This window comes from Sorex araneus, chromosome 3 (genome assembly GCF_027595985.1).
Source record: "Sorex araneus isolate mSorAra2 chromosome 3, mSorAra2.pri, whole genome shotgun sequence".
In the NCBI taxonomy this organism is placed as follows: Eukaryota; Metazoa; Chordata; class Mammalia; order Eulipotyphla; family Soricidae; genus Sorex; species Sorex araneus.
The window spans coordinates 149,019,143-149,089,596 of record NC_073304.1 but is presented as its reverse complement, the minus strand read 5'-3'; the positions used below and the strand labels follow the sequence as shown (position 1 = coordinate 149,089,596).

At 41.0% G+C, this 70,454-nt stretch overlaps 2 protein-coding genes across 2 annotated transcripts in view; both read left to right on the top strand.

Moving 5' to 3' along the window:
* Positions 1 to 3,074, top strand: part of REG4 (regenerating family member 4) — a 13,266-nt gene extending 10,192 nt beyond the window's left edge. The window contains exon 5 of the mRNA XM_004618111.2: positions 3,007 to 3,074. Within this exon, the coding sequence (XP_004618168.2) occupies positions 3,007 to 3,074 (68 nt within the window). The remainder of the gene's footprint in view (positions 1 to 3,006) is intronic.
* Positions 3,075 to 46,106: 43,032 nt separating this feature from the next.
* HMGCS2 (3-hydroxy-3-methylglutaryl-CoA synthase 2) lies at positions 46,107 to 70,235 on the top strand. Its single transcript, XM_004618112.2, has 10 exons — positions 46,107 to 46,274; positions 49,590 to 50,044; positions 53,873 to 53,998; positions 54,869 to 55,033; positions 57,071 to 57,236; positions 62,475 to 62,645; positions 63,210 to 63,316; positions 64,974 to 65,099; positions 66,772 to 66,883; positions 69,885 to 70,235. The coding sequence occupies exons 1-9, from the start codon at positions 46,171 to 46,173 to the stop codon at positions 66,876 to 66,878; spliced, it is 1,527 nt and encodes a 508-aa protein (XP_004618169.1). The 5' UTR covers positions 46,107 to 46,170; the 3' UTR covers positions 66,879 to 66,883; positions 69,885 to 70,235.
* Positions 70,236 to 70,454: the final 219 nt, after the last annotated feature.

The window sequence follows — 70,454 nt, the reverse complement described above, 5'->3', positions numbered from 1 at the left end:
ATGCTTTTTAATGAGGAATCCCCAGGAGTGCTGGAATCCTGGCCTTTGCCTGAGTTCTTACATAGTTTTCTTTTCTGCTTTTCCTTCTTAGAATTTGGTGTCATTAACCTCAGCTACAAGGGGCACACAGACATTGAGGCCTCCTTATGTCATTTCAAGTTAAGGTTTTCAACCTTAATACTAAGGATATTTTGGGCTGAATAGTTCTCTGTTGTAAGAACTGTTTGGATCACTGTAGGTTTAACATATCCTGCTATTCAATCAGTAGAGGTCAGTAACACCCCCACCACACACACACACACACACACACACACACACACACACAAACTGTGACCACCAAAAATGTCACTAGATATTGCTAAATATCTCCTAGTTGAACACCTTGGCTAATTGATGTATATTTCAGTTGTAAACATGAAAAGAAAAGTATGAATAGTGAAAAGGATATTCCAGGCCAAAAAGAACATGCCACCAACTCTAAAAGGCCACAGCCATGAAGTAGCCTGGGTCATGATCCAGGCTGAAGACACCGGTAGTATTAATATTTGGGTGGAGTAAGGTAGGCTATTGTTCGAGGAATAAAGCTTATATAACTGAGTGAAATGAGTGAGAAGGAGAAGGACAGATATAAAATGACTGCATTCATTTGTGGGATATAATACATATTAAATGTATATTAAAATATAATATATGTAGTATGATACTACTATCCAAGGCCAGGGAAAACAGGGGCCAGGATGACTAGTCAGAGGTTGGACGCTTGCCATAGGGTGCCTGGGGGCAAAGGGCAGTTAGAATAGAGAGGGGACCAGTATGACAATAATAGATGTGAATAATCATTTTGGACAGAAACTGAGTGTTGAAAGTAGATAAAGGACTATACCTGATAACCTTTTGTTATCTGTATTGCAAACCACAGGCCCAAAAGGAAAGAGAGAGAGAGAGACAGAGAGAGACAGAGACAGAGACAGAGAGAGACAGAGAGAGACAGAGGGTGGGGAGTGGGGGAGGGATGGAAAGGAAACTGGGGACATTGGTAGTGGAGAAATGTACACTGTTGAAAGGACTGGTGTTGGAACATTGTATGAAATGTAATGTACCATGTAATATGAAATGTAAATGAAACCCAACATGAACAACTTTGTAGCTGTGTATCTCACTGAGATTCAATTAAAATAAAATAAATCTTATATAGGAAAAAAGAAATCAGGAAACTTTTTAACACCAAAAAAATTAATGGAAGACATGAAGAGATGAATTTTGAGTCTATGCCTAGGGAGGATTGCAGAAAGAACAGAGTCTTATCGCAGGTGAAGGAGAGATTTCATAAACCCTCACAGATCACAGCTGATATGGTTAAATAGATGGAAGGACTGTAGCCGAGACTGAGAGGTAGAAGCCACTGAAATTTGGATTTCTACCCAAGTTAAGAGGCAGGAGGAATTGAAAATTCATATGTCAGAAAAGTGGGCTACCTAGAAAGCAATAAGAAACTTATTAGAATTAACCAAATAAAGTAGACATTGTAGTTAAAGGAGTAGAAAATAGTCTCAGTGGTAGAGGAGGGTCAACTGAGAAACATTTTATTTTATTTTATTATTTTTTTAACTCCTTCACAGCATCCTGTTTTAAAACATGAAAGAATCCTTCATTTCAGCTCATTTAAGTCAGAACATGCCTTTCTTCAAAAAATGATGCTGGTGTATAGCTTTTGCAATTGTGGATGATGTTGAAATTATTTTCACTACTGCTAACAAAATTATAAGATGTATTTGTAAGGGTTCTAAAGAAATGGGGGAGGCAATAGGTTGTATAGAGAGAATAGATATATAAAATTTTGTCTCATGCAATTCTATAGGGCAGTAATCTAAATCCATAAGGGAGGCCAGGAGACTTGAAATTTCTTTATTTAAAAAAAAATTTTTATTGAGCCACCGTGAGATACAGTTACAAAGCTTTCATGTTTGATATTCAGCTATACAATGATCGATCACCCATCCCTCCACCAGTGCAAATTTTCCACCACCAATATCTCCATTATCCCCTCCACTTCCATCCCAGTCCTTACCCTGCCTCTATGGCAGACAATTGCCCAGATAATAATGCTCTCTAGTTTGGGGCATTATATTTTGCTCGGATATTCTCACCACCATTCAAGCCTGACTTCCAGGGGCAGACACTAGATCATTTATTTCCCATTGCTCACTTTGCATATCAGGAAAGGTTGGAGAAATAGTCCTGATACCCACATACCAGAGCCATGTTTATAGAAGCTCATGGTCGCCGGGATGAGCTGGAGAAGGTGGGGAGACTGCACCTGCTCCATCTAGGGAATCCTGGTGATACCGGCTCAGTGTGGGGCCTGGAGAATTCTCCACTGTTGTGGTGTCCGCCGGGACTCTTTACTGCTGTGTGCCTTGAAGTTCCTTTCAAAGTAGAATGCTGCAAAGCTTGAGACTCAAAGTAACCTGGAAGTAGAGTTTCTTCCTCTTCCGGGGTTCTTCAACTTTGTTCTCTCTTTAAACCTTCAGTAATTAGGTGGTGACCCACACTGTGGAAATGAACTTGCTTTGTTCCAAGTAGTCAGTTGATTTAAACATGAATTCTATCTTTAAACATGAGTTCCATCTAAAAAATACCTTCACAAAGGGCTTGTGTACAGTGGGTAGGGCACTTGCCTTACACGTGGCTGACCAGGGTTCAATCCCTAGAATCTCATATGGTACCTGAGCACTGCCAGGACACGAAAGCAGAGCCAGGAGTAAGTCCTGAGCACTTCTGAAGTGTAGCCCAACTGTTGGATGTAGCCCAACAACTAAATTATTTAATTAATTAACTAAAAATACCTTCACAGCACCATTTAGACTTCTGCTTAATCAACCTCTGCTTAGCCAAGTTGACATGTAATTAACCATCAATTAACCCACAATTTCAAGCAAAATTCCTAGATAACAGTAAATTCAATATGAAGCCACATGGATTTAAAATTTTCTTTATTCTTTTCAGATTTTTTAAGTTGGACCAGCAATGACTGCAGCAAACGCCAACACTTCCTGTGCAAATACCGACCATAGAGCAAGAATCAAGATCTGTCCAAGAATCAAGATCTCATACAAATCCTGCAGAACTGCCTCTTAGCCATGCAGCCTCAATCTGATCATTGATTTGGACAGTAAATATAGATACTAAGGCTGAAACACCCTCATTGTATTGACATTGTTAGGTGCAGAGGCAAAGACCTTAATATTGGTATGAAAGTAATTTCTAGTTATATATTCCTGCCCCTTCCCCAAATCCTTCCAGATTACTCTGATCTAATATAATCTGCTGCCTCAAACAGGGCGAATTTATCCATCACTTACCCAATTCTTTGTCCTTGAGGTATTAAGATTTGAATACAGAAGAAAAAAAACTCAGGAATAAATCTCTAGATCTCTTCAGCTTCTGCTCTTTGTTTATTGTTCATTCCTCTTTAGCTTCCAAATAACTTCCCTTTAGCCATAGGGAACATTTGCCATTACTATTCCTACTAGGTCAACATGGACCATATATTCCAGGGCCACCTTTTAATCAAGAGTTGTATCTTGAGAACAGCTTTTGCTTCTATTCCAATTCAGTAGCCATGAGAGGTGAAAAGTAACTTAGGACTTAGAAGGCTGGAGTACAGTAGGTAAGGCTCTTGCCTTGCATAAGGCTGACCTAGGTTCACTTCCTGGCATCCCACATGGTCCCCTGAGCCTGCCAGGAGTAATTTCTCAGTGCAGAGTCAGGAGCGAGACCTGAGCACCATCAGGTGTGGCCTGAAAACCAAAAGGAAAAAAGGAAAGAAAAGACTCAGAAAATACACCAAGATATTTATTCGTTGCCTTCTTCTTGGTCCTCCTTCTACCTACCAGATTAGCTTCTCCACAACCACAGTGCCTGAGGAGAAGACAGAGGTGACTTTCCTTGCAACCTCTGACAACCTCTGAGCAAGAAAAGTTGGGGAGGGGAGCTGCACCTAACTGTAATTATTGCAAAATAAGGGGAAATGACTATCACAGTTGATTCAATGCAGCTGACCTGGAGCTGGGGGCTTGGCTTTTCCCTGCCACTAACAACACACATGGCCTTGTATAGACTGAGACTGTTTATGAGGTGATTGCTCCAATGAGGAGATAATTTTTCCCACATGCCAATCTTATGAGTCAGGACTCTACTTGGCAATGCAAGAAGAAGTAATATGACCTAGGCAATTGCAGAAAGTGTGGCTTTGGTCTGATCACTTTTCCTGAGGTATACAGCACTGGAGAGGAGTGGTCACGTGGCTGGGCGTATCTGAGTACATCCCTCATGCCCTACTCCCAACCAGTAGACACACAGTCATAAAGCCTAATCTGAGGAGGTTCCTTAGCTATGGAGAGCTGGCTGAAAGAGGAGTGCCAGAAGTAAGGGGAAATAAAGACTTGGCCTTAACTATTTCCCTCATTTTTACCTTCATTTCCTGTTTTCTTCCTTCCTCCCACCACACCCTTGTTACTTTTTTTTTCTTTTTTTTGAGTCACACCCGGCGATGCACAGGGGTTACTCCTAGCTCTGCACTCAGGAATTACTCCTGGCGGTACTCGAAGGAACATATGGGATGCTAGGAATTGAAGCAGGGCCAGCCGCATGCAAGGCAAATGCCCTAACCTGACCCTTGTCACTCTTAAAGTTGTCAGAGGGAAAAGTATCAGAAATATTTCCTTGCTCCACTCAGGAATTAAAAAACTCGTATGTGTAAAGGATAAATATCTTAGAGTGAAATTTCAATGAGATAGCAGGCAGACAGGATCAAATCGTTTTCTTTTCTTTTTTATTGAATCACTGTGAATTACAAAGTTACAAAGATATTTATGGCTGAGTTCCAGGTGCAGAGTGTTCCCACATCAATCCCTTCCCCAATGTCCACAAGGATCATTTTTTTCCTGTAACGCAAAAAGTTAACTTCTGCAAAACAGCAACCACCCAACCCTAAGAGGGTTCTAGACAAATAACTGTCAGAGAAACACCAAAATAACACATTTTTAGAATGAGTTTGTAGTTATTGAAAGAATGCCTACTTGACATAAGCATTGTGAAAACCTGTGGGCCAGATTCTATAAAAAAAGAGCATGGAATAAACACGGATGAAGGCCAGGGAGACCACCAAAACGGTGCATACTTTGCAAGCAGAAGCCAGGTTTGATCCCAGATACCATACTGCCACAGTGAGCCCCTCTCGAATCGCCTGAGAATTTGGGTGTGGCCAAAGTCAAAATCAAAGTCAAGGAGACATGGATGAAAATGTCTCCAGAAAATAGAGCTGCTCCTTTTTTATTTTCTGCCAATGATACATAAGAGAAATAAAAGACATCATACCCCACCTACAATCTCCAAAGAAAAACTATCTGTCTCAATCTTAGTGGTAAAACTATGGTAACACATCTTCTTTGGTCTTGTGGGAACACCAGCATTCTGCATTGTCATAGTGGATGTCCCCAAACATGGACAAGCAGATTTCTCTTATTAGAAGAGTACGGTAGTCTTTGAAAAACCCTGGAACTGTGCCTATTTTAATTTAAGCATGTGGAATTACAGTAATCCTTAATAATAATTAAACTAGGCATATCATTCAACAAAATTTTACTAAAAGCATGTTATATTTAAAAATTCATTTCAGGAAATGAGAATCTGTCAATGAAGACAGATGAAATTCCTTGTCATTATGAACCATACAGTTCAGGAACAGTGTGGGGTTGATGTATAAAAAGAGTTGACTAGGGTCTAGAGAGATTGTGTAGTAAGTAAGGCATTTGTCTTGAATGTGGCCATCCTGGTTTGATCCCTGCCATCACTTACAATTCACCAGGAGTGACCCTCGAGCATAGAGCCAGGAATAAACCCTGTGCACCATATGGCCCAAGAAACAAAACAAAAAAAAGTGAACTAAATAATGCAGTAGGATTAAACTCTAAAATGACAGAAAAGGGTATAGGGAGCAGGTTTGCGTAGGGTCTATACAGATACCTTAGATCACAACTGACATAAAGTTTCAATGTAAAGAGAATGTGCTGGTTTATTTTACTCCATAGTCTATGAGTAGATTTAAACTTTTAGTATGACTTGACCGGTTGACCAAAGTCCCCAGGATAAGGGTTAGGAATCCATTTCATTCTCATGTCTCATGTAATTCAAGACAACAATGATAGCTCTAATCTTCACTCGAATAAGAAAAAGTCAGAGCCCACAAACAAAAGCCTCGAAATTTGCCCCCAATAGCCAGAAATAATCCTTTGGGAGTTGGGCATCCATCCCTCAGGCACTCATGATGGCCAGGAAGGTGGTCCTGAGAACTAACTTGGACAAGAAACATCACATGCAACTCACTGTAAAGCCTCAGGCCTAGGAAACATCTCATAAGGGAAAGGGTCGCTGCCAGCCCATATTATACCTGTGTGAAAAAATTTTAAGAAGCCATTCTGAAAAACAAAGGCCCTGAACCCACAGAATCTGTGGAGAGCCTCCACGGGACCGTGCTTCGTGGACACCTGTTTCTTGTTAATTGCACTGTGCTTCGTAGACAACACCTGATAAGGAATCAGGATGTCTTGTCACGCCACGAGCTGTAACTAGTCTATCAGCTGCAGACACTTGGGTGTAATCAAGCAGCGAGGGGTATATAAGGAGGGAAGCTGCCTAGCCAGGGGTTCCTCCTCATTCATCCCTCCTTCCTCCTCTTTTCCGTTTGCATGAGAAGGTCTCTGAATAAATCGCTGCAAGAAGAATCTCCGGGTTGCGTGTTTTTTACAAGAATCAAAGCAGGCTGGATTTCAACCCAACTTTCCCTATGAGTGACATTCTCTGGTAGCCAACTAGAGATTAAAATTAAAAAGACTGATAACAAGTGCTGATGAAGAAACAGCTACAATAACCCTCAAATATTGTTATTGGATGCAAAATGTTGTTGGCCTTTTGAAAAACAATTTGGCAGTTATTTTTATGATCCTAATCATAAAGTTAAACATACTTAAAATACAGAAAGCACATACATAAAGTCCCTTCCCGGACATTTACTGAGAGTAATCAGAGCATATACCCACACACAGAATATATACCCACTCACAATTACTGATAGCAGTCTTATTTGTGGGAGTTTAAGTTTTGCTAACACAAAACTAGAAATGATTCGCCACCTCCTGCAAAACAAAACAAAAAAACAATCCACAACTGTGGCTTGTCCAGATAATGGGAAATTGTTCAATGATAAAAGAAAATAAATTACTCACACATAGATATAGACAAATCTAAAGATCAGTATACATGTGAATGAAACCAAGAAACAAAAGACTATGTAAAAATCCTTTTGTCTGAAGCTTTAGTTAAAACAACACTATGGCGACAGAAATCAAAGCAGTGCTTGTCAGATCACAGGAGTAATAGAGGGCTGAGTGCAAGGAAATGAGAAATGTTGGGGAATGCTATTTTTTATCATAGTTTTGGTATTTACCCAACTGTATACAATTGTCACCCATCACACTGTACTTTTTAAAGGGTGAATTTAATAGTGTAAATTAGGTCTCAACTAATTTGTTTAAAAGCTACTTAAAAAAAAAAAACTTTTTCAAAATGGATGGGAAAAATTTCAGCTAGAAAACATCTTTTTCAATCTACTCTGCTCAAGAGATCACCAGAGCAGATTTACTCATTAATTAGTACTCACAAAAGCTCACTTTTGGTCAATAAAAAATATTTAAAGCAAAACCTATTTATTTATGAAAACCATCATTTTCAGGGCCTTTCCCTCAATCTCTTCTCCCAACCTCACTCCTCATAAAATTATTAACTTTTGATCCTCGTATCCCTGCTCCATCTCCATTGTTGAAACCCCTTTACCCATTCTCTTAGTAATGGCAACTACCTTCTTTGAATATCAAGTCATCTAGCCTAGTGTTACCTTTTAACACTTCTGCAGACCCCAGTAAGTTGGGAGGCCAGGGAATTAATCACTCTCCCTCCCCTCAAACATATCTTAACCCCTGTACTCTGTTAGGAATGCTAATAAAGCCTTCATTTGCTGATTAATAATTGCACATATCTCTCATCCACATTTTTGATTCTTTATAAAGTGTGGCCTTTAGACTTCACTCAAATGTTTAAGGTGTCTAGTTAGATTAAAAAAAAAACAAAGCTGACATCAGTAAGTGAAATGGTCTGATATAAGGCAATTAGGATTGGAAAACAGCACTCATGAATTTCTTTCAACCATGTGTGGACCATGCAAAGCAGGTCTATTAACCTTTGTCCACAGGGATCGTTTGGCAATACTGGTACAAACAATTCCTGCCAACTTCAACATTACCTTGTTCTTGTTGTGTCTGGATCATGTAGTTCCGTGGATCAGGCGTCAATCTCTAAAGTCCCTAGAAACTTTTACAAAAGTTACAGTGAGCACATAAGACAAAACACAACACTGATTTGTGTCCTAGTTGAGGATACTTATTCCAGGCTAAACTGAAAGCAAGAAACAGTAGATACATATGTATAAACAGGTTGTGAAAGCAAAAGTCAAGACCTTTGTCCTGAAATCCTCTGGAGGCTGCAGGGAAGAATTTTCAGAGCCAGAGACAGTACAGAGGGCAGGGCACTTGCCTTGCACATGGTCAATGGAATTTGATCACCAGTACCCAATGGTCCCGTGAGCCCCACCAGGAGATATCACTGAGCACAGAGCCTGGTGTAAGCCCTAGCACTGCAAATTTTGGCACCCTTCCACCCTCCCAAAAGAAGTTTCAGGAAAAATGGTAAATTGAAAAGGAATCTTCAGATGGAAGCCTTGTTTCTGAAGTACTGCTTGGGATCTAAGCCTTTTTAATTGTCTAGCATATGGTTATATGTTCATATGCACATGTAACATGTGCATATGTTCATATGCACATGTTCATATGCCTCATGCACACGTGATTAACTGATCAGAATTAGTTGAAAAATGTCATTACTCAACAAAAATTTTTAAACGAATATCAAATCCAGGAAGTTTCTCTATAAGATTTTCTCGGGGAAAAAAATAAATGTGCTGGGGCTGGAGCTATACAGCCGGTAGGGCATTTGCCTTGCATGTGGCTGACCCGGGTTTGATTTCCAGCATCCCATATGGTCCCCCGAGCACTGCCAGGAGTAATTCCTGAGTGCAGAGTCAGGAGTAACCCCTGAGCACTGATGGGTGTGACCCAAAAAGGAAAAAAAATGTGCAAACAATACCAGACTTTGCTTTAACCTAAAAAAGTTTAATGCAGTAGACTTCCTATGTACAACCCATTACTCCAGATCTTTACTAAATGAGAATCATAATGCTGTCTTAAACATATTACACTTAGTATTTTTTATAATTACCTTACAGAAAGTCTCTAAAATTGTAGGCAATCTGCTCTTCATAGTAAGTGTAAGAACCCGCATTTGAACTCAGGAATGACCAATGTCCATGCTTTAAAACTGGTGTTAGTACTGCAAATTAAACATATTAACTCTTTCTAGACTGAACCTTAATGAGAATCCGCTGACAGGTCTCCAGAGGCTGACCACTGAGCCAAGAGAAGCGTTACAATGAAATGTCAGCATTGCTTATTCAGAGTGACAGAGATCTCATGACAGCACTACTAATGTATGTTGTTGCAGAACTGGGCACCCTGGCCTCCTGAAGCACAACGACAAACAGGGATCAAGGGAACATGCTTAGAATGGCTGACTGAGTTCTTCCAACAAGTGAAATTAAGAGAGATGAAGGCGGCAGAGTGGAGGGCCCATGTCTGTCAGGAATAATTTCCATGAGTATCGGTTGTGTGGAAGCACCACTGGGTTACCATTGGGCCACTTCAGTTTTTATTACTCACTCTTAGTCGTAAAGTCCTCGAAGAATTAGATAAGAATAGTAGGAGCTGGAGGGGCAGTACGCAGGGTAAGGCGCTTGCCTTACACGTGACTGACCTCAGCTCAAGCAGCAGCACTGCACAAACTTCCTGGAACAATCTCTGAGCCCTGCCAAATGTGGCCCCAATCTGACTGTGCTTTGGTGTTGGATATCAACCCTAAGTGTTTCAGGCGTCACCGGTGAAGTGCCCCTTTCCTCCTCCCAGAGACGCTTACCATAGGTACCCTTGCTAACATCCCTAACTTGGTGAAAGTCTATCTTCAACCCTTCCTTTGTGCTGGGTATTAACCCCAAGTGCTTTAGGCTTCACTGGTGAATTGCCCCCTTTACTCCTCCCAGAGAGATTTACCATGCTCTTGCTAGCATCCCTAATTTGGCTAAAGTTTATCCTTAACCTTGTATTTTACCTCTCATTGTCACAGTTCCCCAAGTCAGTCTTGATTACTTATAAGCCAAAACTTTCTGGTAATTCTGAACTTTGTATTTGTACTACTCTGTGCTTGAAATGCTGTGTATTTGTACCTGCTTTTCGATTTCCCCTATAGCCTTTTTATATTTTACTATAGAGCAATGTTCTTGGTTAAACACAGGAAGACCGTTAATGCTATGCTCCTAATATTTGGGAGTTGATTGACTCTGAAATATGTCTGCTTCTGGGCACGATTACTTGGTCATAAATACTTGACTCAGGCTTCAGTTGCTGTAGTTCCTAACACCCCAAAAGGGAGGTCCCACCATGGGACTGGAATGGACCCAGGTTGAGTGGCAAAGCTACCTGGTGTCAAAATGGGACATTCTAGAAAGCATAAATGCATGGTCTTGATGCAAGCTGTTACAACCTAAGAGACAGGACCCCCAGGGGGAAGGACAAGCTGAACTGGCCTGAGGACTTAGTCTGGGATTTACGGTAAAAGACTTCCTTGCTCTTAGCCCAGAGAACTAAGTGTTGGGATCTTTGTCTTTACTGTGTTTATCCAAACAACTGCAAGTATTGATAATAAACAGCTAGAGGGAAAGATAAAAGCAATGTAGATGTCCCTGGGAGACAGAGTGTCTTCTTGAGTTGATCTCCCCAAGCAAATTTCCTCTGCCAAATGTTTATCTATGTAAATGATCAACCACATCTATGTCCTTACCTTAAGCCCCCTATTAGATGTTCTCTAAGTATACTAGCAGCTCTGCATTGAAGGGACTATATTTTTACCATCAGGCTGTGGTCCCCATCTCCCTGTCTCTCAATCTCTCTGTTGGGGAGTCCTGGGGAGGTGGGGAGGCAGGGAGGCAGCTCTGGGCCACCAAACGCACGCACACAGTGCAGCAGCAGCAGCCCCCGCGATTTGTCTTATGAACTCACACTTGGGAACTGATAAACAGAAACGTATTATGTGCACTGACACATTTCTTTTTTTTTTTAATTTTTTTTAATTAATAGTTTATTTTTAATTAGTGAGTCAACGTGAGGGTACAGTTACAGATTTATACATTTTTGTGCTCATGTTTCTCCCTTACAAAGTTTGATAACCCATACCTTCACCAGTGCCCATTCTCCACCACCAGTAAACCCAACATCCCTCCCCCACTCCCCAGTCCCGTCTCCCCCCACACCACACTGCCACTATGGCAGGGTATTCCCTTTTGTTCTCTCTCTCTGATTAGGTGTTGTGGTTTGCAATAAAGGTGTTGAGTGGCCATTGTGTTGTCTCTAGTCTATATTCGGCCCGCATCATCTTTCCCCCACATGACCAACAACCACATTTTACTTGGTGTTCCCTTCTCTGAGTTGCCCAGAGTGAGAGAACAGCCTCCAAGCCATGGTGACAACCTCCTGGTACTTATTTCTACTATTCTTGGGTGTTAGTCTTATAGTCTATTATTCTATATTCCACAGATGAGTGCAATCTTTCTATGTCTGTCTCTCTCTTTCTGACTCATTTCACTTAACATGATACTTTCCATGTTGATCCATTTATATGCAAACGTCATGACCTCATTTTTTCGAACAGCTGCATAGTATTCCATTGTATAGATGTACCAGAGTTTCTTCAACCAGTCATCTGTTCTAGGGCACTCTTTTTTTTTTTTTCAGATTCTGGCTATTGTAAACAGTGCTGCGATGAACATATAAGTGCAGATGTCATTTCGACTATACTTTTTGGCTTTTCTGGGATATATTCCCAGCAGTGGTATTGCTGGGTCAAATGGGAGCTCAACCTCTAGTTTTTTGAGAATCGTCCATATTGTTTTCCAAAAGGGCTGAACTAGCCAACATTCCCACCAGCAGTGTAGAAGGGTCCCTTTCTCCCCACATCCTCTCCAACAGCGGTTGCTTTTGTTCTTTTGGATGTGTGCTAGCCTCTGTGGTGTGAGGTGGTATCTCATGGTTGTTTTGATCTCCATCTCTCTGATGATTAGTGATGTAGAGCACTTTTTCATGTGTCTTTTGGCCATTCGTATCTCTTCCTTGGTAAAGTTTCTGTTCATTTCTTCACCCCATTTTTTGATGGGGTTGGATGTTTTCTTCTTGTAGAGTTCAACCAGTGCTTTATATACCCTTGATATCAACCCCTTATCTGATGGGTATTGTGTAAATATCCTTTCCCATTCTGTAGATAGTCTTTGTAGTCTGGTCGCTGTATCTTTTGCGGTGCAGAAGCTTTTTAGTTTAATGTAGTCCCATTTGTTGATCTCTGTTTTTACTAGATTGCTTAGTTCCGTGTCATCTTTGAAGATACCTTTATCTTCAATATCCTGGAGGGTTTTGCCTACCTTGTCTTCAATGTACCTTATGGTTTGTGGTCTGATGTTGAGGTCTTTAATCCATTTTGATCTGACTTTTGTGCATGGTGTCAGATCGAGTTCTAAGCCCATTTTTTTGAATGTGGTTGTCCAGTTGTGCCAGCACCATTTGTTAAAGAGACTTTCCTTGCTCCACTTCACATCTCTTGCACCTTTATCAAAGATTAGATGATCATACATTTGAGGTTGTGTGTGGGGATATTCCACCCTGTTCCATTGGTCTGCAGTTCTGCTTTTGTTCCAGTACCATGCTGTTTTAATTGTTACCACTTTGTAGTAGAGTTTAAGGTTGGGGAGGGTGATGCCTCCCATCATCTTTTTCCCAAGAATTGTTTTAGCTATCCGTGGGCGTTTATAGTTCCATATAAATTTCAGGATTGCTTGCTCCGTTTCTTTGAAGAATGCCATGGGTATCCCTATAGGGATTGCGTTAAATCTGTATAATGCTTTTGGGAGTATTGCCATTTTGACAATGTTTATTCTCCCTATCCATGAGCAGGGGATATTTTTCCATTTCCTCATGTCCTCTTTTATTTCATGAAGTAGCGTTTTATAGTTTTCTTTGTAGAAGTCCTTTACTTCTTTAGTTAAGCTGATTCCAAGGTATTTGATTTTCTGGGGCACAATTGTGAACGGGATTGCTTTTTTCATGTCCCTTTCCTCTGTCTCATTGTTTGCATATAGGAAGGCCATGGATTTTTGGGTATTGATTTTATAGCCTGCAACTTTACTGTATAGGTCAATTGTTTCTAAGAGTTTCTTACTAGAGCTTTTAGGTTTCTCTAGGTATAGTATCATATCGTCTGCGAATAGTGAGAGCTTGATTTCTTCCTTTCCAATCTGAATCCCCTTAATATCTTTTTCTTGCCTGATGGCTATTGCTAATACTTCCAGTACTATATTAAAGAGAAGTGGTGAGAGTGGACATCCTTGTCTTGTCCCCGATCTTAGAGGAAAAGCCCTTAGTTTTTCTCCATTGATGATAATGCTCGCCATAGGTTCATGGTAGATGGCTTTGACTATCTTGAGAAAAGTTCCTCCAAAACCCATTTTGGTGAGAGTTTTTATCATGAATGGGTGCTGGATCTTGTCAAATGCTTTTTCTACATCTATGGATATGATCATATGGTTTTTATCTTTACTTTTGTTGATGTGATGGATTATGTTGATTGATTTCCGAATGTTAAACCAACCTTGCATCCCTGGGATGAATCCCACTTGGTCATGGTGTATGATCTTTTTGATGAGTTGTTGGATTCTATTTGCTAGTATTTTGTTGAGAATCTTCGCATCGGTATTCATCAAGGATATTGGTCTATAGTTTTCTTTGTTAGTGGTGTCTTTGTTTGCTTTTGGTATTAGGGAGATATGTGCCTCATAGAAACTATTCGGAAGGGTTCCTGTCTTTTCGATTTCCTGGAAAAGCTTGAGGAGAACTGGCAACCAGTCTTCTTTGAATGTTTGGAAGAATTCGCCGCACTGACACATTTCTAGAAGTAACAATTTCTTCATGTAAACATAACCTAGGAAAGTCTATGCATCTCTGTTTATTAAAATGCATGCAATTTATCAGTTGTAGTTATTTATCATAGTTACTTATCAAATAAATTTAACTATTAGCAAGGAAAAGGAAAAAAATTGTCATTTCCTATGGGATCTTTGGGAAATCTTGAAGATAGCTTAGATACAAAGACATCCCAAAAGTTCTACTTTGAAATCTTATTCTTTAATTTTTTTTTATAAATTAGCTCACAATATTTGATTATGTATGATATTCGAACACCAATCCCACCACCATTACACCTACCCACCACCATATTTCAGATGTTTCCATCCCAAACCCCAACCCCTAGCCCAAAGCAAAACCAAAATAATTTATTTTGTATTGTTTGTTATGAATAAACCACTAAAAATGATTTTTAAAAAGTGTTTTTAGAGGAACTTGTGTTAAGATTATTGCATTTCACCCAGGGGCCATTAAGTCCTTCTATAAGAGATTAATAATATGCTGTTAAAGGTTGACCCTTGTGTGCTTATATATATGTATATAAATGTAAAATATATTTCCCTCTAAGATTGGTTGCTTTATACTTTAAACGCCATCAAATGCGGTGTATTACTCTTGGAATATTAGTTGTGTGAGGTATGAGGTGTCATACAGCTGCAAATGCTGCCATGTGGTCCAGGAATAGGTTCACTCGTGGCTGAGGATCAGCCTGAGTGTGTGGAGAGCAGTCATGAGCATGGCAGTGGTTGAGTTCTGGAGGTTTTTGCCTGCTAGGGCTGGCTCTTTGGGGCAGGGAGGGGAACTCACACCCCCCACCCCCACCCCCGCTGAAGGTTGCCCTGAATAAAAGAACCTCGCCCAGAGGCATGGCTCTGGCATGTCGTTTTATGCTCTCTACTGAGAGATTTATAATGAGTCTCTGGATCATGGCCATTGATGAGATTATAGGGCACCAGCCAGAGGTGGTTTGTGGGCAAGACTGCCAAGTTGCTAGAAACAGGGGGACATGGGGGGAAGTCACCCATTCCTGGTTCTGTTGAACTGGGAGTTGAAATCTTATTCTTGAATTTAGAATACAATTGTAGGAAGGCAGAAATCAAGTTGTGATAAAATTCTAATTTAATAAGAAACATCATGATACCTGAGAAATAATAGTTGGCTTACTCATTTCAAATAAAATAAAATCAGCTTTTAAAAATTAACAAAATATATTAAAATCATTAGTTTAGAGGCTAGTATTACTATCACTTTTTGTTGTAACTCTATAAATTGTTTTTGTTTTAAGTGGCATACATTTATTGTAAAATTATTTGGTAATAAGTTTCAGCAAAGAGGAAACTATGGGGGTCATTTCTTTTTATATAATCTATCCAGAAATATGGAACTGGTCATTTCAGAATGCCAAAATCATGATCATTAAAGTCTCTTGGCCCTTCCCTTGGATCTCCAGAAAACTATAACAGCTCTAATAGATCTGTGATAAAAGGAAGGAGGAGGGCATGTAGAGCAGGACAATGGGAGCAGAAACTTTATCAGAAAAGACAAAGCTCTTGATACCCAAATAAGAATTCTATAGATGGGGCCAAAGAAGTAATGCAATGGGTAAGGTGCTTGTCTTGCTCATGCCTTACCTGCGTTTGATCCCAAACACCACTCATGGGTCACTGGATTTAATTGTGCCATCAATAGAAACTCCCAAGTAGCCTCTGGGACCCTTCAGTTTCCCCCATTAAATTTGATGACATTTGTCTGCTCCATACAACTTCTAAATTTCTCTTGGCTTCCTGGTCACTGATCATTCAACAGTGTAAGCATAATAAAAATGAAACAGCTTGAAATCTTTAATTCCTCATGGATAGTTTCTTTCTCTCTTTTTTCTTTTTTCCTCTTTTGAACTTCCTTCTCCAGAAGAGAAGTTTCCGAACACATGGTCAGTAAATGTCTTGTCAAAAATAGCAAGACATTTGACAATGAGATGGCTCAAAAGGGTGGCATGAATGCTTCATATGTCTGAGCTTCAGATTTAATCCTCAGCAGCACTGAGTGTTGCTCCCACAAATAAATTTAACGTTAGTTCTTCACTTTGAAAATAACAATTATCTATAGAACTGGACTAGGCAGAGGAAGAAGGAACTTTAAACACTGTGGAAATTACATGAAATGTAACCTCAAATGATTAAATGCTTCGATGTATCAATTACTGTAGAGTTGGGATTCTCCAGAGAAACATTGTAAGGATATATATATATAAAAATTAATAAATACACATTATTAGATACTATTTATTCAATAAATCTATAGAGAAAGATATTTATTACAAAGAACTGGATTACTAAACAACTTGAGATCTTATAACAGGTAAATAGCACTTTACTTAGTAAATAAAAAGTAAATCCAAATCTAGGAGTTTGCACCCTCTCTCCCTCCCTTCCTTCTGCCTTCCTTCCACTCCTTCCCCACTTTCTTACTTTCTTTTCTTTCTCATTATTTTGTTCCTTTCTTCCATAAAAAATTGCTGCCTGAGGAAATTGGCAGACCCAAATTTGTGTAAAGAAAAAGTGCTTTGTTAAGTGAAGTAAGTTAAAAAATAAACAAAACTTCCACACAAAAAAATAAACAAAAACTGGACAACACAGGATAATCTCACCTAAATGTGGTTTATAGAATAACTGGATGAGGGGATGCTGGTATTAAAGTGGGGAAAGTGCAATCATCCCTGACCCCAAAATAACAGGAAAGAACAGAACAGAGAGAGAAAGAAATTGAGGTGGGTAGCAAGAAGAAGCAGATGGGAAGTAAGGGGGGCTGGGGGGCATCAAGGGTCTCGGGTCCATTGGTGATGTAGAGGGGTGGTATAGCCAAGTATCCAAACCACAGAGTCAGCAACACTGAAAGTAGGAGAGCGGGAGATCTAAACTACAACAACCAAACGTGACTGTGCCTGTCGAATAAGCAGGATGGGGAAGGGGACCTGAGGATATTGGTGGAAAGAACTTGACACTGGCGGTGAACCGTGCTAGACCATTTATTCCTAAAACACAACAATTAATAACTTTGTAAATCAAGATACCTTAATAAAACATTTAAATTAGAAAATTAAGAAGCTGTGATTTGTTTATTGATTTCTATATGGCAGCCATCTGTATCTATTGGCTCAATAAAAGATGAATGAAAATCTCTGATATGATAATGATACAAGTTTCTGGATCATCCTTCCTTTAGCTATTGTGTGTCTAGCAATAGGGTGAGAGGAACTGAGGGAGAGAGTGCTTACTTCTGAAGAAACGTAGTGTGAGATATAAAATTGATAAATGGGCCTAAGGACAACTGAGGAATAGACTTCTGCCTTGAGTGGTCAGTTCTGAAGAGTCATGCCAACATGAACTGCGGTGAACCATGTGTCTTATGAGAAATAGTCAGCTTGGGGAATTGGTATCTTTGGGCAGATAAGAAATAAACACCCGCTTATTTGGGGTGCTTATTAGAAACTAGGAGATATATAGAAACCGACTAGGATAAAATAAAGCCAGTGAGGAAATGGAGCAATTGGATGTGTGTGTGTGTGTGTGTGTGTGTGTGTGTGTGTGTGTGTGTGTGTGTGTGTGTGTGTGTGTATGGGCACGCATTAGACTCTAGGAGCTGGAAAGATAAAACAGCAAGTAAGGTTTACCTGAGTTCTATCCCTGGTACCATGATGGTCTTCTGAGTCTTGCCAATAGTTATTCCTGAGCACAGAGCCAGGAGTAATTCCTGAACATTATTGAGTGTGGTCCAAAACACTGAAATAAAGAAAGAAAGAAACTGCAGTCTTTTCTCCACAGATGTTTATTTCTTCATCTTTACCATATCTTTATCATCTTATCTCCTCAGAAACCTTTTCTTGATTTTTAAATTTTTTTTCTTTTTTGGGAGGGAGGGGGTCACACCCGGCGATGCACAGAGGTTATTCCTGGCTCTGCACTCAGGAATTACTCCTGGCGGTGCTAAGGGGACCATATGGGATGCTGGGAATCAAACCAGGGTCAGCTACGTGCAAGGCAAATGCCCTACCCACTGTGCTATCGCTCCAGCCCTGAAACCTTTTCTTATCTCCTCAGAAACCATCCTTAAGGCTACATATAAAAGTGTTAGTCATGAGAGGACTTGAACCGTGGTATGTTTCTATCTGCTTACTTACATTTTTCTAAAATAAGTTTTATTTTTATATAAAGAAGAGAAAATTAAGAAAAGTAATTAAGAAAACAACTTTTGTGGAGAAAAAAATTACATTTTTTTACCCAGTGTTTTTTCTAAGAATCAGAAAAAAAATCTGACATGCAATCATAATTTGCAGGCACCAAGAGATTTTTACATATGCAGGAGTCTAAAGTCCTCTGCAATAATGACTGAACAAAACCGTGTTTTTTTAATTCTGTTTACTTTGCTGAGTGGATTTCATACCTGACTTTTCCTCTAGATTTTGCCTCCCCATAGCCAAATATAAACCGATTTCAAAAGGCAGGGGGGAGTGAACAAATATCTCTGTGTTTTTTTTTTATATGCATGGGCGGAAGGGAGAGAGAAAAACATGTTCTTCCCTCTCATAATGGGGAGAATATTTTCTCTCCACCTTTAGCTCTGTCTCACCCACAGCAACTATTGCTGGTTTGTGAGTATTTAGCTCTTACTTACCTAAATATTACTTTGCACTATTTCAAGATAGCCTTTTGAATGCATCTGCTGTTTATAACCTTTTCATAACACTTAGTTTTATATCTCTAACTGCTTCTTACCAATCCTCTCTCCAATAAAGGATACCCAAATTATCTCAGTTCTTTTTGATTCAGTTTTATGATCATTTGATAAAGTATACTATTTATTAAATAATCTATTCTTTCCCAATTGATTCATCAGACATTAATATCTATACTACATTTATATATTTATCAATAGTTGTACAATATGTTTTATTTCAACCATCCACTTTCACTTTCAGCTCTTATATGAATTTTGTTTAGCAGGAATTTTTTTAGGTGACATAGTGTTAAATAGTATTTTACTCCAATCAGGTACCTGATATGTTTTCATCAATAAATTTATGAATTTATAGTTATTGCTATTATTATAGGGGAAGTGTTTAATTCACCAGTTGAAAGGTGTATAGTTGCTATTTGTGCTGTAGGCAGATAGGTAAAGCCCCCACCAAAGCCATTATGTACTTTTAGGAAATAATAAAACTTAAGAAGAAATGGTCTAGCCCTGAAGTCGCCCAAAGGCATGAAGATGACATCCATTTGAAATGGATGAGAAATTTGGAGGGGAGAAACTGAGACACCAACCTGATGTAGAAATGTAGAAATCTAAGACCCCACCCAGAGTAAGGTGGACCCCTCAGCAAAAAAGGAGCTACAGAAGAATCTATGAAAAGACCATCAACAATGTATGGATAAGAAGATGAAGAAGCCATCAGCAATGCAAGGAATGAGATTACAAGAAGACCATTAAAGTACAGGCTTTCCTAGGATAATGCCTGGATTAACTTTTATGTAAGCAAAACTCCAGAAAAAAAACATTTGAAAGGATTGACTCAAGGCTCCTATTGGAGTCATTCTGGGCTTGCCTCCCAGCTTGTATTTCCCCTTGAACAAGTATCTTGTTTGCTTGTTTCTGTGTATCTTTGCTTATTTTTTCCACCCTTGAGTATGCCATGTTGTTTCTTGAACACATATTTCCTTTTTTTTTCTCCCTTTTATTGCACAAGTTTTATGCAATAAAAACTATCTTTCTTCACAATTTTTGCTTCCTCCTGAAATTCTTTTCTGTGAGGGAAAATTGATGGGCCCAGAACGCCTGTGCCAAGGTTGAAATTGACTTTCCTTTCCTGCGAAGAGCAGTTCCTCGCTGCAGCCCCTCCCTGAGAAGCAGGGTGGCAGGGTGATCTCCCACAACATGCAGGACAGCTGGACTCAGTGCAGTTTACAGTTGTCTCCTGGGGCTAGTGGGATGTGAGTGTCCGTGCTGTGTAGGTGTAGGTGCTCATGGAAAACCTGACCAGACCTGAGCTAAGCCAGGCACTTCAGCAAATGTTGGCGGCTGAGTTGGGTTGAGCAGAGAGGTGGAAATACTTCTTCGGCTCAACTTTCTTTGCTCCCCAGGTTCCTTAGCCACCAGGGACATGGTCATATTTTTGGAACTTAACCATTTTGGGTACTGAATACCCATTCATGACATCACTGGAAGTACCAGACATGTAGTTTGTTGAGAGGTAAGTATACTCCTAAGTGCTGGGGAAGTCAAGCACACGCCCTTGCATGCCTTCTTCATAAGAGAACTAGCCAAAATAGGTAGTCCTCTCCTGGAGAGTTTGTCCCTTTCATACTCTCCGCAGCAGGTTTTTAATCAGCCTCACCCCTTTTCCACTTTTTTCACAAAAAAAGAGGAACTCTCATGGAGCAGAGCTCCTCCAGTATAGAAAACAGGCAATAATGAACAAGACTCTTCTCGGTGCTGCGTTAGTTCACAATGTCATTGGATGTCTGAGTCAGAGTCAGGGTCACTGCTGCAGGGTGACGGGGGTCCCTGATGCGTTCAGAGCCCATAGACATTCCCGGGTTGATAGATGAGGAATGGGTTGCAGACAGATCATCAGACAATAATCAACGACCTTCATTCCCAATACCTCAGGCTAGATATAGGGGAGAGCAGCCACCAGAGAGAAGAGGGGGACAGTGATACACAGGGAACAGTGCAGGGTCAGTGCAGCACAAAGAAGTCTAACACTGGCACAGGAAAAGTGAGTCCCTGAGCCATGGAAGCACTGTAAGGGTGAGACAAAGGGTGGCTAGGAACTCAATTAGCATAACCTCCTAGTAAGAGGAGCCAAGCCTAACAGTTCACAATAGGAGAGCAATGACCACAGCTTTGGGGAAAATGGCTCCCCTTCTGACTCTGTCCTTTGCCTCTGAGGCAAAGTCTCCAAAGCTCTCTTGCCTCGAGGAGAACCCCTTGAGGTTGATACACAATCAACAGGGCAACGTCACTCAATGGTTCAGGAGCAGTGCCAGCAGGGTATTCAGCAGCTGGTGTTTTAAATCAGTGACTTTGGGGTCCAAACTACAAAATAAAAATAAACTTACAATTGTTCCTGTTAAGAAAACAGGCTGGTGTTGGGGGTGAAAGGGGAATGTGGGCACACTGGTGGTGGGGCTGATGTTGGAACATTGCAGCCTGAAATCCTATTACAAACATACTGATCCAGCAGGAGTGTGTGTGTGGGGGAGCACCAGGTCACTTTAAGTCTAGCCACGAAACAAGTGACAATCAGAATGGATTAACTGGATGGTTCCTACTCCCCCTTCTCCCTCTCCACCTCCCCTCTCCCTCTTCCTCTCCATCTCCTTCTCCCTCTCCTTTCCCAGAGTTCCAGGACCAGGTAGGCCTGCATGCTTGGGGGCCACCCAGGCCACATAGGCCCAGACAGGGCCAGAATACAGGCCAGGTTCAGATACCCAGGAAAGTTCCATTTCAGGCAAGGCTCTGAGCACAGGAGTCTCACACATGTGTATGTGGCTGTGGCCGAAGAAGAAAGCTGAGACAGGGTAAGAGGAACTTCTGGGGTACAGTCAGGAGACCTGGAGACAGGAGACAAAGCACGGGATCTCACCCATGTGCATGTGGCTGTGGACAGAGTCTGAGGAAAGTGTACACAGGATAGAGGGTGACACAGGGACAAGACCTGGCCATCATTCACAGGAGGTAAGGAGACTTCATGGGATCAAAGAGGGAGGTCATTCAAGGGATGAGGCAGTGTCAGGAATAAGCAGTGATGTCCTTCACAGGTAAAGGAGAGGCCTGGACAACTGGGGGATCCAGACCCATCTATCTATACATTTACCTCTATCTGTACAATAAACTCTAACTTTTATTTTACATTTATTTATTTATTTATTTATTTATTTATTTATTTATTTTTGGCTTTTTGAGTCACACCTGGCAATGTTCAGGGGTTATTCCTGGCTCTGCACTCAGGAATTACTCCTGGTGGTGCTAAGGGGACCATATGGGATGCTGGGAATCAAACCCGGGTCGGCGGTGTGCAAGGCAAACGCCCTCCTCACTGTGCTATCACTTCAGCCCCTAAACTCTAACTTTTAATCTTCCAAGTTTTGTATGCAAATCTTTCATACAATTCTCAATCTCTTTCCACTAGTGCAGGGAAATTTGCTTCATGATAATATATGTAAACCACAGCGCGTAAATTTTTTTTTTTAAATAAGGTCTGAAAAGTAAATGAAACAAAAGACTTAGGTAATTGTGTGCTTAAAAAAAGACAAAACTAGATTGGGAAACTGTTAAACACGGATGTTTGTTACTTAGCAAGATGGGAATCTCCCTGGGGCCAGTACTCTGTTCCTATTAATATTGATTCTGAATAACTTTGTTTCATAGCCTCATTTTATTTCATTTAAAAAATTGTTCCTGCTTTTCATTAAGTCTATTAACCTTTATTCTTCTAGTTAAATTACATATTCTATTTTTTTCCTAGGGTAGTTTCCCTAAAGGTCAACATATTTATTTGTTCTTATTTCCTTATTTTTTTAATTAATTAATTAATTATTTTTACAAATTTGTTCATGATTGGGTTTCAGTCATACAATGTTCCAACACCCATTGCTCCACCAGTGTAATTTCCCAGCATCAGTGCCCCCAGTTTCCCTTCCGCCCTTCCAAGCCCCATGTATTTTTAAAATTTTACCAGTATTTACATCTTTGGTCACTTTCTTCCCACACCAAATCGTGTAGCCCTATCTATATTTTTAACTTAGCTTGTTATAATTACTGGGTTGACACTTGGGTGAAGGATGTGGGCTGGAAATAGTTTATGTGTGAAACTCTACTAATTATGGTTTATAAACCCTGGTGCCTGAAATAAAATTACCAGAAAAAAGATGTTACAATTATATTTTCTCATGCTCTTTATTTTGGCTTTAATTTTTCCACAGACTACAATGGAATTACCAAAATATTTAACAATGTAGGTCCGGGAGCACCCGCACTTACCTCCCCTGCAGACTGCCGGCCAAGTGGCCGGCATGCCGACCCCAAGCGCCGCCATTCTGTCTTCCCGCAAAGGTCTGTGACGCTCCCTCCACCCGCCCTTCCGGACCCAGCCTGCTCCGCGGCCCTGAGCACCCCGCGCTTTCACTGCTGCTGGGTTGTGGGAAAGGGGCGTGGCATAATCGACAGGGGCGTGGTCTAAGAAAAGTGGGCGTGGCCTCATCACCGCCAGCGGCCCCTAACGTAGCTGCAGATAGTTTCCTCGACATCCTATCCAAGACTAACATCCTAGCTATTCGCAAGCAGTAGGACAATAAAACACAAGACTTCACAGAAGGATTGAAGGAAACATCTCAGTAGGAGACCAGGTTCTACAAACGGCAAGTAAAAAGGCAACCACTATTAACTGAGCCTATCCACAATCTTTTTTTGCAACAAAAGGAAACAGGGATACTCATCTTCAAGGGCCCTCTTTCATACCACAACAATAACATGAAGAAACAGCGAAAATCCCCAGTGCAAGCAGAGGACGATCAAAGGAGTCCGGAAACCTCAAGGGGCGTTTCCTACAAACTTGACCTCTCTGAGAAAGAATTCAGAGTTGAAATCCTCAACATGTTCAATGAACTCAATGCAAAGATAGACAACTTCAAGGAAGACCTGTCAGAAACAATACAACAGACAGCCGACAAAATACAGGAAGAAATGAGAGCAGAAATAAAAAACCTTCAAAAAGAAATGAAGGATTCGGTACATGAAATCAAAAACTCTCTGGCTGCCCTCAACAATAGGATGACTGCAGCCGAAGACAGAATCAATATGCTTGAAGATGAGCTGCAAGAGGCCTACAGGCAACAACAAACTATGGCAAGAGACCTCAAAATAGCTCTAGCCAGAATCAGAGTCCTAGGGGATGATTTCAAGAGGAACAACATTAGAATCATTGGACTACCAGAACCACAGGGAACCAACCCCAACGAAAAAGACACAGTCAAACAAATCATTGTGGAAAACTTCCCACAGCTGGACAATGTGGGCATCCAGATTCAAGGCACCCGAAGAGTGCCAGCTAAAAGAGATCCTAACAGAAAAACCCCAAGACATATCATAGTTACAATGATGGACATCGCTCAGAGAGACACAATACTGCAAGCAGCAAGGTCCAAAAAGGAAATCGCATACAAAGGAGCACCCCTTAGACTCACAGCAGATCTATCAGAGGAAACCCTCCAAGCTCGAAGGCAATGGTGGGATATAGTGAAAAAACTCAATGAAATCAACGCTTCACCAAGAATACTTTATCCGGCTAAACTCTCATTCAAACTAAAAGGAATCATACACTACTTTGGGGATAAACAACAGCTCAGGAACTTCATAGACTCAAAACCAAATCTAAAAGAAGCACTAAAGGGGCTATTGTAAGACAAGAACAACCCCTACAAGCACAACAAACGCTTGCACAAAAATGGCGCAAAATCCCATAACAATAATCTCCCTTAATGTCAATGGTCTGAATTCACCAATTAAGAGACACAGACTGGCAAAATGGATTCAAAGACTGAACCCAACATTCTGTTGCCTGCAAGAAACACATCTGAATAGCCAGAACAAACACAGACTCAAAGTCAAAGGATGGAAAACAATCCTGCAAGCAAACAACTCCCTCAAGAAAGCTGGAGTGGCGTTACTAGTATCGGACAACATAGACTTCAGGTTGAAAAAGATTAGAAGGGATAGTGAAGGCCACTTTTTATTAATCACGGGATGTGTACATCAGGAAGAAATCACACTCCTAAATGTCTACGCACCCAATGAGGGACCAGCTAAATACCTACAACAGCTGCTAAGAGACCTTAAGAAGGACATCTCGAGCAACACAATAGTAGTTGGAGACTTCAACACCGCACTGTCTCCTCTGGACAGATCAAGAAGATTAAAACTCACCAAGGAAATACTGGCTTTGAAGGAAGAAATAGAAGAGAGAGGGCTAATAGATCTATACAGGGCTTTATATCCCCCCAAAAAGGAATACACATTCTTTTCCAGTGCACATGGAACATTTTCCAGAATAGACCATGCGCTAGGCCACACAGCCTACCTCAACAGAATCAAAAAGATAGACATTGTACCAGCTATCTTTTAAGACCATGATGCACTGAAGATAAAACTTAATCTTGGACAGATGCAGAAAACCAAATCAAACACCTGGAAATTAAATAGCTCGATATTGAACAATGAGTGGGTCAGGAAGGAAATCAAGGAAGAAATCAAAAGGTACCTAGAAACAAATGAGAATGAAGACACGAGCTACCAGAACCTGTGGGACGCAGCTAAAGCCATTTTAAGGGGAAAATTTATAGCTCTGCAAGCATATCTCAGGAAGGAAGAAAGGGCCCACATAAATAACTTGACTTCACAGCTCAAGACGTTAGAAAAGGACCAACAAAAGGAGCCCAAACCAGGCAGAAGGAAAGAGATAATAAAACTTAGAGCAGAAATTAATGACATGGAAACCCAAAAGACAATCCGAAAGATCAATGAAACCAAGAGCTGGTTCTTCGAGAAAATAAACAAGATTGATAAACCACTGGCAAGACTCACAAAGAAAGAGAGAGAGAGAACCCTTATAAGCGGAATCAGAAATGAAAAGAGGGACATCACAACAGAAACCAATGAAATTCAAAAGAACATCAGAGACTACTTTGAAAATCTCTATGCCACGAAACAAGAGAACCTAGAAGAAATGGATAAATTCCTCGACTCCTATAATCTCCCAAGGCTGAACCAAGAAGACCTGGAGTACCTGAATAGTCCAATTAACATAAAGGAAATTGAAATGGTAATCAAAAGTCTTCCCAAAAACAAAAGCCCTGGAACAGATGGATTCACTAGCGAGTTCTTCCAAACATTTAAAGAGGACCTTTTGCCAGTCCTTCTCAAGCTTTTCCAGGAAATTGAAGAAACAGAAACCCTCCCAAACAGTTTCTTTGAGGCTCATATCTCCCTAATACCAAAAGCAAACAAAGACACCACAAAAAAAGAAAACTACAGGCCAATATCCCTGATGAACACCGATGCGAAGATCCTCAACAAAGTATTAGCAAATAGAATTCAACAACTCATTAAAAAGATCATACACCAAGACCAAGTGGGATTCATCCCGGGGATGCAAGGATGGTTTAACATCCGGAAATCAATCAACATAATCCATCATATCAACAAAAGAAAAGATAAAAATCATATAATCATATCAATAAATGCAGAGAAAGCATTTGACAAGATCCAGCATCCGTTTATGATGAAAACACTCGCCAAAATGGGTATAGAAGGGACCTTCCTCAATATAGTCAAAGCCATTTATCACAAGCCTATGGCAAGCATTGTCCTCAATGGGGAAAAACTAAGAGCCTTCCCTCTGAGAACAGTGACGAGACAAGGATGCCCACTCTCTCCACTTCTGTTCAATATAGTACTGGAAGTACTTGCAACAGCGATTAGGCAAGAAAAAGATATTAAGGGCATTCAGGTAGGAAAGGAAGAAATCAAGCTCTCACTATTCGCAGATGATATGATACTATACCTAGAGAATCCTAAAACCTCTACCAAGAAACTCCTAGAAACAATAGACTCGTATAGTAAAGTTGCAGGCTATAGAATCAATACTCAAAAGTCCATGGCTTTCCTATATGCAAATAATGAGAGAGAAGAAAGTGACCTGAGTAAAGCAATCCCATTCACAATTGCGCCTCAAAAAATCAAGTATCTCGGAATCAGCTTAACAAAGGAGATAAAGGGCTTGTATAATGAAAACTATAAAACACTACTGCAGGAAATAAAAGAGGACACGAGGAAATGGAAAGACATCCCCTGCTCATGGATTGGGAGAATTAATATTGTCAAAATGGCAATTCTCCCCAAAGCATTGTACAAATTCAATGCGATTCCTATAGGAATACCCTTGACATTCTTCAAAGAAATGGAGCAAGCGCTCCTGAAATTCATATGGAACAATAAGCCCCCACGAATAGCTAAAGCAATCCCTGGGAAAAAGAAAATGGGAGGAATCAACCTCCCCAACTTCCAACTCTACTACAAAGCGGTTGTCATTAAAACAGCATGGTATTGGAACAAAGGCAGAGCTGCTGACCAATGGAATAGGGTTGAATACTCTGACATACACCCCCAAATATATGATCATTTAATCTTTGATAAGGGAGCAAGAAATGTGAAGTGGAGCAAGGAAAGCATGTTTAACAAATTGTGCTGGCAAAACTGGACGGCTACATGCAAAAAAATGGGCTTAGAGTAACAATTAAAACAGCATGGTACTGGAACAAAGGCAGAGCCGTAGACCAGTGGAACAGGGTGGAATACCCTTACACACAACCCCAAATGTATGATCATCTAATCTTTGATAAGGGAGCAAGTGATGTGAAGTGGAGCAAGGAAAGCCTCTTTAACAAATGGTGCTGGCACAACTGGACAACCACATGCAAAAAAATGGGCTTAGAACTCGACCTGACACCATGCACAAAAGTCAGATCAAAATGGATTAAAGACCTCAACATTAGACCACAAACCATAAGGTACATTGAAGACAAGGTCGGCAAAACCCTCCACGATATTGAAGATAAAGGTATCTTCAAAGGTGACACAGAACTAAGCAATCTAGTAAAAACAGAGATCAACAAATGGGACTACATTAAACTAAAAAGCTTTTGCACCGCAAAAGATACAGTGACCAGAACCCAAAGACTATCTACAGAATGGGAAAGGATATTTACACAATACCCATCAGATAAGGGGTTGATATCAATGGTATATAAAGCACTGGTTGAACTCTACAAGAAGAAAACATCCAACCCCATCAAAAAATGGGGCGAAGAAATGAACAGAAACTTTACCAAAGAAGAAATACGAATGGCCAAAAGGCACCTGAAAAAGTGCTCTACATCACTAATCATCAGAGAGATGCAGATCAAAACAACCACAAGATACCACCTCACACCACAGAGACTAGCACACATCCAAAAGAACAAAAGCAACCGCTGTTGGAGAGGATGTGGCGAGAAAGGGACCCTTCTACACTGCTGGTGGGAATGCCGACTGGTTCAACCCTTCTGGAAAACAATATGGACGATTCTCAAAAAATTAGAAATTGAGCTCCCATTTGACCCAGCAATACCACTGCTGGGAATATATCCCAGAGAGGCAAAAAAGTATAATCGAAATGGCATCTGCACATGTATGTTCATCGCAGCACTGTTTACAATAGCCAGAATCTGGAAAAAACCCGAATGCCCTAGAACGGATGACTGGTTGAGGAAACTTTGGTACATCTATACAATGGAATACTATGCAGCTGTTAGAAAAAAGGAGGTCACAAATTTTTTATTTAAGTGGATCGGCATGAAAAGTTTCATGCTAAGTGAAATGAGTCAGAAAGAGAGAGACAGACATAGAAAGATTGCACTCATCTATGACATATAGATTAACAGAGTGGGAGACTAACACCCAAGAATTGTAGAAATAACTACCAGGAGGTTGACTCCATGGCTAGGAGGCTGGCCTCACATTCTGGGGAAAGGGCAACTCAGAGAAGGGATCACCAACTATAATGTAGTCGAAGGCCATGTGGGAGAAGGGAGTTGCGGGCTGAATGAGGGCTAGAGACTGAGCACAGTGGCCACTCAACACCTTTATTGCGAACCACAATAGCTAATTAGAGGGAGAGAACAGAAGGGAATGCCCTGCCACAGTGATAGGGTGGGGTGGGGGGGATATGGGATTGGGGAGGATGGGAGGGATGCTGAGTTTACTGGTGGTGGAATATGGGCACTGGTGAAGGGATGGTTTCCCGAACTTTGTATGGGGGAAGCATAAGCACAGATGTGTATAAATCTGTAACTGTACCCTCATGGTGATTCATTAATTAAAAATAAATAAATTTATTAAAAAAATGGGCTTAGACCTCCATCTATCACCATGTACAAAAATCAGATCAAAATGGATTAAAGACCTCAACATCAGACCAGAATCCCTAAGGTACATTGAAGATAAGGTCAGCAAAACCCTCCACGACATTGAAGCCAAAGGTATCCTCAAAGCTGACACGCCACTGGCCAAGCAAGTGAAAACAAAGATAAATAAATGGGACTATCTCAAACTAAGAAGCTTCTGCAACTCAAAAGAAACAGTGACCAAAATACAAAGACAATCTACAGAATGGGAAAGGATATTTATGCAGTATCCATCCGATAAAGGGTTGATAACAAGGGTATACAATAAACTGGTTGAACGCCACAAGAAGAAAACTGCCAACCCGATCAAAAAATGGGGTGATGAAATGAACAGAAACTTTTCCAAAGAAGAAATCCGAATGGCTGAGAGGCACATGAGAAAATGTTCAACATCACTAATTATCAGGGAGATGCAGATCAAAACAACAATGAGATATCATCTCACACCACAGAGACTGGCCCACATCCCAAAGATCAAAAGAAACTGGTGTTGGCGTGGATGTGGGGAGAAAGGGACTCTCCTTCACTGCTGGTGAGAATGCCGACTGGTTCAGCCCTTTTGGAAAACAATATGGACAATTCTCAAAAAGTTAGAAATTGATCTCCCATTTGACCCAGCAATACCACTCCTGGGTATATATCCCGGAGAGGCAAAAAGGTATAGTAGAGATGACATCTGCATTTCCATGTTCATTGCCGCTCTGTTTACAATTGCCACAATATGGAAAAAACCAGAGTGCCCGAAAACAGATGATTGGCTAAAGAAACTCTGGTATATTTACACAATGGAATACTACGTAGCTGTCAGAAAACATGAAGTCATGAAATTTGCATATAAGTGGATCAACATGGAAAGTATCATGCTGAGTGAAATGAGTCAGAAAGAAAGAGACAGACATAGAAAGATCGCACTCATATGTGGAATATAAAGTAGCTAAGAGGTACAAGCTTACAATGTTGCGATTCCTGGCAGACATTTCTCTGGACTTAGTTACTAAAATACTAAAATACAGAAATCCAAAACTATGCTGCTGCTGGTGCGGCCTCCTGACCTCATATCTCTTCATTCTCACCAATAGAAAACAAATTACCAAATGCTTTCTTTTCAGCAGATCGACCTTAGGGGGGAGAAACTCCAAATCAATAATAGTGAATTTTTTGTTTAAATATTGAATGTAATCAAAGTAAAGTGAAAGTAAAGTGAAATTTACGAGTTACACATGCGGGGTGGGGGGCTGGGGAGGTGGGGGGAAGAGGGGAGGTATATCGTGATTCTTGGTGGTGGAATATGTGCACTGGTGAAGGGATGGGTGTTTGAGCATTGTATAACTGAGACTTTAACCTGAACGCTTTGTAAGTTTCCACATGGTGACTTAATAAAAGAATTAAAAAAAAAAACAATGTAGGTCCATCCATTTAAGGCCAGTAGGTTGGAAGAGAGCAGACTCATGTTCTCAAAGCAATCATCTTGTTTACAGGGGCCCAAGAAGAGGTCTTTCCAGAGAAAAGTAACAGGGAACCAGGTGTTTTTGAAAGTTGCGGGCTGATAGGCTCTAGAATGATAAACCCCCTCTTTGACTAGTCCTGAAGGCCACACTCCACCGAATCTGCAAACAACGCAAGATTTAGGCTTTAGGGGAAGGGTTATAATGAAATCTATTTTAAGGCTTTGGGAAGGAGAGCTGGACGTCACTCAAATGCTAGAGCACATGTCTCTCTTGTGCAAGGTTGTAATAAGTTCCCAGCACAGCATACCAAGAATTGCAGGGAAGGACCTATAGCAGCAGGTAGGGCATTTGTGTTGCACAAAGCCAACCCCGGTTTGATCTCTGACACACTATACAGTCCCTGAGTCCTGTGAACAGGTCCCTGAGCACAGATCCAAGAGTAGACCCTGAATGCCACGGGGTATTGCCCCCAACAAAATGAAACAAAACAAGACAGGAAAAAAGAAGAAATTACTTACACAGATTGTGAGAGGATTGCTCAAATCCTGTTGATACCCTGGGCCAACAGGACCATACCCAACAACGGTGTTTGGAAGCTGACATGACATAATCTTCGTTCACACTCACTGTTTAAATGTTTGTAACAATACATGTTAGACATTAAATCTGAGGTGGGAAATTCAGGGTTTGTTCACTGAGATTCAAGGGCAGGTGGATAGGGAAGGGACCCCCATGGCAATGAGTCCTTGGAAAGTAATCCCTAAGCTGCTAAGAAACCCACCCTCTGGGCACAGGAACAAAGGCCTGATAACACCTTTACCTGGCACCAGCACAGATACAGGAAGGCTGGCTCCCTTTGAGAGATGCTCCAGCAGGAAGAAAGAAAAGGAATTTCGAAGAAGACCATCAATTACTCCCAACTCTGGTCCTTAGCAACCACCCTAGCAATGATTCCTACCTAGGTAGAAAGCCCCACGTGGGGCGGCTTGAGAGAAACCCTATAAAACCCAATTGAACAAAGGAAGTGTGGACAAACGCTGCCTGAGCCCATTAATGCCTGTTGCTGCTGAGTGCGTGTGGTACCCAACCACGAGCTCCCTGCGACACCTCTCTTGAAAGATTCGTGCTTTCATGCCTTCATATCTAATGCCGGGATGTGTATGGCAGCTTCCTCTCCACTCTGGAGAAGCCCATGTTCTCTCTCTTGAACACAGTAGTGGATTTGTGTTTCTGTTTAGTTTTGTCTCTTTCCATGCTTAAAACCTCCTTTTTCAGCATTTCCAATCACCTATAAAAATGAGCTGAGGGGGGCCGGAGCCATAGCACAGCGGGTAGGGCATTTGCCTTGCACGCGGCCGACCCGGGTTCGATCCCCGGCATCCCATATGGTCCCCCAAGCACCGCCAGGAGTAATTCCTGAGTGCAAAGCCAGGAGTAACCTCTGAGCATCGCTGGGTGTGACCCAAAAAGCAAAAAAAAAAAAATGAGCTGAGGAAACCCTTGACACCAATAAAATCAGAACCCTGAGTTTACTGTGTATTCTCTCTCTCTCTCTCTCTCTCTCGCTCTCGCTCTCGCTCTCTCTCTCTCTCTCTCTCGTAGAGACCTGAAAGGCCTGAGTAAGTAAGGCCTGACACTGACTTGCCTTTGTTGCAAGGAGAAAGCGCTCATCCCAGATGTCCCCAGCAATTCCCCTGGTCGCAGAGGTGAACAGAGAGATATCATATAATAGTTCGCTTCTTCCCTTCCTGAGGCTGCCACCTCTCTCCTACCCACTTCACAGGAGTCACCAGCTTCACCACCTACACACTTTGCTTCTCTTTGTGAATATCGAATCTTTTCACTGGAGATTCCATCTCATCTTATAATGAGCATGCAATGTTTTTTTCTCCTGAGAAACCTGATATCCCATTCCTCTTCCTGAACTGTTCCCTGGGCCTCTCACCTAGTTAGATAATGCTCTAAAAACACACCCTAGGCCTCTGCACATCTCCCTGGCAAGACTTGTGAAGCTTCAGAATCAAGATTCTAAATGCTACCCCCAGGCAGTCACAAGCCAAGACCTGACAGTAGAGTTCGTTAACAAGAGTATAGAGTTGGTTCATCCCGTTCCATGTCAGAGTCTACACGAGAAGAAACCCTAGATCATTTCTCCACTCATCTACTCTCAGTTCCTGCCACAAAGAACCCCCTCAGCACCAGCTAGATCACCCTCCCCCACTCCTGCCCCCCTAAAGCTACATTGTCTAAATCAACTTGGTAAAATTGCCATGACTTCTATGAGTAAAAGCTCTTCAAAATGGATAAATCCCCAGCTATTATTGAATTTTATTAGCATTATTATAAAATAAATAGTGATTGTTTCTAAACAGATAAAGACTTGTTCTTAGATCTACATTAGAGATTTCTAAATCATTTTAGAAAAGAAAAGCTCTTCAGTGCTCCCCACCCAAATCTTCCTTCTTTAAGTGAACAAAAAATGCCGGCCTCCCCTCTACCCCACTACAAATGCACCCAAGGCTGTTACTGGCTCCCTGGAAAGAAGAGTGTGGAATCACCTACTTTGGGAAATAATGCTAGACTTTACACAGAAATAACTTTCCCACTCATTGTCCAATGCCTAGAATTTTGAAATTTTCTTTCATTTAGGTTGATACATAAGGCATGAATCTTCATGGACAGGAATAAACTTCAATTTATCAGTCAATGGTGAGCCAGTAGGGTCCCTGGGTGACTTTTGTGAAGTGGAGAGGAAAGAGGGGGACCTCAAGAAGGAAACCTGCAACTTTCTATCTGTTTCTGCGAGAAGGAAGGATGGAGGAGATCTAGGGCTGATAAGAGTCTGCAGAGGGCCTTGCTCCTTGCAGGAGAGTCAATCCTAACCTTTCCCAGGCCTTGCAGCTCCATTTCCCTGGCCTTTCAGAAAAGAATTTCTGAGGAGAAAAGAATCTTCCGGAGAAGAAGAGCAGTGAAATATAACAGATTTTATTTGGAAATTCTGAGGAAGGAGAGAGACAGACACACACATACACATACACACACACACAGAGACAGACAGAGACAGAGACAGTGAGAAAGAGTTACACACTAGAGAGAGAGAGCAAGAGAGAGAGACAGAGAAGAGAGAGAGCGCATGAAACTCAGTACCCATCCCAGCATTAGATATGAAAGCCCACATCTCAAATCACAAGAGGGGAGGCGCAGGCGTCACGTGCTCAGGCACAATAAGCACATGGCAGCAACACGCGGGCACTAGCAGAACATGGGCTGAGGTGGCATATGCGTGCACGTCTTTGTTCCATGTTGGGTTTATCCCAGGCTGCCCCTCTTACTTAGGTAAGAGTCCATTGCTTGGTACCATATCATCTGCAAATAATGATAACTTGATCTCTTCCTTTTCTATCTGTATGCCCTTGATATCTTTTTCTTGTCTAACTGCTATGGACAGGACTTCCAGTACTATATTGAGTAGGAGTGGCGAAAGCAGGCAAACTTGCCTTGTGCCCGATCTTAGAGGAAAGGCTTTCAGTTTTTCCCCATTGAGAATGATACTTGCCGTGGGCTTTTGGTAGATGGCTTTGACTATATTGAGGAAAGTTCCTTCGATGCCCATTCTGCTGAGAGTTTTCATCATAAACGGGTGCTGAATCTTGTCAAATGCTTTCTCTGCATCTATTGATATGATCATATGGTTTTTATTATTTCTTTTATTAATATGATGAATTATGTTGATTGACATGCAAATATTAAACCATCCTTGCATCCTTGGGATGAATCCTACTTGGTCATGGTGTATGATCTTTTTGATGAGTTGTTGGATTCTGTTTGCAAATATTTTGTTGAGGATCCTTGCATCTGTGTTCATCAGAGATATCAATCTGTAATTCTCTTTCTTTGTGATATCTTTGTCTGTTTTTGGTATCATGGTGATATTTGCTTCATAGAAACTGTTTGGAAGTGTTTTTAATACTTCAATTTCCTGGAAAAGCTTAAAGAGGATTGGGAATAAGTCCTCTTTAAAGGTTTGGAAGAATTCACTAGTAAATCCATCTGGGCCAGGACTTTTGTGCTTGGGGAGACTTTTTATTACCATTTCAATTTCTTTGATGGTGATAGGTATATTCAGGTATACTTGGAAAACCCTAAAGACTCTACAGAAAAGCTCCTAGAAACAATAAGTCGATATAGTAAAGTGGCAGGCTACAAAATCAACACCCAAATGTGCATGGCTTTATTATATACAAATAATGAAAGAGAAGAAAGAGACATTAAAAAAAACAATCCTGTTCACAATAGTACCTCAGAAAATCAAGTACCTTGGAATCATCTTAACCAAAGAGGTAGGGAGCTATACAAGGAAAATTACAAAACACTACTTCAATAAATAAAGGAGGACACTAGGAAATGGAGACAGATCCCCTGCTCATAGATAGGGAGAATTAACATTATCAAAATGGCAATACTGCCCAAAGCACTATACATTTAATATATTAATATATATTAATATATATTTAATGCAGTCCCTATCAGGATACCCATGACATTTTTCAAAGAAATAGAAAAAACACTCCCGAAATTTATATGGAACAATAAACCTCCACGAATAGCTAAAGCAATCCTTGGAAAAAAGAAGATGGGTGGCGTCACCTTCCCCAACTTCAAACTCTACTACAAAGCAGTACTAATTAAAACAGCATGGTATTTGGATAAAAACAGACCTGCAGACCAATGGAACAGAGTTGAATATCCTGTCACAGACCCCCAAATATATGGCCACTTAATCTTTGACAAAAGAGCAAGAAATGCAAAGTGGAACAAGAAAAGCCTCTTCAACAAGTGGTGCTGGGAAAGCTGGATAGCTACCTGCAAAAAAAATGAACTCTGACCTCTGTCTAATGCCAGGCACAAAAGTCAGATCAAAGTGGATTAAAGACCTCAATTTCAGACATGAATCTATAAGGTTCATAGAAAAAAAATGTAGGCAGAACTCTCCATGACATTGAAGCTAAAAGCATCTTTAAGAACGAAGCAGCACTGACCATGCAAGTGTAAGCAAACATAAACAAATGGGACTACATCAAACTAAGAAGCTCCCACACTTCAAAAGAAACAGTGACCAAAATACAGAAAGAGCCCACAGAATGGAAAGAATATTTGCCCAATATCTATCTAATAAGGGATTAATATCCAGGAAAATACAAGACACTAGTAGAATTGTATAAGGGACAAACCTCCAAACCCATCAAAAAATGGGGTGATGAAATGAACAGAAATTTTCTCAAAAAAGAAATACAAATGACTAAAAATCACATGAAAAAATGCTCCATATCCCTAGTCATCAGGAAGATGCAAATCAAAACAACAATGAGCTATCATCTCACACCACAGAGACTGGCACACATTCAAAAAAACAAAAGCAGCCAGTCTTGGCATCGATGTGGGGAAAAAGGGACACTCCTTCACTGTTGGTGGGAATGTCAACTGGTCCAGCCTTTCTGGAAAACAATATGGACAGTCCTTCAAAAACTAGAAATTGAACTTCCATATGACCCCGCAATACCACTTTTGGGAATATATCCCGAGGATGCAAAAGAGCACAGGAGAAATGACATCTGTACCTATATATTCATTGCAGCACTGTTCACAATAGCCAAAATATGGAAACAACCCGAGTGCCCTAAAACAGATGACTGGTTAAAGAAACTTTGGTACATCTACACAATGGAATACTCTGCAGCTGTTAGGAGAGATCAAGTCATGAAATTTGCTTATAAATGGATAAATATGGAGAGTATCATGCTATGTAAAATGAGTCAGAAAGAGAGGGAGAGACATAGAGGGATTGCACTCATTTGTGGAGTTAGGATAGCATCACATGAGGCTGACACTCAAGGACAGTAGATACAAGGGCCAGGGGGATTGCCCATAGCTGGAAGACTGCTTCATGAGCAGAGGGGAGAAGGCAGATGGAATTGAGAAGGGATCACTAAGAAAATGATGGCTGGAGGAACCAGTTGGGATGGGAGATGCATGCCGAAAGTAGATAATGGACCAAACATAATGACCTCTCAGTGTCTGTGTTGCAAGCCATAATGCCCAAAAGTAGAGAGAGAGTATGGGGAATATTGTCTGCCTTAGAGGCAAGGGGAGGGTGAGTAAGGGGGGGGGCGTATACCTGGGATATTGGTGGGAATGTGCACTGGTGGAGGGATGGGTGTTTGATCATTGTGAGATTATAACCCAAACATGAAATCTTGTAACTATCTCATGGTGATTCAATAAAAGTAAAAAAAAAAAAGTACATTGTTTGGGTGGTTGCCAACAGGGAGAGTTGGGAGTGGTTTATTGTCTTCTTGGCTATTTCTCTCTAGGTCTGTACTGGTGTCAGGTTAGTGTCTTATCAGTTCTTAGTTCTTGTGACCACAGGGTAGATCCTGACATCCTTAGGGCTGGTTGGATTTATCACTTTCCAGGAATTCATGCCATCTGCAGCAGGAGTCAGGGGTCCTTTCCCCTATCTTCCTCCTACCTCAATGGGAACCTGTGATAAATGTGTATGTGTATGCATTTCAGGCCATCTATTTGCTTGGTGTTTGTTTGTTTGTTTTGGAGCCAGAGCCTGCAGTGTTTGGTATTTACTGCAGACTCTGGCAGAGATCCCTTCCCCTGGTGCTCACAGACCACATGCAGTGCTGGGGATCAAACTGGGGTTGACCATGGGGAAGACAAGAACCCTAATCCCTGTACCATCTCTTCAGCCCCTAAAATTATGAATTTCTGATGGAGAAAAGAGTCAGATTTTATATGGGCTAAAAAGGTAAATCCAGATGCCTAAAACCTGTTTATAATTTTGCTCTAATAAATCAGGAAAATTTGCTTAAATAACAAACACTGTTTTTGCACACTTCAGACTAGGTGTTTAAACTTTTTAATCTGCACTAATCACTTTCTCTAATTGTTAATGTTTACCTAGTAACTGACACACATTTGGGACTAATGAGCCTTTCATCAACACTCCCAGCTGTAAAACATGTCCCAGAAGTTGAAAGACTAATCCCAAAATCTCATAGTAAAAATTATCCCATCTACTTTAATTTAAAAAGTAACAAAATGTGAGCTCACTTTAGTGTTAGAGAGGTGTCTTCTATAAGCACAACAACCAAATGCTGTAATCCATTTTCTTCAACACTTTGGATAATAAATAAGAAAATCTATCACTAGATTTTCCTAAGTATTTTGTATTTTGGTCAACTTTCTCTTCATTGTGTAAAGCTACCACTTGCATATGATTTTGTTATCATTTCTCAAAATTATTCTTCACTTAATTTTTTACTTAATATTGAGTTTTGGCAGTCTAATTCGTCCCCAAGATTTTTTCAGCCTCTCTTTGCTCATCTTTCTTAATGCTGCCGTATTGGGGGCTCTTTTGGTGACAGGTGAATGAGGCCAACTGTTGTTACTGTTGTTGGCATATTGAATACGAGACGGGTAGCTTGCTAGGCTCTGCCATGGGTACTCAATACTCTCTGTAGCTTGCCGGGCTCTCCAAGAGGGAGTGGCCTCCAATCGCCCTTAGAGGTGTTACCATGGTTCACACTAAATTTGAACCCTATCAAATATGGTATGGGAATAATAGGTATTAAGTGTTTTATTGTGCTTCTCGGCTGCGTGGTCCGGAGAGCAACCTGGAGGTGACAGTGGATGGGTATTGGATGTAGTGGGGGTCGGCCAGTGAGGTATTTATCTTGGGTAGGGTGGGGCGTCTGAGTTGGACCCCTCCCTCAGATGCCGGGGATTGGAGGAGGCAGACAGAGGATCTTGTTTCCAGGTCTCATTGAACCTAGAGCTAAGGTCGCAAAGTTCTGCCTACCTGGCTTTGCGGGGCTTCACTCGTGCGTGAGGTTTGGCCCAAGTGTCCAGAGAGCAACCTGGAGGGTGGCGGTGTCTGGGTAGTGGATGCTCTTTGGCACTATTGCAGCAATGTGGGAAGATGCCGTCCTTGACAACATCGACGAGGAATAAAATCGACTGGTTCAGCACCTCCATGTCTGTGTGAAGAATGCCGAGAGTGAGAAAGCCACAGAGGCCTGTCTTCGGAAACTCTCGAGCTCATTCGTCAACGTGGTTTGGCACGAGCCTCAGGCAACTACAAGCTAATGTCCGAGCTCACAAAGCTGTGCAGAGATGCGATAAAGGAAGACCTCAAAGAGAGAAGAGCAGCAGTTTTGGCCAGTGCAGCAGAAGCCAGGAAAAGTATTTGCAACGCCTCGCCTGTCCTTCGCCAACTACAAGACCAAGATGACTGCCCTCTGACATCCCGATGGATCTATCACATCCTCCAGAAAGGCAATGGAGAAAATTATTCACTACTTCTACTCGGATCTCTTTGACAGCCATGTCCACCTGCCCACATACCAAATTCCGCAGGATGGATATATTGTTCCCAACGTTCTCCCTTCTGAAATCCGACATGCCATTTCGCTGGTAAAGATGCGAACAGCACCTGGTCCGGACAAGGTCAGACCCGAACACCTGAAGAATCTGCCGCCAGTACTCATCAATACACTGGCCTGACTCTTCACACGCTACCTGTCTGAATGCAAGGTTCCGTCCCAGTGGAAAACCAGTAGGACCGTTCTGTTGTACAAGAAGGGAGACATCCATTCGGCAACTATCGCCCAATCTGCCTGTTGTCTGTCGCCTACAAGTTGTTCACTCGTGTCATCCTTAATAGAATAGGCAGAACACTAGACAAAGGAAAACCATGCGAGCAAGCCGGGTTCTGAAGAGGATTCAGCACGATAGACCATATCCACACAGTGACCAAACTCATTGAAGTTTCGAGAGAGTTCAAGATGCCGCTCTGTCTAACATTCATTGACCTAAAGAAGGCCTTTGATTCTGTTGAGACTGAGGCGGTCATCAAAGCCCTGGCCAAACAGGGCGTTCAAACTCAGTATATCAAAATCCTCTGCCAGTTTTCTTGTGGATTCACCACCAGGATCTCACCATTCTACAAGGAAGTGATCATTGATGTAAAGAGAGGGGTGCGGCAAGGTGATACCATTTCACCAAAACTCTTCAGTGCTGCCCTTGAGAACATCATGCAACGACTGGAATGGGAAGGAATGGGAGTGAAGATAGATGGTGGGCAATTACACCACCTCCACTTCGCTGATGATATCATTCTCATAACACCAAACATTAGCCAAGCGGCACAAATGCTGGCCAACTTCAACCGCGAGTGTGGAAAGGTCGGATTGCGGCTGAATCTCAACAAGAAGATGTTCATGAAAAACGAACTGGTCCCTGAAGCTCCATTTGCTCTCAATGGAACGAACATCTCCGAATGCAGCAGCTATGTGTACCTGGGTCGAGAAATCAACATGAGGAATGACTTGGTGCCAGAACTGCACAGGAGGAAGAGAGCAGCGTGGAATGCATTCAAGAGCGTCGAAGAGGTGGTTAAGAGAACGAAGAACCTCTGACTCCGGGCACATCTTTTTGATTCCACTGTTCTTCCTGAACTAACATAGGCCTCAGAGACCTGGGCCCTATGCAAGCAAGAAGAGAATGCTATTAGGGTATCCCAAAGAGGAATTGAAAGAGCTATGCTGGGAATATCATGTCTCACTCAAGTGAGAGAAGGAATCTGAAGTCCTGACCTCCGTTGATGGTCAAAAATCAGGGATGCTTCCTCATTTGCCAAGGCATCAAAAATCAGTTGGCCTGGTCATGTAATGCAATTCAAAGATGACCGTTGGACTAGAGCTGTTGCAGACTGGATTCCACGGGACGTCAGAAGACCTCGTGGCTTCCCTCCAACTAGATGGTCAGATTTCTTCGTCAAATCTCTGAATGAATGATTTGAGGCTCTTTCTGTTCCTGGAGCGAGCAGGTATCATTGGGCTACACTAGCTCGCGACAGGGACAAATGGAGATGTTACTGGCGCCCGCTCAAGCAAATCAAAGATCAACAGGACTACAAGTGATACAAGTGATTGAGTAAAATTTCACTTACTATTGAGGCTTTCTCAACCAATAAATCTTCCTTTTATTAAACTATCAACTTAATATTACCTTCTATTACATTAAAATGCTACTTTTTCAGGTCAACAATGGTTGACAATTGGCTCAGATAATGTGTAGGTTTAGAAAACTTTGAGTCAAAATTTATTCCAGCCTTTATTAATCTAAAACCGCCGTTATATGGGTATAGAAGGGACCTTCCTCAATATAGTCAAAGCCATCTACCACAAGCCTACGGCAAGCATCATCCTCAATGGGAAAAAACTAAGACCCTTCCCTCTGAGAACAGGGACGAGACAAGGATGCCCGCTCTCTCCTCTTTTGTTCAATATAGTACTGGAAGTACTTGCAATAGTGATTAGGCAAGAAAAAGATATTAAGGGCATTTAGGTAGGAAAGGAAGAAATCAAGCTCTCACTATTCGCTGATGATATGATATTATACTTAGAAAACCATAAAGCCTCTACCAAGAAACTCCTAGAAACAATAGACTTGTACCGTAAAGTTGCAGGCTATAAAATTAGTACCCAAAAGTCCATGGCTTTCTTATATGCAAATAATGAGAGGAAGAAAGCAACATGATAAAAGCAATCCTGTTCACAATTGTGCCTCAAAAAATCAAATACCTCAGAATCAGCTTAACTAAGGAGGTAAAGGACTTGTATAATGAAAACTACAAAACAAAACTTCAGGAAATAAAAGAAGACACGAGGAAATGGAAAAATATCCCCTGCTCATGGATTGGAAGAATTAATATTGTCAAAATGGCAATTCTCCCCAAAGCATTGTACAAATTCAATGCAATCCCTATAGGGATACTCTTGTCATTCTTCAAAGAAATGGAGCAGGTGCTCCTGAAATTCATATGGAACAATAAGCCCCCACGAATAGCTAAAGCAATTCTTGGGAAAAAGAAAATGGGAGGAATCAACCTCCCCAACTTCCAACTCTACTATAAAGCGGTAGTCATTAAAACAGCTTGGTACTGGAACAAAGGCAGAGCGGCAGACCAATGGAACAGGGTTGAATACTCTGACACACCCCTCCAAATATATGACCATCTAATCTTTGATAAGGGAGCAAGAAATGTGAAATGGAGCACGGAAAGCATGTTTAATAAATTGTGCTGGCAAAACTGGATAGCTACATGCAAAAAAAAAGGGCTTAGACCTCCACCTATCATCATGTACAAAAGTCAGATCAAAATGGATTAAAGACCTCAACATCAGACCAGAATCCCTAAGGTACATTGAAGACATGGTCAGCAAAACTGTATACAACATTGAAGACACTGGTTTCTTCAAAGCTGACACGCCACTGGCCAAGCAAGTGGAAACAGAGAAAAATAAATGGGACTATCTCAAACTAAGAAGCTTCTGCACCTAAAGAGAAACAGTGACCAAAGAACAAAGACAATCTACAGAATGGGAAAGGATATATACGCAGTACCCATCCAATACAGGGTTGATATCAAGGATATACAATGCACTGGTTGAACTCCACAAGAAGAAAACTGCCAACCCGATCAAAAAATGGGGTGATGAAATGAACAGAAACTTTCCCAAAGAAGAAATCCGAATGGCTCAGAGGCACATGAGAAAATGTTCAACATCACTAATCATCAGGGAGATGCAGATCAAAACAACAATGAGATATCATCTCACACCACAGAGACTGGCCCATATCCCAAAAAACAAAAACAACCAGTGTTGGCATGGATGTGGGGAGAAAGGGACTCCTCTTCACTGCTGGTGGGAATGCCGACTGGTTCAGCCCTTTTGGAAATCAATATGGATGGTTCTCAAAAAATTAGAAATTGAGCTTCCATTTGACCCAGCAATACCACTTCTGGGAATATATCCCGGAGAGGCAAAAAGGTATGGTAGAGATGGCATCTGCATTTCTATGTTCATTGCCGCACTGTTTACAATAGCCAGAATCTGGAAAAAAACAGAGTGCCCCCAAACAGATGACTGGTTAAAGAAACTCTGGTACATCTACACAATGGAATACTGTGTAGCTGTCAGAAAACACGAAGTCATGAAATTTGCATATAAATGGATCAACATGGAAAGTATCATGTAGGGGTGTGGGGAGACGGGGTGGAGCTATACTGTGATTCTTGGTGGTGGAATATGTGCACTGGTGAAGGGATGGGTGTTTGAGCATTGTATAACTGAGACTTAAACCTGAAAACTTTGTAATTTTCCACATGGTGACTCAATAAAAATATTTTTTTAAAAAAGAAAAAAATAAAACCACCAGTATATAATTATTCTAATCCTCAGTTTCCTCATCTGTAAAATTAGTATGATAAGAGCACCAACTTCAGCTGAAAAATTTTATAAGATAATGCAGAGGACGTGGTACCTATGGCACAGTTTCTGCTTAATTCATGCCAGCTTAAAAGAGAGAAAGAAATGAAATTTATTCATTTGTTTTCCTAGTGCTTGAATAATGCCTAGTTTGTTATATACACTAAATAAAGATTATACTTGATTGATTTTTTTCAACTTACTCAAAACAGTCTACTATATGTTCACAATCATATGTGATTATGTATTATTGTATCTTTATCAAAAGCCTAATTTTATAATCATTTTTAATTTGTTTTTTAAATAAGATATGAAATTTATGAGAAGCACTTAGAGAACTCCAAAATTGAGAGGTAAGAGAGGGAAGGATTTACTGGAAACAGGGATCTGTGATTTGGATAAGAAACACAGAATTTTCGGGGCTGGAGCGATAGCACAGCGGGTAGGGCGTTTGCCTTGCACGCGGCCGACCTGGGTTCAAATCCCAGCATCCCATATGGTCCCCTGAGCACCGCCAGAGGTGATTCCTGAGTGCAGAGCCAGGAGTAACCCCTGTGCATTGCCGGGTGTGACCCAAAAAGCAAAAAAAAAAAAAAAAAAAAGAAACACAGAATTTTCAAGTTCTGTAAAGCAAATTAAAAATAAAGAAGTTTTTAAGAAGGCACAAGAAACCTTGCTATGCTATTTTCAAAACAGCAATAAATTTCAAAGTCACTGAAGGTGTCACACTAAGTACAGTACAAAGTAAAAAGTAGAAAGGAGAAAGGCAAATATTGGATGATCATACTCATATATGGTAAAGAAATAAGTCAAGGACTAACAATGCCCAACAAAAACAAACTCTTGTCTGAGAACAGTACTGGTTTGGGGGTGGGGAGTGACATGTGGTAGAGAAATGTGAACACTTTTGTGGTGAATGCGGTGTAGTAACACTGTACCTCTAAAAAATATCTTTGCATTCTTTGTAAGGCAAAGCTTTACAATAAAGCAATAACCTTAATAAAAATAATTTGAGTGCAAAGTTGAGGACAAACACCTGAATGATCAGTTAAGACATAATGAGAGGCAAACATGCAAAACACAGAGACTATACTACTTTTTAAAATGACCTTTGCTATAGATTTAGTGACGCACCTAGGAAGACATGAAGGACCAACTGGAAGTCTTGGGATAAACTTAAACAGTTGCTTTTTTCTATGATGCAAGTTCTTGACTTAATCTTTGAGGCCAAAGCTTCAATCTCAATGAGGGATAATTCCAGTAGATACATTTCCAGCCATAGGACTAGATGGAAACTAGGCTCCATTCCTCTACAAATATTCATTAGTTTTACAGATCCCAATTGATTTAAGATAGCTTGAACACAGTAGTGGATTTGTGTTTCATTTAGTTTTGTCTCTTCCCATGCTTAAAATCTCCACTTTCAGCATTTACAGTCACCTATAAAAATGAGTTCAGGAAACCCTCGACACTAGACAATAAAATCAGAACCCTGAGTTTAATGTGTATTCTCTGTCTTTCTGTCTGTCTGCCTCTCTCCTCCACCTTCCTGTGGACCACACTGATACATATTTCTAAGTTTTGTACACAATAAACTTCTATATTTTCTAAGTTTTCTGAGGGCTGCTGCTGAAGGGTATTTTACAATCATATAACTGCACTAGTCCAAGAACTAGTCCAGTTACATTTTCTAAGAAGGGAGAAACATCTATGAGAAACTCACTCAGGCCCAGAATAGGCCCCAGGCATTTATGGTAAATAACACTATTATCAACAGAAAGAGATCAAAGGAAAGAGTCCTAAACCAGGAAATTTTCTGTTTCTTTGCTGTTTACTCATGAGTCATGTTATAGAGAAGTTAACTAAATCAAAGAGGGAAGTTAATTAAGCAATATAATAAACACAGGATCCACGTCGACAAAAATAGAGTTCCACCAGTGCCCTGTGAGCAGGTAAAGGGAGGAATTTGTTGGAAGATCAGGTGACAGGAATAATTTTATTGAGAAGTAAAAGAGCAAAATGGAAAGACCAGTACTGTAGTTGAAAGACATGGTTGCATTCCCCCACAGTCACTTAGTAGGCGTTGGTCTTTAGGAAGTCTCTATCAACTACTACCTAGCTGTAGGAATGATTAGATCATTGGCCTGATCTTCAAACAGATAATATCAGGAGAGCTAGAGCTTCAAATGACAGACACCTGTACTTCAATTGAGGCAATTAGGTCATTCTTCTTGGGAAGTCTGCAGGACTCCCTGAATACAAGGCTGAGAACAAAAGCAGGAGGCACATAGTAGGTCACATCTCTGCTCCAATATCCAGATTTTTGCCTAGATGCCAGTATGTACTCTAAACTAAGAATACTACTCTTAAAAGATACATCTCATTCCCCTTTGTGTTGTAATAAGCAATATGAAGTAAACTTGCTTGTACCAACTGAAAGGGTCAGGCTTGAGGGGTGGGTGGGCAACTGGGAGTTAGTGGAGGGGAGGTCACACTGGCAGTGGGATTGTGTTGGAACAATGAATACGTGAAACAACTATACTGTGAACAATTTGCTAAATCACTGTTACAATACTTAAAAAAATTAAAGAGACACTACCTTGGTTTTGAAAGATTTTTATTATGGTATATATGTCAATACAGATAATGCCCAGAGAGTATTCTAGACCACTGAGCAAGAGTGACTCAGATGAGTAGCTGGAATCTAAGAGAGGTCAAGAGACACGTTACAATCATGAATATGAAGCAGCCTGTGAAAGAAATCAGAGCCCTGCGTTCCTTCACACATGCTCAGGGTCAGGCAGCCTACATGCATGTTGGAGAGATATTGTTTTTCTTTAACTCACTCATATTCAGAGGGGAACCTTTGGCCCAGTTTTTGAAGCTGACTGAGAGATATTGTTTTTCTTTAACTCACCCATATTCAGAGGGAACCTTTGGCCCAGTTTTTGAAGCTGACTGAGTCTTGATAAGCAGAGGCGGGGCTTTCAGAGGTACAAGTCTCTGGGCTCTATAAAGTCTGACAGGGCTCCTCTGGGCAGCTCTTTCAAGGACTGTGAACTGTTGACTCTGCTGACCTGTAGCTGATTTGAAAATGCAGCGGCTTTTGACTCCCGTGAAAAGGGTGATGCAGGTAAAGCGAGTGATGCAGGAAGCTTCACTCGTGCCTGCTCGCCTTCTTCCAGCTGCTCATCAAAAGTAAGTCCCATTGTTCCCAGGGCCTGGGGACAGGTCAGCAATTAAGTAGTGTCATGGCACTAGTGTAGCGGAGGCAGAGGGTCAGCTGTAAGGACAACCTCAGAAGAATCCCAGCCTTGTTGGCAAGGCTGTGTACCTGGGGTCTACCTTATCACCAGACAGCCCCTCTCAGATTAGGGGTCCTCAAAATTCCAGGATCCCAAACCTCTAACATCTGCTCATCTCCCGCTTCCCACAGAAGCAGGGAGCCACAGAGCTTTCCCCACCAGGGCCAGAGACTTCCCCCTCTCCATTGCTTCGTGAAGTCTTTTAGGATTCTGTGCCAATTGCAGTTTCAGTAAAATAGACTGCTTCAAATCACTGCAGATCCTAAATGCGCTGAGAAATAAGATGTGGATTTCCTTACCCACTGACTTCCTAAGAACGGTAAATTGATGTAAAGATAAGTGTGTATGTGTGGCCTCATTGTGTTTGTACATAGAAGTGCTCTTGTGTGCACACATACACACACATACTCCTTTCTATTTTATTATATTATTTTTCAGACTCTCTAAGGCTGGCATGAGTCTGGAGACTGGTTTCCTGGCTTTGATGGTAGCACAGTTATGGCTAGCATCACCAGATTCCTAAACCAGCTACTTCACTCAAAGGGCTTTCCCTTTAGTCTCGTTTCTGCACCACTTCCTACTAATGCTTAAAAGAATTATTCTGACTCTCAGCTGGGTTATGGATACGTGTGAGTATTTATCTCATTCCTCCCACTGGTTGAGGAGGTCTTGAAAAAACTTGACTTCCTCTTTTCTTCCTCTTTTCCTCCTTCTGCATAACCCTACTCTCCACCTCCCATAACAGTGGCTGGCGTTTAATAGATAATTTTGAAACAAAGGTGCAGTAGAGAAATAAAAGCCTGATGCTTGTTCTTGAACCAAGAAGCTCCAAGAAGCTCCAGGACAAAACCAATTTTAGTTAAACCAATGTTTATCCTTAGAAAAATACAGCATCAGAGAAATACTCTTAACTCCCGCGTTCTGATAGAAGCTTCTACAGGCCAACTTTCTTTGAAGGCTCTGGAATCTGCTTCTGAAAATAGTCCCTTACCAAGGCAGTTACAAGTGTTACCAAGTGACTAGTTCTCAAGAACTCTCCTGAAAACCTTAGATTTATAACTGGAAAGAGAGAAGGCCATGATCTCAGAAACAGTAGAGTGAAAATGAGCCACAGGGAAAAGTCTGCCAAGTACAGGTCAAACATTGGCTAACTGTTAGCTCCTATGTTGCTCATCCACAAATATTTGATGGTACAAACTCCATTTATTTGGGGACACCAAGTAAAAAGGACAGACAAATGAACTTCAAACCCCTCTTATCAGATGTGGATGAACATCTATCACTTTGATATACTATCTTCTGATCATGTGATTCACCTTTGCCTCACAGTGTTCTATCAAACTGGCCATTTTGGTGAGAGGAGGGGGTTGCCAGAACCCAGAACCCCGAGGAGAGCTGAGAGACGCGTTCGTTTGAGTTACACTTCCTTTGCCTTAGAGAGAAGTGCGTAGGCCTGTGAAGTTATCTTGTTGCTCTTTCAATGTCAGGAACTCTTGCAGTCACATATGACTCAGAGAAATTTGGTGCCCCTCACGAGTGTCACACATGCTGGGCTGATAGGCAAGGCAGTGAAAGGACAGCATACTTCTAACAGGAACAACTAAGAAGGACTTCGAGCACATCACTTCACCAGTGTGTTCCTAGACTGTGTGGTCTTTGACATGAAGGCTATCACTTCAGTGACACAATTCATGTGGTAGCAGAAGGGAGATGCACATGGTGAGTTTGTTACTTGTAGCTGGAAAATCAACTGTTTTCTCACCAGGGGGTGAAATCAGGAGTTAAGGGTAAGGAGAGGTGGTTGGTTCCAGGAACATAATAATGACCTCTTCCCTTTCCTACTAACCTTTTCCCCATTTTCTTCTCTGCTACCTGAATGCTTAAAACTATTCTTTCTGGGTCAAGGAGATAGTAAACCAATAGGGCACTTGCCCTGCATGCTGCTAATTGGGTTCAATCCCAGGCACCCCAAATGGTCCCCTGAACCTGCCGGGATTGGTCCCTGAGTATAAAGAGTTAAGAGCGATCCCTGAGCACCACTGGGAATGGCCCAAACAACAACAACAACAGAACTTCTGTTCTTTGTGTCCTCTGTACTCTCTCAACCTTTACTTGTTTTACCATGTACAAAGTTATACAAATGTCTTTCTCCTCCATCAGACTGGGCTACAAAGAATGTCTTATTTACAGTTATGCATCTATAACACAGTCCTGTATTTGGCCTGCTCAAAAAATATTGGGAAACCCAATTAGAATAAGTAGGCCAGGTAAAATCAAGCAGATAACTTCATTAAAAAGATTTTAAAATAAGGTGCCTTCATATGTAGAAAAAAGGGGAAAGAAGAAAGTGAAAGAGCTATAATGGGAGGCACTTTAAAAAATAATAAAAACTTTAAAAGCTGTGTTTGATGTGGTTTAGGAAATACAGTATATTAAGAAAAAATCTCAGGTGGACAGAAATGATAAATGAAGTAAATCTATGAGTAAGGCTGTGGTACTATACCAAAAACTGCAAGTAGTTAATTAATTTAGATTGAAGTGGTCTGAGCATTGTTATTCATAAGGTCATTATTAAAGAAGATATAAGATAAAATAATGTGCATTTGCTTGATCCAAGGAATATTGAAAGAGATAAATAAAGAAAAAAAGGGCATAGGAGACAAATAAAAAATGAGATGATGACTTAATCCCAACTAAAATAGCAATTAAAATAAATATAAGTTAATTACTCTAATTTAAATAAAAGAGATATAAGACTTGTTGAAAAATTAAAAAGACCCAAATATATGCAGTTTACAGGAGAGTTATATTAAATTTAAAGAACTTCAGAGGTTAAAAATATAAAAGAATAGAAAAATATGTGCCATGTAAAGAACCAAAAAGTTATGGCAACCTATTGGCAACAGGAAAATTACATTGTCGTTAATATAAAAGATATAAAGAGGAGCATTTAGAGAATTTTTCGCCTACACTCCTTTGGCTCTGTGCTTAGGGATCACTCCTGGTGTGACTCCGGAGACCATATAGGGCATGGGGGCTGCCTGCCCCAGTATTAATACTCAGGGCACATAAAGGAGTAAGTAATGATGTCAAAAAAGTAAATACAATAGAAAGATGCAGCAATCCTAAATGTGTATTCATCCAAACCATCTTTGGAGGGAATTGACTAGCATCATTGGTAGGACTACCATTGTTCTTTCCACTGCAGGTTTTCTACTGTCCCTGCTGTTCCCTTGGCCAAAACGGATACTTGGCCCAAGGACGTAGGCATCATTGCTCTGGAGGTCTACTTTCCAGCCCAGTATGTGGATCAGACGGACCTGGAGAAGTACAACAAAGTGGAAGCAGGGAAATATACTGTGGGCTTGGGCCAGACCAGGATGGGCTTCTGCTCAGTCCAGGAAGATATCAACTCCCTGTGTCTGACAGTGGTGCAGCGCCTGATGGAGCGCCTACAGCTCCCCTGGGATGCCATTGGCCGCCTGGAGGTGGGCACGGAGACCATCATCGACAAGTCCAAAGCTGTCAAAACAGTGCTCATGGAGCTCTTTCAGGATTCTGGCAACACGGACATTGAGGGTATCGATACTACCAATGCCTGCTATGGGGGCACGGCTTCCCTCTTCAATGCTGCCAACTGGATGGAATCCAGTTACTGGGATGGTATGTGTTGTCAGGTGCCTGATATGAGTTAGAGGCTAAATTCTATTAGTTTTACTTTTCACTTCCTTAGATGATTTCATGCCAGGAAAAAACAGACAATAATTGAGAAGGAGTGATAGTATAGTGGGTAGGGCACTTGCCTTGCATGTGGGTAACCCAGGTTTGATCACTAGCATTCCATATGGTCCCTGGAGCCCATTGAGAATGATCCCTGAGTGAAAAGCAAGGAGTAATCCCTGAGTGTGTGCCCAAAACAAAGACAAACAAAAACGACAAAAAAAAGGACAACTAGTCTCACAACTGCTGCTGTAACTTGTATACATTCCATTAGGTTTATGTTCACACACCCATTCATTCATTTGTTAGTATAGTAATAAAGTGCAACAGCCTAAGTAAAATTAAGTGTTTTATCTGATATGTAGGTAAAAAAAATGAAAAATCAAATATCTTATGCCTAGTAAGTGGAATAGACAACGTATGTGACATTCATTGTATCTGTTAATCTTAAGCTTCTCCTAAGTCTCTGAAACATTGATGATGTTCAAAGGTTTAAACAAGCGTAGGTGTTAAAGGAAAAACACCTTGGTAGAAATAGAAGCAGGAATGATAAGATAGACTATGTTGAAGAGGTTGTCTGCTTTTCCCCCTTGCCTGGTTCCTTGGAAATTACTTAACATGTTAGCTTTATCCTGTATCTTACGTGTATCTTGCTTAAACGCTATATTGGGGAAAGAACTCCTGTGGTGACAAGAAGAAAAGACCTAAGGAAAATGGTTCAGGTTGAGAGTTAGGAACTTATCCCTGTCAATAATGGCTGGCAAATTCCTTTCTCATTTTGAGCTTTAGGAATTTTCATTACCTATTTACCTTGCAGACTGGTAAAAAGGATTGAAAGTTTCCCAACAGAAATTAAAAACCTATACTTGTGAACATCATTGACCTTAAGCATTTTATTTCAAATTAATAGGTTCTGCTAGGTGGCTGAGTAGAAATATAATGTCTTGGTGAGAAGTTCTTTTTTAAAAAGTCACCAAGATATGAACTGCTGGTTTATGTTAAAACCTATCTAACCTTGAGTCTGATGGCAAGCATCAAGACCAGATTAGGACAGTGTGGATAAAACTCTGCTCCTAACTTGACCAACCACCTGGAGTCTCTCGATCTCTCTGTTAGAGATGTCTGGGACTCACTAGAAAATTCTGAACCATTTTAAAGGGAGATCCAGATGTGAGGCAAGAAGTTTGGCACTGACTCAGATAATCTGAGAGCCCTCATTTGTTCTTGTCTTTTTAAAAATTTAAATAGTTGAGGACCAGAGAGAAAGTACAGAGGTTAACATTCTTACCTGGCATATGGCCCTTGCACGTCATATGGTTCCCTGAATTCTACCAGGAGAGATTCCTGAGTGCAGAACCAGAAGATAAGCCCTGAGCACTGCTGGGTCTGATTAAAAAGAAATAAAATGAATAGGGGCGGGATAATAGTACAGCAGACAGGGCGCTTGCCTTGCATGCTGCTGACCTGAGTTGAATGCTCTGTACCCCCTTTCAGGAGTGATCTCTAAACACAGAGTTAGAAGACAGCCCTCAGAATCTCTGGGTGTGGCTTGAAAACAGAATACATAATAGCAAAGTGAAAGTAATTGAAATATAGTTTTTAAAATTATATACACATGCATGGAATGGTGCAAAATGAAGAAAAGATCCTCTCTTCACACATTATTAGTACTTTTCAGAACTTAACACTGGTAGTTTTTATGTATTCCAGATTTTTCTAGTTTCCTGACTATAAGAATGTACATATTAATTTAGTTTCACTTTTTTGCACTATACATATTATTTCTTATCTCTCTGGTATCTTAGAAATTATTCTATATTAATATATAGTAAGCTTGATTTGTTCTTCTTAAAGTTGCATTATATCTTTTAATAGGTCTGTCCAACTTAAGGTAATTAGTTCTATATTCCTAAATATTTAGATTATATATGCTTTTACAATTATGTTCTTATGAACAATGTACTTATTGATAAATTGCTTTGTATGCTTTTGATAACGTGTTGTAAGAACAGATTCCTAGATGTGAAAATGCAGGATATGTTGACTTAAAATTTTGATAGAGGGGTTCAGAGGAATAGCATAGAGGGTAGGGTGCTTGCCCTGCATATGGCCAACTAAATTTGATCCTTGGCATCGCATATGTCATTCTCCAAACACTACCAGGAGTGATCCCTGAGAGCAGAGCCAGTAGTAATCCCTGAGCATAACCGGATATAACCCCAAAAACAAAAGTTTAAAACAAAAAATGTTTGATAGAGGGCTGGAGAGACAGAAGAGCAAATCGGCCTCCTACCTTGACATGTCTGACTTGGGTTTAATACCCAGCACCACAAATGATCCTTCAAGCACCACCAGAAGTGATCTCTAGAAAGAGCTAGAAGAAAGCCCTCAGCAATACTTGGTATACCTCAAACAACAACAAAATTTTCTAGAATATGCTAAATTGTTTCTCAAAATTCTTTACTAAAATAGGGTATTTTATTCCTATAGTATGTGTTCTCAAATATTCTAGCCCTTGTCAGTTTAGTAAATAGAAGAATGTCATTGGTTTGCCTTTAAATATGAGATCTTTAATATTTTTATGTTCGTTGGTAATTTTCTTATTATATGATTCATCTTTTTATGAGACTTACAAACAAAACTAACAATTTGTTAGTTCTGAATTTAGCTTCTCTATTGGTAAAAGATTTTAATTGTTAGGTAGATGAATTATATATGTGTGTATAAAATATATATGTAATTGTGGTAAAACAAGACTTTTTGTCAGAACTTTTGTAATTCTTAAGGAAGAATCCTTAGTGTAAATTAATTGGAGTTACATTCCTAATTGACACCTTTTCTAACATTCAGCTATGTCACTTTGGGCACGTGAGTTAAGTTCTTCAGGTCTCAACTTATTTATATATAAAGAGAGAATAACTACTTGGTATTGTGAGACTAAGCTCATAGAAATATGTCTTTCAACAGAATGCTAGACTGAATCCAAGAGGGGGGCGTTCCACAAGTTAAATATTAAAATTAGTGCCATCTCTTCTCACAAACTTAAATTTGGCCAGTCATATTATCAGATAAAATTGAACCAAATAGCAGTCAGGGCAACAATAATTTATTTGAATTGTAGCTTATTACAGAGTCGGTTACTATCAATCACTCTATTGAGTCTGATTACTCAACATAAAAAGATCTCTTTTTGCAATGAATATAGTACCAAGTCATTCAAAACACAGGATCCAATTGGAATTAGGAATGAATGTAAAATTTGATATCTTATAGATGAGTGACCTTAAACAAGCTTTTTAGTGTCTCTAGATGGCAATATCTGTAAAAGAGACTATTTTGTTAGAGACTATTACCTAATTTATTAGATTATTTTAAGAATTATTGTAGGATAACTAGTGTCTAGCTAATACTTCAAATGTTAGTTTCCCTCCCAAAGGCTTGACTTCCTATGATTTAGAAGGAATTTTCGGACTATGGTGTACTAAGATAACTGATAGAAGCCTAAATTTTCTAAAACATGTCAATCAATAAGCTTTCTGTTGAATTGAGTAGCGCAATTCTGAGTCGATGAGCATTTTTCAGCTTAGAGCAACAAGAACTGTGTTTTGGCTTTACATCGCAAACGCGTTGTGATGAGTTTCATGAGAACATCAGCTCCATGGGGCAAAGATTCTGTTTTGTTTCCAGAACCATCTCCAGTACTTCAAATTGAATCTGGCACACAGCCTATTCACCATCTCTTGGTGATGACTATTTCCTCTCTTGTTCCAGGTCGCTATGCTTTGGTGGTCTGCGGAGACATCGCAGTCTATCCCAATGGGAACGCTCGCCCCACGGGCGGGGCCGGGGCCGTGGCCATGCTGGTGGGGCCTAAGGCCCCGCTGGCCCTTGAGAGAGGTTGGTAGTTAAAAATGGTAAATGGTGCCAAGAGACTGCACGCATGGCCAGCATCACAGCTCCTCGCCTATTGGACACAGCACACCACTCAGGGGTGAAGTGGCTGTTTAAAGATACACTTACCCTCAAAGGGCTGGACGGGGGAGTAGATGTCAGCAAGGAAAAGAGGGTTGTCAAGGTTTCCTCTTCTGCCCATCACAAGCAGGGATGATGACGTGTGAAATGAATGGAGCTGAAGCGCCGCTTTAGAGCTGAAGTGCAGTGCCCTTTAGAGCGGACGTGCAATGCCCTTTAGAGCGGACGTGCAATGCCCTTTAGAGCGGACATGTAGTGACCCTTTAGAGAGGACATGCAGTGTCGCTTTAGAGTGAAAGTGCACTGCTGCTTTAGAGTTGAAGTGCAGTGCCACTTTAGACGTGCAGTGACCCTTTAGAGCTGACGTGCAGTGCCCTTTAGGGCTGAAGTGCAGTGACCCTTTAGAGCTGAAAGTGCAGTGACCCTTTAGAGATGAAGTGCAGTGACCCTTTAGAGCTGAAGTGCAGTGCAGTGCGGCTTTAGAGCCGTTTAAAGTGGCAACTGAAGATGAAGGAGAAAATTTGGGATCAAGTAAAAACCTCCTCTTTGAGGCTTTCAGTATCCATTTTGTAGTTTGTCAAGTTCACAGAAGTGCAGAAAGAGGCAAACAAATCTCATTTATGTATAAGAAACCATCTTTTTAGGTCTCTGTGGAAAGACAAGGAATGTTGAGTGGGCTCAGGCTTTGGCTTAAGACAGATAATAACCAAGATACTCGGACGCGGTTCTCCCATCTTCTCTGCTCAACGTGAACCACATTGTACTATCCTTTAATACGCCCATGCATCGATCCAGGGCTTAGGGGAACCCACATGGAGAATGTATACGACTTCTACAAACCCGACGGGAGTTCTGAGTACCCGCTTGTGGACGGGAAGCTCTCCATCCAGTGCTACGCAAGGGCCTTGGACAGATGCTATGGGTATTACCGCCAGAAAATCCAGAAACAGTGGAAGCAAGGTAAGGACTCTTCCCACGTGACAAGGGAGTTTTCTCTAAAACCCTGACTACTTATGCTCTCTTTTATGAAAATGCTCTCTAAAAATTGATTTCACCTGCTCTTAGATCCTTCTAAGGGCTTGAAGACTAAAGTCCATTCGGAAGTCTTCCAAATTCAAGTACAAATGTCTTTAATTAAAGTTTTAAAAAATAAAAGAAACAACCCAGGTTCAAACCACCAGTGTGTTAGTCACCTGAGAAAGAACTGTGAACTTGGATTTATTACCATTTAAGTCAGGAATTATTTGCCTCTTGGTTTATATAGTTTGTCACCTTAAAATTTTTGGATGATGTTAAAAAGCCTTCCCAATTTTTTTTATATATTAAAGTCTTATCTGTGGCTTTTTTGGTGAATGATAGTTATTAGTTTATTTTATTTTTACCTTAATTTCTGAATTCTTTGGTAAAATTATTATAGCCTTTATAATCAGAAAAGAAACATCTATCTTTCAGATACAGATAAATTTATTTTCATTTGTTTTTGCTTTTGGAGTTTGGGGTCATACTCAGTGGTGTTCAGGGAATATTCCTGGCTCTGCACTCAGGGATTACTCCTGGTGATGCTCAGGAGACCCTATGTGATGCTGTTAGCAAGTGATTTAAGCCCTGGACTCTCTCTTTGATTCCAGATACAGTTATTATTTTAAAATCAAAAGGATTCTTACCTCCTGGTCAATGCCCAGAAGGGCATTTTCTTTCTTTTTTTATTTTTATTTTTTATTTACTTATTTTTATTTATTTTTTAATTAGTGAGTCACAGTGAGGGTACAGTTACAGATTCACACATTTTCATGCTTGTTTTTCTCTCATGCAATGTTTAAGAGCCCATCCCTCCACCAGTGTCCATTCTCCACCAACCATGAACCCAGTATCCCTCCCACCCCCCCAAGTCCCATCCCCCCACGCCACCCCGCCTCTGTAGCAGGGCATTCCAATTTGATATCTCTCTTTCCTTTTGGATGTTGTGGTTCCAAATAAGGGTATTGAGTGGTCATCCTGTTCAGTCTCTAGTCTACTTTCAGCACGCATCTCCCTTCCCGAGCAGGATCTCCAATCACATATTACTTGGTGTTCCCCTCTCTATCTGGGATGACTTTCCCCCAGCGTGTGAGGCCAGCTTCCAAGCTATGGAGCCAACCTCCTGGTATTATATACTACTATTCTTGGGTATTAGTCTCCTACTCTGTTGTTCTATATTGCACAGATGAGTGCAATCTTTCTATGTCTGTCTCTCTCTTTCTGGCTCATTTCACTTAGCATGATACTTTCCATGTTGATCCACTTATATGCAAAGTTCATAACTTCATCCTTTCTAACTGCTGCATAGTACAGAAGGGCATTTTCAAAAGGCAGTTTTTGAGTAAGAAACACATATGCTGAAGCACTGCATAAATTCTCTAGGGTGTCATAATGAACTACTTCTTGCCTCTTTCAAGTATATAGGGAAGATGTCAGCTGCTCTATACACATGGGCCGGAGATCTTCCTATGCAAGCAACCTCTGTAAAGTTGCTACTGGCTAATTGCTCTTGCCTTCTCTGAATTCTTATGCAACCTCATTTTACTTCTCATTCCCTTATATAATTTTATGTATGCTACCTCCTGGCTCTACATGAGGAAGTTTCTGTTTTGGAATGAGGAAGATGGTATGGGGTGCATATGATCCTGTATCCAAAGCCAGTCATTTTTGAACTGGGTTTGGAGACTCTTTCCTCCTCTGGAAAATATTTCAGTTCTAGGTTGAGTTGAAGGAACTCTCTGCCCTAGCATTTGGTGAAGTAAATAAGAAGAATACATTTATTTCTCTCCTTTCTTGATGAGTAGAGTAGCTGGTTAAAAGCAGGTAAGATAAGCAATCAAGCCTCTGGTGTGTTTGCTGGAGGGAGAGTTCATTCTCTAAGAGGCCAAAAGCCTGTGGCAAAGTTAGAGCTTGGGGTCTGGGCCTAACTGTCTTCCCAATCTCCCCCACAAAGCTTTGCTTTCACACTTCCTCTTCCAGCTGGCATCGATCGACCTTTCACCCTCGATGATATACAGTATATGATCTTTCACACACCCTTCTGCAAAATGATCCAGAAGTCCCTGGCTCGCCTGATGCTTAACGACTTCTTGTCAGCCAGCAGTGACAAGCAGGCCAGCCAGTATAAGGGGTTGGAGGCCTTCAGGTGAGTCCTCTTGAAGAAACCTAGAGACTTATGAGGGTGAGGAAGGAGGGGTTCAGGCCAGCAAGCCTCTCCTGGGAGAAAAAGAGTGGTCCTCACACACAGCAGGAAAGGCATGGATCAGTGGGTCATTGTTTCCACAGGATCCATAGGGGGAACTTCTTTTCTTTCTTTTTAAGAGAAATAGGATTTTATTAGATGTTGGGCAGTTTACCAAATCTTCAATAGAACCTTATATATTAGGTTTACAGGCTTCATGACCTGTATAATTAAGCTACTCAATTTTCTGGTGAATAATATGCCCCTTCTGCTACTGGGTAAAGTAATGGAAGGTTGCATTTCTATGTGTTAAAACTGGATGTGGACTTAAACTGTTATGGAATTCACCATAGATATCTGTGAACTCTGGATGTCTTTTTAATGCTTTCTTTACATTTCTTCAACTTTTTTTTGGAAAAAAATTTAAAATAAGTATAGATCCTATGGAAATTATGAAAACTGTTAGAAATAACACTTGAGTTACAGGAACACATGTTCCTTAATAGCTACATCTTATTTTTAAATTTAGTTTTATTTTTTAAGTTGTTCACAATAATTTATTACATTCAATATTCCAACATTAATCCCACCACCATTACACCTTCCCACCACCATTATTTTCTCACCATCATGCCAAGCCTGCCCCCCAAACAGGCCCTATATAATTTATTTTGTATTTCTTGTTATAAATCATCTGCTAAAAATGATTGTTGTATTTCATCCTGGAGCTATTAAGCCCTTGTGTAAGAGATTAATAACATGTTCTTACAGGTTGAGCCTTGTTTGTGTGCATATAAATATATAAAGATTGGTTGTCTTTTGTTTTAAAATTTTAAATAGGATGATACAGCTGGAGTTAAATTTTTACCTGGTTGGTGACTTTGGGGTTTGGAGGCATCTCTGCCACTAGTTTCTCTCTTCTGAGATTTATTTGTGAGTCTCTGGATCACAGCATCATAGCCGTTAATGAGCTTATATGGCACCAGAGGCAGTTTGTGGGTGTGACTGCCAGGCTCTGGGAAGAACAGGGAGATGGGGGGGGCGGCGTCCCCCATTCAGCCTGGAGATTTCGACCAGGAAAGCCGCATACCCGGGTTTTTCAGCAGATTCATTCTCATCTATGAGGCTAGTCCTGAGATGTGAAGATCAGCCATTAGTATGTCGACAACTGGATTCTAGAGGGTTTTAGCTGCCGGGGCTGCTGAAGCAGGTGGGATCCTTAGTTTTGTGTCAGTGAGTACAGAGAACTTTCCAGAACTTATAAAACAAGTAAGAATAAGACACTTCAGAAAACACACTTTTTTCTAAAAGGGTAAAGGGGATGTAGCTGAAACATTTAACCAAAGTTTTAGGAACATTAGCTACATGCCAGAATTTATACTAAACGCAAGGACACAAAACTGGATTCCATGACCCTCTGTTCTAGAGGATCTCAGAGTTTATAAAGGCAGAAACAACTGATCACAGTGGAGGGTATTGATTTCAGGAACTCTCATTACAACTGGCCATTGACTTTTAATGTCTTGCTTGTTGCTTTAATTTCCCTTGTCTATAAAATGGAAACGGGCCAGCTGACTGCCTTCATTGTCAATAAGAGAGGGAAGATGTTATTCATTGACTCATTACTCTAAGACATTCAGTAAATAACCTTCAGTACAAAACGTTCCCACTGTGAAGGGAACCATTCCCTCTCTTTTTGGTATCTGTTCATTTCAAGTTTGGGAATATTTTACCAACATCTGTGCCTATTACTGACTACCAGTACTAATCCTACCACTAACTAAAATGTCAAAGTTAGTACAAACACTACTTATAAGAAGACTTGTCCATGAAAACAAAAACAAAAATTCTAAAGGTAATAGCTTACTATATTCAATATTTTAAAGCCTCATAAATAACTAGGTGAACTACCTAGTTGAAAACTGAACAGAAGATATTAGACAAAAAATACACTTCATAGTCATTTTAAGTCTGCATGCTCATTAGTAAAACATTTAAGCAAGTAACCATTTTTTACATAGGATTTTTAAAATTTGAATAAACAGTATTGATGAGGCTATAGAAAGGGAAATACTGGATGTATAAGTTAATATAAGGTTTCTAGGGAGCAATAGGGAGAACAGAAAGCAAAAAGCTAACGATGTAAACACAGTCATCCCAAGTGTTTAAAGAATATATATTCACTGCAGTGTTTTTACCAGTAAAACAGCAATGTGCATGCATATTACATATTAGTTGTATATTTTTCCATTTGTGTAACTGAAAGTAGAAATAAAAAATAGTTGATATTATTTTACTCAGTTCAACTCAGGCTCAAATCAGGATTGGACTATAATGATCTTATTTGATTTTGAGAATATGCGGTATTGTCCTAACTTTAGGGTTTAATAGTTTGGATTGTAGAACCAGAGAGACAGTACAGCAGGGAAGGTGCTGACTTTGCACAAGGTCATGGTCCACCTCGGTTCAATCTCCAGTACCTCAAATAGTACCTCCAATCCCTGCCAAGACTGATCCTTGAGTGCTGAGCTAGGAATAGACTTAAGTCCTGCCGTGTGTGGCCCCAAAACAAAACAGAGAGTTTAAATTGTATACCAGATACCTTCTACATTTTATTTTTGTCTTTTTGTTTTGTGGGAACACCTTTCTGTGCTCAGGACTTACTCCCTTCTATGTGCTCTGGAACTACTCCTGTCAGGCTTAGAGGACCATATGTGGTTCCAAGGATCAGACCTGGGGCAGCGGACAAGGCAAACGCCTTACCTGTTGTACGATCTGTTCAGCCTCTCGATATTTTTACATTCTTTTTTTCCCTTTGCTTTTTGGGTCACACCCAGCAAGGCTTAGGGGTTACTCCTGGCTCTACACTCAGGAATTACTCCTGCCAGTGCATGGAGGACCATATGAGATGCCGGGGATTGAACCTGGATCAGCCTTGTGTAAGGCAAGCACCCTACCCGCTGTACTATTCCTCCAGCCCCCGATACTTTTGCATTCTATTCTGAGTCTCTGTATTCTATTTTCCCCCTCTGAAAAACAGTTTTTGTTTCTTTGTCTTCAGATTTAACTCAGTTGGGCTTATGGACAAAGTCTTTTGTAGCCACTCATATTTTTGCTCAGTTCTATTATTCTCCCCTGTGATGTTTTAAACTCTATGCATAGAAATTTAAGTTTCAATAAAATGATTAGGCTCAGTTTGCCTACAAAATTATAACTTTACCACCACCTGGGCCTCCTCGTTCTGATCATTAAAGTTCTACTTTAATTTTTCAATTGCCCCATATGTTTCAAACCATCTTATAATTTTCCAAAAAGGTATAAAGTTTCCAACTGGAGTTTTATTAACTTTTTTATGTGCTTTTTTCTGGTCTGCCCTCAGACCAGAAGTTATACAATGGAAAGCCAGTACAATTGGCCAGTGCAACTTTCTTTCTATTTTTTCCTGGGCTTTTCATTGGGTTCTGGAAGATGGTGGCCACCGGGATTTCTAGGAGACAGGTGGAGGGACGATGCCTGCTCCCGTGTGAGGCACCCTGGTGAAATCGGCCTGAGGCAAAATCCAAATCTCTGCAGTGAGCTGCTTGGTTCTGAGATTCTTTAGTGTGTCTGTACCTGATATTTCTAACCCTAACTCTTTATTCATACATTATTCATTTTCATAACATCAAAAATAATAAAATTTTAAAAACATACAAAATAAGAAAGATAAAATTAAAGAGTCAAAAAATAAGGAATGGGAAAATTGATCAAACTAGGGTATAGTCTAACATGATCTTTCAAGTTAGTCTTCCATAATCAATGTTATAATTCATTAATGTTATAAATATGAAAGGCTTTTTTGAAAGGTCATAGGCTTAAGGAAGGCTTTCTTATGTCTTTCAAATTAATGTCATAGAAGATGATTTATGGGGTATGATGCCACCAGCAAGTCAACCTGTACCTGTGAGGTGAGTACATCAGCATCCTGATGGTGCCTCAGGCTTTCTGGTACACCAAATTGCCTCTGTGCCTCTGGCTGGACCCCAACAACTTGGGGTGAAGTCTCCCAAGAAATTAAATGGCCAAAAGTTAGGTATGTGGGAGCCATACCCACAAACCACCTCTAGCTCAGCTATACAAGCTCATTTATTGGCCTTATTTCAGAGCCATAAATAAATCTCTAATGAGATCAAAAGCCGCAGTTAATCTCAGACTCGCACAAGGCTGAACAGACGGGGGTAAATTGGAGGGGGCGGGTTGGCCTGGTGCCCGCCCAAGCAGGGCGGCTAGCAGCCACTTGCTCCCACAATCCAAAATCACCACCATATCCCTGGCCCGACTCTCAGGATGAACCTCACCAGGATATAATCGGCTAAAAATTCAGGTATGGGGGTTTTGAGACTGAAATCTCCAGGCCTTCTCGGGGTGGGGATGGGCTATCTCCCTCCACCTCCCTGTAGTTCCAGAAGCCTTGGCAGTCACATGCACACACCAAAGCGGCTGCCCAATTGAAAAGCTACTCCAGTTTTACCCTCCCAATAAAAATACTGGATGTCCTGAACAAACACCATGACCTCTTAGCACTGTATTGCAAACCATAATGCACAAAAGGAAAAGGAGCGAGAGAGCAAGAAGGAAAGTGTCTCCCATAGAGGGAGGCTAGGTGTGGGGAATAGGGTGTTGGGGGATGGTGGAAGGAAAATGGGGGACAGTGATGGTAGGAGATGTATACTAGTGGAGGGATGGGTGCTGGATCATTGTATGACTGAAACCCAATTATGAACAGCTTTGTAATGGTCTATCTCATGGATATTCAGTTTAAAAACTTTTAAAGAATAATGTGAGTTCATGCCCAATTCAATCAGTTTAATCAATGGCTGGATAAATAGCAGTACTCATACATTTTAAAAAAGAAGATGCTTTAATGCCTTAAAGAAAAATAGCTAAGGAAGTATACTAAACACATATGAAGTATGATTGTATTTCCTAAAACGTTGTGAAAAATAGGGATCGAGTCCACAGGGAAAATTTGGTCTTACATGTTCTCTTGAATGGTAGCACTGTTAGGGACATTTTTTTCTCTGCGTTTTAATGCATCTTCAAATATCCTACAATAAAAGCGTGTGCACAAATGTCTTCTGCCTAGAAGCTGCTACTCTTTCCCTTGCTGGCTCCCTCCCTTCCTGGGGCCTCTTATCAGAGTTTCCTCTGACTGTCTTGCAGGGGGCTCAAGCTAGAAGACACCTACACAAATAAGGACCTGGATAAGGCATTAATCAAGGCCTCTTTGGACACGTTCAACAAGAAAACCAAGGCCTCCCTTTATCTGTCCACGCACAATGGGAATATGTACACGTCCTCTCTGTATGGCTGCCTGGCCTCCCTTTTGTCCCAGTGAGTACCATGTGTGGGCACCCCTCCTATCTGCATTCCTCCACCTCCCGCTCCCTACCCCCTTCCACCTCACCATCATAAACACCACTCAGGTTGCTGGGAGTAAGAGGGGTGAGCCAATCTTGGTTCCTTTCCTGGTGCAGAACTTTTTATAAAAGGAGATTAAGGAGAAAAGAAGAGAGGGAGGAAAAAGGAAGGCAAGTGAGACACACTTGCTCAGGAGGTGTATGTATAGTATATTCATTATGAGCATTAAAAAGTGATCATTCAAGTGGTATCAGAGATGCAAAAGATCTTTTTTGGGCACAACAAGAGCACAGAACATTTTTGCAAATTTCTAGCTCATCCATTTGAAATCTCTATACTTAGTAAACTATGGTATTCTAGCTTCAAAGCTATAATATAGGTTAGGTTCAACTCAATTTACCACTTATTAACTTTAACCTTAAAAAATACTTAATATCACTGTGTCTCACTTTTTCAGTATGTAAAGTGTAAGTGGTTTGTTTGAAATGCGAGCTGTAATGCTAAGGTGTTGCTGGGCTTTGAATCTTTTCCCTGCAGACATTCTGCCAAAGAGCTGGCCGGTTCCAGGATCGGTGCCTTCTCTTATGGCTCTGGTTTGGCAGCAAGTTTTTTTTCATTCCAAGTGTCCCAGGATGCTTCTCCAGGTGAGTCCTTCTCTCTGTCAAGCACACTGATGGGATTCTCGTGGTTAAACACACACACCACACACACACACACACACACACCACACACACACACACACACACACACCAGGAACCTCTTTTGTCCTTTTGCTATTGATACTCTCATCTCTACAGAATTACAATTAGAAACAATCAGTGATTAGAACTCCTTGAAGGAATTTTAACAACTGAATAAATTTTTCCACTTTGTGGATTTGAAACATTTCCCTATAACTTAGAACTCGACTGAAGAGTAATAAAAGTGGGAAATCAGTCAGGTTGTTCTAGCAAAGAGTGTAGAAGTTATAAGGATGAGCATCTTTCCCCGCCCCCCCCAAAAAAGTATGTTTGTACATCCCCTAACATCAAGTATAATAGAATACAGGTACAATGGACATGGCATATTCTGAAAATACCATCAAGCAAGGAGGTTGGCATAATAGAGGATGCTGATACAAATCTTTTTCTCTTTTGTGACCGCAGCCCAGCATTCCCTGCCAAAGAACCAACCAAATGCCCATGTCTTTTCCTTCTTCTGGCCATTTTCTTCTTCATCGATATTTGTGCTGACATGCTCCCATACATTCTTACCCTATACTCCCCAAATTCTTTCAATAGTTTCTTTTTTAAAATAATGTAGGAGTACTGCTATTTGTTCAGACATTGATTAATGTGATTGGATTGGGCATGAACTCCACATTACTTTTATTTTATTGTATCACTGTGCGATAGAGTTACAAAGCTTTGATGTTTAAGATATAATGATGGAATACCCATCCCTCCACCACTGCACATTTTCCACCAATGTCCCCAGTTTCCCCCCACAGACACATCCCAGTCCTCACCCTACCTCTATGGCAGACAATTTCCCTAGTAATCACTCTCTAATTTTGGGCAGTATGTTTTGCTCCAATTTTCCCACCACCATTCAAGCCTACCTGCCAGGGGCAGACACTAGATAATTTATTTTCCATTGCTCATTTTGAATATCATGAGAGCTCATGCAGCCACTATTGTAAATGTAAATTTTTATATTGTAAATTATTGCGTTCCGAAGACATCTCTGTATGGCACTAATCCATTTTGAAATTTAGTTGGGAGTCTCTGGGTCAGGGTTGTTTGTGTGCTAAGATGGCACCCAGAGGCAAATTGTTGGCTTGACAGCCAGTCTGCTGGGTGGGCAGGGACCCGAAGAGGGGCAGCCCAGGTCCTCTGACACCATGCAGCCTGGAGATTTAATCCTGAAACCTGTGTACCTGGGCCTTGCTTGTGGAAGCTCTTGGTCAATGCAGGGGTCCATCTGGAGTAGGCTTCTGTTGGGGTCTCAGGAAGCCTGAAGGCACCATCAGGATGCTGATGCACTCGCCCCACAGGTACAGGGTGACCTGCTGGCGCCACTATACCCCCAATGATGACTACTAAGCCCTCTGGGTAGCTTGACTAAAGGAGTGTGTCTTGCTATATATTATTTTTTGCTTATGTTGTTTGCTGACCATAATTATTTCTTGGTGTTTTGTGCTTTTCACCTGAATGTGAACACTCACAGATCCTGTCTCTGTTTTGGCCTGTAACTCTGGTTGAGTGGTTGGTAGTGTGGCTATAACTAAGCAGGCTTAACTATCTTGCTATTGCAACCCAGGTTCCCCCCTGGATAAGCTAGTGTCAAGTATCTCAGACCTACCGAAACGGCTTGACTCCCGGAAGCGTATGTCTCCTGAAGAGTACACAGAAATAATGGAACAAAGGGAACATTTCTTTCACAAGGGTAAGAAAATGGGCAAGATCAAAGTGGGGAAAGGCAATATTTCTCTCAGGTTCTGTGCCAAGACTTGAGAACAAGGAATCATCAGAAGTCTAGGATATATAGTGGTCCAGGATGAAGACTTCTATGGATGAAGGAGTTGGTAAATGCAAAGATAAACATCTAGACAGGGAAACAGAGGGCAGACTTGGGACACAGGATGGGGCTTTCAACACTGATTATAATCACACATCCTAAATGGGATACTGAACAAAATAGTCTTTTTTTTTTTTGCTTTTTGGGTCCCACCCGACTATGCACAGGGGTTACTCCTGGCTCTGCACTCAGGAATTACCCCTGGTGGTGTTTAGGGGACCATATGGGATGCTGGGAATCGAACCCGGGTTGGCCATGTGCAAGGCAAACGCCCTACCCACTGTGCTATCACTCCAGCCCATGAACAAAATAGTCTTGTGGAGTCCTGAGGTATGGCCATTGAAAATTCTAACTATCCAGAGCAATTTTCTTTTAAAGGACATTTTCTTTATTTTAAATACGTTATACCATTGTCAGTCATACTTTTGTATTATTGGCTACATTTGGAAAAACAAGAAATGTACTTATCTTGGAATTGTTCATCTATATGAATACTGTTTAAAGTGCAGTGTTGTGATGTGTACTATAGTTGGGCAGACATCCTTATTTTCAAAACTTCTCTTCTGTTGAATTTAGAAAATTAATACCTAAATTATTATTTAGTGAATTTAATAAATTGAATTTAATCAAGTAAAAATTCTGGACAGTGGCCGATGAGGAGATTATCTGGCACCAAGAGTATCTTGCCTGAATGGCAGAACCTGGCAAGCTCCCCGTGGCGTATTCAATATGCCAAAACCAATAACAATAACAGGTCTCATTCCCCTGGCTCTGAAAGAGCCTCCAATCATTGGGAAAGACGGGTAAGGAGAGGCTGCTAAAAATCTCAGGGCTGGGACAAATGGAGACGTTACTGGCACCTGCTCGAGTAAACCGATGAACAACAGGATGACAGTGATACAATGATCCAGCAATTTTAAAAGTCCAACTCTGGAGCTAGACACCCAAATATAAACTGACCTTTGATGCCCAGTACATCTTTATCTTTGAGAAAATTATTGAACTTTCCTTAATTGCTTCATTTCTAAAACCAGATTAAATTAATTTATATGCATGCTTAAATTATTCACAGATATTACTATTTGTTTCCTTCAAGAGCAATTAAGGTAAAAATAAAACCTCTGAGATAAACATTAATGGACAAAGCACTGAAATATTGAAGTGAACTAAAGACAGAGAATTTAATAAAATTTTTCACTATAAAAACTATACTATACATACTATGTTATACTATGCTTACAGCCCGTCACTGCACTAGCCCAAAGAACTTCACCAGGGGGGCCATGTCTCCATCACTGTGACTCCATCACTGTGACTCCATCATTGTGTCTCCATCACTGTGTTTCCATCACTGTGATTCCATCACTGTGTCTCCAATCATTGTGTCTCCATCATTGTGTCTCTATCACTGTGACTCCATCACTGTGTCTCCAATCATTGTGTCTCTATCACTGTGACTCCATCACTGTGTCTCTATCACTGTGTTCCCTTCCTGGCCCCATAAAACTTTTTGTGAATATTGTCTTTCCTCATTCCACAGTGAATTTTTCCCCACCTGGTGACACAAGCAGCCTTTTCCCAGGCACTTGGTATCTGGAGCGAGTTGACGAATTATTTCGCCGAAAGTATGCTCGGCGTCCCATCTAAAAGTGGTGAGTGGAAGTTTTCACAATGGGAGAGATAAAACCATTAAGTTCTTTCTCTGGGTAACAAATTCAATTCTGGTACAATAATAAGGTCAGGGAGAGTCCATTTGGTGTGTCAAAGATTCCCCAGATTATCAGAAAGGTAAGAATTTGTATCCTGAAGATGAACTCAAACTCTTGTGGCTTTTTTTCCCCTCAAAGGGAAAACCTGGGATTAGACCTATTCTTGTCTTAAATCTAAATTTCTCTAAAAGGACTCAACTGGTTTACCAGGTATGCTGATATTAGGAAACCCTTCACTCCTTACTCAGAGCTTGACAGAAACAAAATTAGCGCCCACAGCATGATATGGGCTGTCAATCCTATCATTATTCCCAAAGGTAGGATCAACAACAAGATGAAGTTTCAGAGAAGGTACCAGCTGCTGTGTTGAGCACAGACTCAGGAGAAAGCAGTGTTGGTGGTTCTGTTAGAGTCTGGGGCTAGTAGCAGGCAGTGAGTGGGGTGGGAAGGGGGGGGGTATTCCGGGAGTTGTGAATTCACAAAGCAGTGTGCAGGTGTTACAACAACGTGGGTGCGTTCGGTGGCCAAAAGCCATCTCCCATCCTCCCCAGGCCTCCCCAGCAGAGAGACAGAGCCATGGTGACCACAGCTGGATGGTGAAAATGGCACGTTTTAATGCAGAGCTGCTAGCATACTTATAGAGCATCTGAGGGGGTCAGAGGTGTAGGACTGCATGTTCATGCGATTCACAGAGGGAAAACATCCCAGTAGAGGCAATTATCAGGGGGAGATAAACTCAAAGAGATGCGCTGTCTCCCAGGGACATCTCTATTGCTTTTCTCTTTCCCTCTAGTCATATACATCAAACAACTAAGTCAAACAGCCAAACAATTAATTCTACTTCTTACCAAGACTTGCAGTAGTTTAGATAAGCACAGTAAGAGATAAAGATCCCAAAACTTATTTTTCTGGGCCCTGAGAGAAAGTGAGGCTTTTACCGTAAATCCCAGACTAAGTCATCAGGCCAGTTCAGCTTGTCCTTCCCCATGGGGGGTCCTGTCTCTTAAGTCATAACAGCTTGCATCAAGACCATGTGTTTATGCTTTCTAGAATGTCTCATTTCGATGTCTGGGTAGCTTTGCCACTTGTCCATCCCAGTTCTACTGTGGGACCTCCCTTTTGGGATGTTAGGAACTATAGCATCTGAAGCCTGAGTCAAGTAATTATGACCAAGTAATTATGCCCAGGAGCAGATATACTTCAGAGTCAACCAACTCCCAAATAGTAGGAGGATAGCATTAAGCTCTTTCTGTGTTTGACCAAAGAACATTGCTCTATAGTAAATACGAAAAGGCTATAGGGGAAATAGAAAGCAGGTACAAATACACAGCACTTCAAATACCAAGCACAGGATTATCAGAAAGTTTTGGGTTATAAGTAATCAAGACTGACTTGGGGAACTGTGACAATGAGAGGTGAAACACAAAGGAAAGGTTAAAGATGAATTCAAGGGATTGGGGGGCTAATCCTTACAGCGCACTGTAAGCTTCACTGGGAGGAGGAAAAGGGGCAGTTCACTGATGGAGCCTGAAATACTGAAGGTTAACACCCAACAGGCAGTGGCAAAAGAAAAAAATGGGAGAATTCTTTATGCTACTTTATCTAAGAAAAATCAAATATTCAGTAACTCATGACTCCAATATTGGCCTTCTATTTTATCTTCCAGATTGACAAGATAGTAGATCAGAGGTATGGGAAATAATTTCTTTGACAACCCAGAAATCTAAGCAAACACAGTCCCTGCCCCCAAACACTACTTCTCTGTTCTTCTGCTTTGGTAGATAAAAAGGAAAAATATAAAAGGGTTTCCGAGAGTGGGGTGGGGAGCAGGGAGAGGAGGGTATCTGTAGATAAAGTAGACACACAGATAGAACAAGGATCCCTGTTCACTCTTGACCCCTGCCTACGTTCTCCATCGTGTACTTATCTCTACTCCTCTGAGATGCTGTCTCTGGGATGGCAGGGAGAGGGCAGGAGACAAGGGGCCAAGAGGCAGGGTCTGCAGGATGTGGCTGGGAATGGGAAACTGAGTACTCTGTATTCCAACACATAAATGTTGCAGGTTTCATGCCAAAGAAACACTTTTTTTTTTTACAAAACTATGGAGTACACAAACCACTGTGTTGTGCAGCTTCCTAATTTTATTTTGATATCTGTGCTTGTATTATTTTAAAATTATTTATGATTAAACTGTCTTTGGTTCAATATCAGGGTCCATTGATTACTTGTAAATATCAATTAAAAACATGGTGAAAAATGGGTAAGCAAACGCAACATAAAGGTGGCACTACCAGTTTGCTTGCTTACTTGCTTGTTTATCTAAAATAAAGTTCTTAAGGAGAAATGAGTGACCAAGAGGGAGGTAGTAAATGTGTCAAGCTAGTTCAGTACTCAGAAGTAATGATGATGAAGGCAGAGACAGGAGGAGATAGGGATGGGAGAGCAGAGACAGAGAGAGAGATATTTAAGAGTTTTCAAGGGAGGGCATCCCGACAAGGTCCCTCCCTCTCTGAGTTCCCGAGCTCCAGTGGAGAGGCAGCAGGTGGGCTTCCTGGGCAGATGACAGCCAGAGCTCCTGAGTTTCTCATGCTGACTGCTGCTCTCGGGCACAAGAACCTGCACCAGTGAGACTGCAGTGGGAATGCAGAGTGCACGGCAGTGCTATACTCCCTCAGAGCCCTCTAAGTCTCAGTGCACTGCCGTGGCCAGGGCAGCAGGCTCCATTACACAGGGCATCACCAAGACCCTGTCCAACTCCTGCCTTGCTGTGGCGTTGGACACAGAGCCCCCAGGCAGCCAGTCTTGCAGTTGGGGATACAGGGGTACACCCATATTCCAGATGTTCCCTTCACAGTTCTGCCTTCATCACGGGGCTTGGCCTGGATGAGAGTCATGATTAATTGACCTTTTTCTTTCTTTCTTTCTTTATTTCTAAAATCAACAGATTCTTGGAGTTCTTCCTGGAATAACAGAGCCTGTGCCCATGAATTCTATTTTTTTAAACCCCACTCTTGCTGGTAAATAACTTGGATTTGATGGTAGCCTTCATGAGCGCTGGCCCTGTGGAGGGAGGGACCAGCCACCCTTTAGGTTCCTCTATGCCTCTCCCTGTGGTGGACACTCTCATGAGCTGATGGAGCTGGCTGTTTGGATGTAAGGGCGATGGAGAGAAGATCCAGCTCTGAATCACTGCGTGCAGAAATGTAACTGATCACGTGTCCTTCAAGATCCAGATAACTTGTCTCTTGTTTGTTATTGCTTCATTATTATATGGGATGCTTCATTCATTACTCCAGGCTTTCTGTGTACGACTCAATTTTCAATCTGGTACAAAGCTAAAACTATAACATGATTAAAAAGGTAGAGCAGGGAGAGCAAGAGAGAGAGCTTGCCCTTTGCATGAAGACTCAGTTCATTAGAACTGTCACCTCAAGGTCCTTCCCACCCACCCAACAGCACTGGCACACTGGCAACCATCTGAGCAGTAAGGTAGGAGTAGCCCCTGGTCTGTCCC

Excerpts from the sequence above, each read along its gene's own strand:
- HMGCS2 (XM_004618112.2), top strand. The coding sequence starts at position 46,171 with ATGCAGCGGCTTTTGACTCCCGTGAAAAGGGTGATGCAGGTAAAGCGA. Across the intron at positions 46,275-49,589 it reads CTTCCAGCTGCTCATCAAAA|GTTTTCTACTGTCCCTGCTG; the intron begins GTAAGTCCCATT and ends TTTCCACTGCAG. Across the intron at positions 55,034-57,070 it reads CCAGAAACAGTGGAAGCAAG|CTGGCATCGATCGACCTTTC; the intron begins GTAAGGACTCTT and ends TTCCTCTTCCAG.